Below are 72,089 nucleotides of genomic sequence, written 5' to 3'. Positions count from 1 at the left end.
TAAACTGTATAACCCAATGTTTGACAGTTTTCTGCAGAGGCATTTGCCACAACAATCCGAAGGTGGTTCGTCTTCTCAGTCTCCGTCACAGCAGTATCAGCCTCCGTCACAGCAGTATCAGCCTCCTTCACATCAGCAGTATCAGCCTCCTTCACAGCAGCAGTTCCAGCCTCCTTCACAGTATCTGCCGCAGCAGCTGTACCAGCCTCATCCAATGTATCCACCACATATGTCGTCGCAACAACCTCCTCAGTATCAAAACCAATACATTTTTGGACCCCATTCTCAGTCTCCTCCACAATATTTTAGTTTTACCGATTTTCCAGGAGGATCGATGCAGCCTCCGCCACAGCCACAGTCTCGAGATCTGTTTGGGGACATCACGCTCGGACGATCATCACAACCACCATATATTCCTTCACCACCACCGCCACGGCCGCCACAGCCACCCCATCGTCACAGCTATCGTCCTCACAGCCAGACCAAAATGTTGAAGATGAGGACAATTTCAATATTAATCTTAATGACTTTCTTTAGTTATTAGTTTATATATTTGGACTGAATTAATACTTTATTTATTTTTAATGTATTTATTTTTAATGACTATAGTGATATTTACTAGGTTGATAAATATTAAAACTATTTATATTAATTTTAATGTTAGTTATGTTTTAAATTAATTAAATGTTTATTTTTATTAAATTATATTACAAATTATTTTTAAAAATAATTTAATTTAATAAATATTAATTTATTAATTTATTTAAAATTTAATTTTAAAAAAATTATAAATACACGGCGGACCTCGCGGCTAATATTAATGCCTCGGACATATTTATTAGCGGCGGGTTCCGTCGCTAATGTCCGCTGCTAATAATTACTTATTAGCGGCGGGTGTGTCAGTCCGCCGCTAATAATCATTATTAGCGACACATTTTTAGGCGCGGAATATTAGCGGCGGAGGCCCGCCGCTAAAGTGTATTAGCGGCGGACGTGGCATTTATCAGCGGCGGAGTCCCCCGCCGCTAATAATGACATTTGTTGTAGTGCCAGGTTTCCCGTTATCTATCGAGCTAGAAACTTCTCTCGAGGCCACATGGCTTTCGAGATCGTATGTGCGTCTAGCTCGAGATCTCTGATCCGAGGTCATCCCTGAAGATGAAAGCGTCTCCGGAGCTACCTTTTCGAGATCATGAACACTCCAAGGTCACCACATTCGAGGTCGTCCATGTCTTGCAGGCTCGATATTTAATCTTGGAGCATATTTCCAACCTTATGAGTCCACTTGTTTGCGAATCCAAATTTCGATGTCATATTTAATATAGCTCGAAATCTGGGTGTAACAATTATATGTTTAATATAATATTAAGTTTAAGTTGAATGAAATTTTATTTAAGTTATAAAATATATGGTTTTATTATTTTTAAATAATTATCATTGTAAAATATCTCAAAAATATCTTATTTTAATTTGTTTAATTATTTATTTTTTTAATTTTATTTAAGTTTAAGATATATTTACAATCTACCGTTAAATATAATAATATTCTGTTAAATATAAGAATATTCTGTTAAAGTTAACGGAGAAAAATTAAAAAACCGTTAAAACCAAGAATTTCCGTTATCTACACACTTTTTATATAGAAGAGACTAGAAGCAATGCACAATGTACATTTGCTTAGTTTTAAAGTTGTAAGCATTGTCTATAATTTTAATAAAAACTGATTCACTATTTTTTTAAATATATATAATAGAATGAATTATAGTTCTATAGTATATATAAATATCTATATCAATAATCTCTATATATATGAACACAACATTGACATAGATATATATTTACATGGCACATGACATATATATAAATTACAATAATATTTAAAAAGAAATTAATAATAGAAATAAAATAAGAATAGAAAAAATCATAGTGTAGACAGTAATATACATGCATCAACTATTTTTAGTTTCTAATGTATCTCGCAATATCCTTTGGTGAATTTAATGAAGAAAAAGAGTTTTAATCTCTTGATAAAAAATAAATTATCACACAAATTTATAAGATAAAAAAATGATATGTATGTCTTTAGTATTTTTAAATAAATATGATTTAATTATTTAAATTATCATAAAATATCTTTAAAATATCATATTTTAATTAATTAATTTTTGTTTAAGTTTATGTTTGTTCTAATTTTTTAATTTGGCAGTGACAACAAGAGATTATATATATAATATGTTTAATATAATATTAATATTATACATGAATTTTAAATTTAAGTTTGTCACTAGTTAATAGTAGATTATATAATATTGTATATTTAATATGATATTATTCTAATATTTGAAGTTTAAGTTTAATTGAATTTTATTTAAGTTATAAAACATATGATTTTATTATTTTTAAATAATTATCATTGTAAAATATCAAAAAAATATATCTTAGTTTAATTTGTTTAATTATTTATTTATTTTATTTTATTTAAGTCATGTTTAACCGAAAAAAAATAAAAAATCGTTAAAACAAAAAAATTTCGTTATCTACCCCTTCTTTATATAGAAAATATATCCATATATTGATATGTAATATATATGATGATATACTTCATATATTTCAAACTTCTTTTTTTTCTCTTTTAGGTTTGAATGCCACGTTTGAATATATGTATAATCATCATATTTTGCTCTAATTACACATATCTGGTACAGCATATGTATTCTGCGCATGTGAGTCTTTTCTTTATTCTCATCTCAAAAAAAAAAATTTGTTAGGGCGTATAATTTTTGGACTTGGGTTACAGTTTTGGATTTTTTTTTTTTATTTTGTGATGTAAACATCTATGTACACCGAATTTGACTCCACTGATACGTCTGACTTAAAATGTTACTAAGTGTTTTAACTAAACCATCACCAAAAATAAATTAGATGCTCCCATACTCAAAAGTGAAAATATAATGCACAAATATACATAATCGATTCAACTAATATAAATAATAGATAAGAATATTTCTCGCGGAATTTATCAATCAAGTATCAATAATCAATTCTAACATTCTTTTTAACTGTCGAAAATTGAGTGATTTTTAACCTAAAATTAAAATAAACTATGCAATTACAAAAGTTGATTCAATAATTAAAAGCATAGGGTATTAACTTTATCATCTTTTCAACATGTTAATCTTACTAATCAACTCATATAATTCTTCAATTTATAACCTAATAGCAGGTTAACTAAAACAATCATAATTCTTTTTCAAGATAAAAGGATCTCAATCTATATGCAAACTTTCTACATAACGCTACACAAACCCTATAGTACTATCGTCCTATATGCAATTTATGTCCATATGATTATAGAATCTTCAACTCTCTCATCTCAGATCTCCAATCAAAATCATAAATCATGTAAATAGTGATCAATTATCTACATGTATTAACCACAAATCATATAGAGAAAAGATAGAAGAATAATAAATTATATAAACTTCATAGAAAACTAACAAATATCCAAGTGACTACATTAAACCCTAGAACATATGTTTAGTTCATAATAGGCATGACTAAAACAATAAAATAAAATGTTTAGAAACATATATTTTAACTGTTAAATATAGTAAATATTTTGTAAAGTCAATGTATATTATTAACCGTATAATTAGCCTCCTATTCTCTAGCCTAAAATCAGTTAATGTATATCATTAGTTTCCTGTTATGTAGCCTAGGATTATGCTACAATCTTGTGTATATATTCTGACGATTGATAATGAGAAAGGCAACCAAAACATTCTTTCATGGTATCAGTAGTATAGGGTTTTTATTCTCGATCTCTTTCCGCTGCACCCTAGCTGTGATTTCCGCCCCTATTCTTCTTCTTTTCTTTCTTCTCTGTCGTTTGTCTTTCTCCGGCAACGATGTCTCAATCTAGAAATTTTCACCCAGCTCTTGTTGTCTCCAACATTAGGAATCATGTTCCTATTATTCTCGAGATGGAAAACGTGCAATACTCAACATGGGCGGAGTTGTTCAAGGTTCATGCACGTTCGAACAAGGTTCTCCATCACATCATACCTTCTTCGAAAGACAAAGCGAAGGCCACGATCGAGGAAGAAGATGCCGACATGTGGGCTACTCTTGATGCCACGGTCTTGTCGTGGATTTACGCCACGATATCTAATGACCTTCTACACACCATCCTTGAACCCGATGCTACGGCAATGGAGGCTTGGAACAATTTGCGTGACATTTTCCAAGACAATAAGCATTCCCGTGCGGTCACTCTTGAGCAACATTTTTCAACCACCAAGATGGAAAATTACCCCAATGTATCGGCATACTGTCAACGGCTAAAGTCCTTGGCTGATCAATTGAAGAACGTCGGGGCTCCGGTGTCTGAGAGTCGTTTGGTGCTTCAACTTGTCTCTGGTCTCACTACTCCGTACCGTGGTGTGGGTACAATGATCAGACAAAGTTATCCCCTCCCTCTTTTTAATCAAGCCAGGTCCATGCTTACTCTTGAGGAATCGGGCTTAGCTAAGGAGGCGGCAATGGCGTCCGATTCTGCCATGGTCGTTGCTCCAAATGAGGACAATGGCTCCTCCTTTGTTCCCTCTCATCCGGGACAGGGGAGGGTGCCGCAACATTCTGGCCGAAAACAACAACAGAATGGCCGAAAAAATTCAGGCGGCCGCGGCAATGGCAAGCAGAACAAGGGCGGCAATGGTGATCGTTCCGGCAAGGCTGGCCCGCACGGACGGCCACAGCAACAGAGTCCATTCTGGGGGTGGGGTCCGTTTCCTAACTGGGGGTGGTCTCAGTGGGCTCCTCCCCCCTGCCCTATGCCTACCCAAGGATGGGCTCGCCCACCTACTGCCACCTTTGGGCCTGGGGTGTTGGGCCCACGCCCCCAGCAGCAAGCATATCAGACTTTCACTGCTCCTGTGGCTCCTTCTTTCAATGGTCAGACTAGTTCGTATGTGCCTACAGACATTGCATCGGCTATGCACACCATGACTCTAAATCCACCCGATCCTACTTGGTATATGGACACCGGCGCTACATCACATATGACCTCGTCAAATGGTAATCTCTCGTCTTATTGTAATTTGAGCAATCATAATTCTGGTATTATTGTCGGAAATGGTCATTCAATTCTTATTAGTGGCTATGGTCATACATGTTTGCCCTCTCCTAATCCTCCCTTGTCATTAAAAAATGTTCTTCATGCTCCCAAAATAATCAAAAATCTAATTTCTGTTAGGAAATTCACTACTGATAATTCTGTTTCAGTTGAATTTGATCCATTCGGTTTCTCTGTGAAGGATTTTCAGACGGGGAAGCCTCTACTGAGGTGTGATAGTCAGGGTGACCTCTATCCTCTCAAATCTATCCACAATCAAACTACTCCATCAACCTTTGCAGCCATCTCTTCCTCACTTTGGCATGATCGACTGGGTCATCCGGGTGCTCCTGTGTTAGATGCTCTTAGGGTCAATAAAAGCATTGATTGTAATCGAAACTCTAATTCTAGTATTTGTCGTTCTTGTGTGTTCGGAAAACATATTAAGTTGCCTTTTGCTTCTTCTACTTCGAGTACTTCTTTACCTTTTGATATTATTCATAGTGATATTTGGACTTCACCTATTCTGAGTTCTGCAGGGCATAGATATTACGTGTTATTATTGGATGATTTTTCTAATTTTTTGTGGACATTTCCTTTGGGTCAAAAATCAGAGGTTTATGAGAAGTTTATGATTTTTAGGGCTCATATTGTTACCCAATTTGAACGTAATATTAAAACTATGCAATGTGATAATGGGAGGGAATTTGACAATGGACCTTTTTGGGATTTCTGTAAGGAAAATGGTATGTCATTCCGTCTCTCTTGTCCTCACACCTCTCCTCAAAATGGGAAGGCCGAACGGAAAATTCGGTCTATCAATAATATCACTCGTACTCCTCTCTCTCATGCATCCCTTCCCCCTTCTTTTTGGCTTCATGCATTACAAATGGCAACATATCTTCTTAATATTCTTCCGAGCAAACTTTTGGGTAATAAGTCTCCTCTTCAAATTTTATATCAAAGGGTTCCCTCATATTCTCATCTTCGGGTTTTTGGGTGTCTATGTTATCCTCTTATTCCTTCCACTAAGATCCATAAATTGCAGGCTCGATCTACTCCTTGTGTCTTTTTGGGTTTTCCACCTAATCATCGTGGTTATAAATGCTATGATTTGTCATCCCGTCAAATTATCATTAGTCGCCATGTCATTTTTGATGAGAATGTCTTTCCCTTTGCATCACTACATTCCCCTTCGTCACATACATATGATTTTTTGGATAGTGGTCTCTCTTCTTATGTATTAGATCACCTTCAACAATCTGCTGCTCCTCTTCCCACATCACTAGCCCAGGCCCACACTCCTCCTCAACCGGATCCACATCCGGTCTTCCCTGGCCCATGCCCAGCAGCTCCCCCCTCCCCAACCACTCCTCCTTCCGCATCTCCCATCTCTCCTCCTACAATTCCTACTCCCCTTTATGCCTCACGCACGGCCCAACCTTCACTAGGCCCAGTCCTTGCTCCTCCTTCCAATACTCCTCTTCCTAAGCCTACTATAGTCACTAGAAGTCAGCATGGTATTTACAAACCCAACCCAAAATACCAAGCATTACACACCACGGTTTCGAAGTCCCCTTTGCCTCGAAACCCAATAGCTGCACTTCGTGATCCAAATTGGAAAATGGCCATGGATGATGAATATCATGCTCTTATGAAAAATAAGACGTGGGATTTGGTGCCCCGACCTCCTGGTGTTAATGTTATTCGGTCTATGTGGATTTGTACTCATAAATTTAAATCTAACGGTGATTTTGAAAGGCATAAAGCCCGTCTTGTAGGTGATGGGAAAACTCAACAAGTTGGCATTGATTGTGGGGAAACTTTTAGTCCGGTTGTAAAACCGGCCACTATTCGCACTATTCTCAGTCTTTCTCTTTCTAAGGCATGGCCAATTCATCAATTGGATGTCAAGAATGCCTTCCTTCATGGTGAGCTTCAAGAAACAGTATATATGCATCAACCAGTGGGGTATAGGGATCGTACCCATCCGGATTATGTTTGCCTCTTGCGTAAGTCTTTGTATGGGCTTAAGCAAGCTCCCAGAGCTTGGTATAAGCGCTTTGCTGATTTTGTTTTGTCTATCGGTTTCACTAATAGTCGGTGTGACAACTCATTGTTCATTTACAGCAAGGGGTCAGAAATGGCTTATATTTTATTATATGTTGATGACATTATTCTTACTGCTTCATCTCATGCTCTCCGGTGCTCTATTATGGATCTTCTTAGTTTTGAATTTGCTATGAAGGATCTTGGTCCATTGAATTATTTTTTGGGTATTGCGGTGACTCGACATAAGGGTGGTATGTTCCTTTCTCAACGCAAATATGCCGAAGAAATAATTGAACGTGCCGGAATGACCTCTTGTAAATCATCGGCTACTCTGGTTGACACCAAATCAAAGGTTCGTGCTACATCTAGTGCTCCCTTTGATGATCCTACTCTGTATCGGAGTCTTGCCGGGGCTCTACAATACCTTACCTTCACGAGGCCGGATATCTCGTATGCAGTCCAACAGATTTGTCTCCATATGCATGATCCAAGGATGGACCATATGTCTGCTCTCAAACGGATTATTCGGTATGTTCAGGGTACATTAGATCATGGCCTACATTTGTATCCATCGAATTTTTCCTCTTTGGTATCTTACACTGATGCAGATTGGGGTGGGTGCCCTGATACGAGGAGATCTACATCTGGTTATTGTGTATTTTTAGGGGACAACTTGGTCTCTTGGTCGTCTAAGCGTCAACCCACATTATCTCGTTCTAGTGCCGAGGCCGAGTATCGCGGGGTGGCGAATGTGGTTTCTGAATCATGTTGGCTTCGAAACCTTCTCTTAGAGTTGCATTGTCCGATTAAGAAAGCTACTTTGGTGTATTGTGACAATGTCAGTGCTATTTATTTGTCGGGTAATCCAGTTCAGCATCAACGTACAAAGCATATCGAAATGGATATCCATTTTGTCCGAGAGAAGGTTGCACGTGGACAAGTCCGCGTTCTCCATGTCCCCTCTCGTTATCAAATAGCCGATATTTTCACTAAGGGTTTGCCGCATGTGTTATTTGAAGATTTTCGGGACAGTCTCAGCGTTCGTAAACCTCCCGTTTCAACTGCGGGGGAGTGTTAAATATAGTAAATATTTTGTAAAGTCAATGTATATTATTAGCCGTATAATTAGCCTCCTATTCTCTAGCCTAAAATCAGTCAATGTATATCATTAGTTTCCTGTTATGTAGCCTAGGATTATGCTACAATCTTGTGTATATATTCTGACGATTGATAATGAGAAAGGCAACCAAAACATTCTTTCATAAACTACTAAAAATTGAGAGAAAATAAAATAAAAATAGATCAATAGATTTAAACAGCTGCTAATCTCGTAATCCAAAAACTTCCACACAAATGACCTAAAATTCGTACTTAAATAAACAGTTTTTCTCTTGTTGGTGAGGCAGGTCGTGACTTGCCCATTTCTTCTCTAGAAGTTCAGAAGTCGCGACGTGATAGACCAAGTACCGACCTGCCTGTTTTTTTGGTTCCCTTTGTTGATTCGCCCTCTGTCTTCATATGCGTCGCGATTTGATAGACTAAGTCGGGACTTCTAGGATCCTTTGTCCTTTCACATTTGTTGACGCAGTTTTTCGCCAACAGTGAATTAAGAAAATAACTATGATGAATTAGTGTAATAAGAAAAGGACTCTCAAGAATTCTCGAAAGGAAATTCCCAAAACACTCGTCTTTTTTACGTGATTCGGTGGTTAAAATCCACCTAATCCACGAGTCTATGTTATTACTGTTTTTCTCTTTGAATTTTGACAGAGTTTTAGTATTACAGAATAATTCCCACCCACCCCCCCCCCCCCTCCCTCTATCCAAGATCTCAGTATTTATAGAGAAAATCCTTAGACAGGTCTTGGGGTCATTCTATCTGTATTACACTTATTATAAATATTCCAATTTATCCTAAGGCATGGTCTGATCAAGAAATAAAACTGATCCTAGATCCTCAGGGATATGTGGACATGCCCTGCCTGACCATGCACGATTATATTACGTGTCTGGATTTCAGGGATCCGCGACATGCCATGTGTGGCCATGCACGATTATATAACGTGTCCGGGTTTTCAGGGATCCAAGGACACGCCAGGTCTTTAGCGTGCCCCAAGCTGAATACACCATGAGTTCGTGCCATTGATGCTATGCTTTATACATATTATATGTTCGTGCTTATTGCTTTATACACCCCAGCTCGTATCATCACCTTGGGGACCATGCTGTCTTCGTGGAGAATACACGGATTCATTGGCCATTTTTTTCCATGCCTTTACTTGCTAGTTGTACACGAGCTGAATAAAAGACTCGTGCTGAAATTAGGATGCACAACAGCCTTTTCAACCTTCGTTTAGTACCAGATTCATCCCAAATGTTCCTGGCTCTCCCAAATTCACACAAAATGGCCAAAAGCTTCGCGAAATACCGAATTTCATTACTAAATCTGCTCATTTCCTCTCTATTCTCATATACCACTAAGAAATGATACTTTATGTATATCACAAATGAGTTACATTGGATTTACAATATTCTTGTACTCTTATCTCAATTTGGCAGCATAACCACAACTAAAAAATTCTTTTTACGATTGTTATATCCCTCGTGGTTGTATCTCACTTTTGGGGACCTTTTGTGGCTAATAAAGCTTAGGTCAAAGTGGACCATGAAAAATATAAAAATATCATAATAATTTGAGCAACATAGCAAAATCATATTTTCTCCTTTCCCCTTTGGTCGTATCTCATTTTTGAAGTCGTATCTCATTTTTGAAGACCTTTTGTGGCTTATAAAAGTTAGTTCAAAGTGAAACAAAGACGTAAGTGGAGGAGAGAAGAGTGGTGAGTTGTGAGAGTTTATTGTTTAGTGGAGATATTATTATTATTATTTTCTTTTTTTTTCTGAACAATTTTTTTTTCAGTCTTCTTTTTATATTAATTTTTAAATAAAGAAAAAGAAAACGGTTCAACAGTTTCCAAATTTTCATAGCTCTGGATTTTTTAATTTTAAATATGTGAGACCAATGTATACAAAAACTATTAGAGAAACAAAACCAAACCTCTACAATCAGAATTACATAATTTGTCATTACTTATTCGTTGTATTTTTTGTGTTGAATCACAAACTAACAAATGATGATTAATTTACCAATAAAAAAATAAGAAATATAGGAACTAATGTGCATCAACACTAAAACAAGAATCTTATTGATAATTCCATTCTATTGACTGCTTATTATCAGCTTGTAAATTCAGCAACAATATTTTGACAGCAGCGCTTTCCAGCTTCAAAAAAAGACCAAAAAGAAAGAAGAAATGAATCAAATAATGATACATTTTCATTTCCACCTCGATCTAAAATTGTGACTCTGTGAGTAACAAACTATGTTTGACCAAAATTTAAAAAAAAAATGGAACAACAAAGAACCTTAAAAAAGGTAGAGAAAGATGACAGGTTATTTAAAATCTTGTCTAGTGCTTGTAATCTGGGTTGTCTCGTAACCCAAGTTTAGAAAGTACAAAACAGTATGAATCCCAGTCAGTTCGTCGGAGATACTTCAATAACTTCTTCCTCCTCTGCACCATCGCTGTAAGACCCTTCCTAGAATGCTTATCCTGTACCATATAAATATATATATACTATTAGTAAACAAATCTACCTCTCTTTACCTCAAAAGAGTTACATAAATGATATTTTTAAGTTCCCCTCTCACCTTTTTGTGTAGAGTTGTAGATAAATGTTTGATCTTGGTTGTGAGTTGTGCCACTGCATTAAACAAAAAATAAATAAAGAGTAAGAAGCTAAAAATATACAGAAACATACTTACGGTTTTATACTTTTTCTATTTTGTTAAATAAACTTATGGGATCTCTTAATTCTCAAGAATTACAACATGAGAGACCTATATATTATAGATACCTTGTACTCTTGCAGATCCACAATCTGATTCCGATAATTTAAACTCATCTCTTACTTTGGCAAGCTCAAGTTTCATTTTTTCGGCTGCAGACATGTTATCTGGATGGAAATACTGCATTGATGTTTCGAAAGTTGAAGAAATTCAGTTCAATGATCATACAGATACTTCAACCGAAAACTACAACAGCTCAAAGCAACGAGAAATTCATGCCAGAAGTTTTCTTTATCAACTGATAGATAGGTAACTGACTCTAAATCGCATCATCATACATGTATATCAAAAGAAGAATAAAAAATTCAATGGACATTCCTCATATCCTCTCAAGTTCATACAACAATATATGAATTCTAAACAAAAATAAACAACAGAAAGCACTGAATTTGAATTTGAAACAACAATTTATCTTTCAAACATGCATTGAAAATACAGTGTTCCAATTTCAAAACTTGTAAGATTTGGAAACAATAATTTCGCTCAAAATTCCAAATAAAAGTGTCCTAACACCCATCAACACTAACATATGGCTTAGACTCGAACATTCAATATTGTATGTAACAGAGCCAATAAATCTTGTTTATACAAGAGCATTAAACATCTTGTTCTTCGTATAGATAGAACCTAAACTATACCTAGAAGAAATGGACCATGCTACTAATTACCACATAACATAACATATGGTTCTTCCTAATTGTAATCGAACCGTGTCAAATAAATTAAACGATGTTTGAAATTAGCTTCACATACATGAATCATAGTATAACATAATCCTCACTGTACCTTAAATGAAACAGAAACTTACCTTCTCAACCAGGTGTTCCTGTGGAGGTTGTGCCATAAAGTTAGGAGTTCGACCCAACTGGCCCAATATATCGAGTCTCTCAAGTGAAACTAACAAAATCCAAATCAACAAGTGAATATAGATTATGAGTCTATGACCATGAATAATGGAAATAATACAAGAAACTTAGGCACAAAATTCGCTTACTTACTGGAATTCTTCTTTGTTTTCTCATCCTCAGAACACTTCACCTTCTCCAAACTCTCCCTCAAATCCTTAAAGTTAATGCCCTTAATATTAGACTCTAACTTAGTGTCTTCAAACTCCCTAATCTTTATCATCCTCTCATTCAACTCCTTTATCGAAAACCAAGCTCCCTCCTTGACCTCCGGCCTCAACTCCTTCAACATCCCCCCTAATACCTCCGGGGGATAAGTCCTCAAAAATTCCGTCCTCGTAGCCTTCGACCTATCCCCATCTTTCTTCTCCCTAATATCCTTTCCAAACACGGATGCCGGCAACGTGTCAGTACCTCCGATCACCGTCGTTCGCTGAGGGGAATCCGATGGTTTCAATCTCAAATTGTTCTTAAATGAAGTAAACGACGTGGACTCCCTACGATTGCTACCATCCTGCTGGCCATTTACAGGTGCCCTAAGCTTCTTCAAGTGCAAACGAATCGCTTCGAACGAAATCCCTCCTCCCCCACCGCCACCGCCAATTTGTTCGGCATTGGCACCCTCCGCCTTACCAAGCACATTTCTGCTCAACAGCTCCTGAAATGAATTGTTCGAGGACCCACCTGAAGAGGAAGGCGAAGGTGCAGAATTTAGACCCATGGAGGGTGGCACACCAGATCTACGGCGGAACTCGGAGAGGTTCTTACGAATTTCTTCAAGGGAAGACACTTTGGAGGGGTTGGCAGAAGACTGAGGGGGGTGAGGGAAAGTGAGATTTCGGGGTTGTGGCGGTGAAGTTGATTGTTGCTTCTGCCTGAGACTGGCTTTGACGTCACTGAAGTATGAAGAGAATGAAGACTCGGACGTGGAGGACTTTGATTGGTCCTTTTGGTCATCTTTGTCAACTGAGTTTGAGGACGAGCTGGTGGAGAAGAGGTGGATCAGAGATGGGTTCGCCAAGGTTCGGTGTTTCGGAACCAGTAGGAGCGCCATTAATGGAGTTCGTTGACGCTCTGAACTGAAAGCCTTTAGGTTTTGAAGTTGAACAGAAACAAGAAGAAGAATGTGCGGGTTTAGAAATTTGGGGTTTATGCATTGGGCCTGGATTTGGGCTAGACAAAAATATGGGCTCAAAAGATTTGTCCAAGTCCTCTATCAATGAGCTTTTAAAAAATACTACAAAATAAACAATAATAGTTACAATAACAATACACATCGGAGACAATCATAGGAAAACGACAGCTTTGCCAACTTATCATAGAAGATATACTCTATATTTGGTTTTTGTGATACACCCAACTTCTGGTAACATCTCTGTTAATAAACGGAAGTTGAACCAATGAAAACTTCCACAGACGATAACAAACACTTAAAATACGACAACAAATAGAATGGCAGCAGAAGAAACGACAATGTCCCAAAATAACACCAATAACACCTATCTAATATTTTATTATTTATCACTTTTTCCCTTTGTTATCAATTTTTCTCCCTAAATATATTATTTATCACTTCTAACAGATTTTACGGCGTCTGCATGTCTATTCTTGAGACATAAGAGTTTAAAAATAAATGAATAAATTACAAGCTCTTCTCAAATTTATTATTTATTTTTGAGGTACTGTGAGCCAATTATCCTTAAATTGATAAATTTGAAGTTGATATTTTAATTGCTAATTGTTTCACATACTCCTATTAAACTTGGTACTGTTGCTACGAGTGAAAACAATGGACAAATGGATAAAAACTTTGTTATATATGATATATGCTTAATACTTTATGTTGTAGTTTCAGCTAATGAGATAATTTAGTAAGTATCCACAAAAAGTCAGCATTCTATTATTTAGATCACTAAAACAAAAAAAGAATCAAATTCCAAAGAAGAAAAACACAACTGTCGTACCCAATAAACCTTACCTATTTTATAAGCAAAACACTTAATTACGTTGTTAGGCTCCTTTGTTGTGAATCTACCCCTAAACTAAATAGTAAGTCTATCAATAACAAGAGCTATAAATGTAGATCGGTTCAGCTCAACACAACCTACATTTTCTAACGTGAGCTGACACGTTTTGTCCTATTTTTTTTGGGAGTCAGAAAAAAGTAGGTCGTGTTAAGCTAAACCGATCTACATTTACAGCACGACCCACAAACATTACCCAAATAAGTCATGCACGGTGCTAGGCCAAGCTCAAATTGTGCTGGCCTATTTTTCTTATTTTGACCAATCCATTTTCTTAAATAGGCTACTTTCATGCTTTTTATGAGCCTTAATGTAGATAGACCAATTCTGGCCGAAGCATTTCAAGCCCATTTTCAAGATTTTTCCCTAATTTTTTGTTATATATAACGTATATGTATTATATAAAAACAAAAAATTTCCCTGGGACCTAGTTTAACTTATTGAGCTTCTATTGGATTAGGCTTGATTTTATAATTAAAACATAGTATTTTTGCAAAAAAAATTATATTGACATTGTTGACTAGTTTTTTTATTAACTAATTAATAGAAAAGCTTAAAGGAAAATAAAAAAACATAGATTTTTACGTGATTTTGATTATTAATAAATCTAATCCACGATTTACTTGTATGAAGATGAAGAACTTGCACGGTCTAAGCTCTCTTGGGAGTTTCTGGACATTGTTTGTGCTCACTCTAAAAACTGAGAAAATGATCATTTACAATACATGGCTTAGCCCTATTTATAGGCAACAGGAGCAATTAAGCTCACTAATGGGAGCTAATTATGATTATTCTCTCATGATGAGGTTAAGTGTAAAATAAAGGGGCATGGAGCAAAATGACCTTTAATGTTGTGTGAAAGTAAGTAAATGTCCATGTTTTTAATTTTGTAGTAAAATAGCCTAATCATCTATTTAATATCACATATTACCAAATATACCATTTAACAAATTACTATTTTATTCTAAATATTTTAATATTATGGTATATGTATATTAGTTTTGTTTAATTAATTTTTATTTTAAAGTTATTTTGATTTTTTTTTTCGTTTTTTATGGGTTGTTGAATGATATACCATACCACAATATATATATTGAGTTGAAAAATAATAACTATCAATACTTACAAAATTATTATTCAAAAATGTATATACTATGCTAACAAAGTTATATACTACCATTAAAATGTATATACCATGATACAAAATTATATACTACCACTATGTATAATCAAATAGAAATTAAATATCACAAAAAAAAATTATACACCATACCACAAAAAATATATACACTAATTGGAAAATAATATACCAACAACCTATAAAAAACTTAAAAAATCAATATAACTTTAAAATAAAAACTAATTAAACAAAATTAATATACATATATCACTATATTAAAGTCATACAGTTCTAAATAAATAAATAAATTATAAAAAAGGGTAATTTAGGTAATCAACAATGTAAAATGGTCATTTATCTATAATTTTAAAAATGAGGACATTAGCTTCTTGAAATCTTTATTTTGAGTCATTTCCTATAATTTCTCTAAAATAAATACATATTATGTTAATAAATGAGTTGGTGGAACCCAACGTATCTCAGTGGGCCTAATACAAGGAATTCAAACCTGTTATTTTAAGGGAAATCTACAAAAATACACTAAAAGTTAAAAAAAATCTGAAAAATACGATACATTACAAAAATACAGAATTTTTGGATAAAAACACAGAATGACAAAATTGTAAATACGGAGTGTCAAAATCATAAATAAAAGCTGTAAAATACAATTTTTTGTAACCAACGTTTATAAACTAGTAAATATCTGTTACAAACTTGTAAATATCTGTTACGTATTTGTAAACAATATTTACAAAATCAGTTATAGAATTGTAAATATATTTTTTTTTTTTGTAAATAAAACTTACAAACAAATTCGTAACTAATTTTTTTATTTTTGTAACAATAGTTTACAAATCTAGTTTTACAACTAAGAAATATATTTTTGTAACTAACATTTACGAAAATATTTTATAGTTAAGAAATCATAAACAAAAAATACATAAAAATATTATACTTTTCCATATTGTTACAATATTGTACCAAAAAATTACATGAACCATCATATTTATGCTATAAAACTTAAAAATATAAATTTAAGATATTCATTATTTATAAAACACTTTATTGAATATAGTGGTGAAATATAATATTTTTTTTTAACAAGTTTTACATTTTTGTAACAACAATTTACAAAACTAAATTCACAACTAAAACGTTTATTTTTGTAACTCACATTTACATAAATATTTATAAATTTATTTAACATGATTATTACAAAGATTTACAAAACTAATTTTTTAACTTTAAATATATTTTTGTAACAAAACTTGAAACTTGGATTAGATTATGATTTTGGTTTAACATTGAGTGTTGAGACTTGACTAGCTATAATTTAATAAAAAAATATATATATAATATTTTTATAAAGAATAATAATATTGTGATTATCTTTAACTATATATTGTAACATATAGTTATTAATATTAATTTTAATTAACAGCATATTGTAATTTGTATAAATATTTATTTATTTTTTGAGTAATTGTATAAATATTAATTTTAATATTAATAAATACATTTATTTTAAATAAAAATAAATTAATCTACTTTATTTTATTTTACTGAAGGTAGTAACTATAATTATTATTATATATTATTTTATATGCCTAAATTCTTATTAAAAATTAAGATAAAAAAATAAAACGAAAGGTCTATATATATACTGTTGGTTTTTATTGATCAAATCAGAGATTATGCGCAGCGGAACAACAATCAAATTGTCAGATTAATCCCATAAGATTTATAGATCTACTTCTTCACACTCATATATATATTGAATCAAGGACAAGAATAGAAACATTACCTCAGGTCCTTCCTTGCTGCTATCTTTTCGTATGGCTGAATCCTTGAGATCTCACACCAAGATCTTCCAAAATGTTCTCAGTCACCCAAAGAACGAGTGTGGGCTTGCTATACAAATAATAGGCAATAACTATTTATCAGATATTCTCAACACATGAGATCTGATAAAGTTTGGACCTAGGTTTTGTGAATAACAATGACCTTTGTTTTGTCACTGATCTTTTTCTCTGAGAGAATCCTAGATATTTTTCTATCCCTGAAAACTTACGTTCTGTGAAAACTGATATCCAATATTTAATAATATCAAATATATTAAAATATTTGTTATTTTAAACAAATTCAAAATAACTGATCAGTTATCAGATTTTTGTTTAAATAATAATATTTAAATCAAATCAAAATATCTCATTATTTATTTAATATTTAAATAACTAAAATTGTAGAATCAAGAGACCAAGTCTATCTCTTAGGGAAATTTGATTAATCATACTTACATTAGCTTAATAATTAAAATTTGAACCAAAGTTAACTACCATATGATATCAATGCTCATCTTTCATTTAATACCAAAAATACCCCTCTCATAACACATTTCCTCTCTATTCTCCCTCTTCCTCTCTACCTCTCTTCACCATACCTCTCTTCACCATACATTCTCTCTCACTCTCTCTTCACCATACGTTTTACACACAAGATTTTTATACTAAAATCTTGCAAGAAAGATACACATTCGGACATTGTGGATTGTTTGAGGAGAAACACCAAGCTTTGTGTTATTTTTGCTCATAGTGAAGAGATTAAATGGGTAAGTGATTTTCTTTGATTCTTGTTGTTGTTGGTTGCTTTTATGATTCATAATGCTGTTTATATGTTGGATCTGTAGTTTGTTGGTATTTTTTGCTGTTTTTTTGGGTGAAAATCGTGTTATGTGAAAATCTGCGTTTTCTTGGGTTCCCTGAGATTTTTTCTAAATGCCTGATAGTGTCCGATAGAGACCCGATACAGGCACGATAGTTGTTGAGTTTCAAGGTTAGGGATGAAGGTCCGATGGCAACCCGATGGTTGCTCGATAGTTTGGTTACCCGATGGTTATAAAGGTACGATGGCTACCCGATGGTTGCCCCGATTATTATTTTAAATCTATGCACCCTTTTAAGTACGATAATGGATCGATAGTAGTCCGATATATGCCCGATTGTTATTATTAAGTTACTGCGGACCTAATAGTACGATGGTACTCGATGTTACCCGATACTTGCCCGATATTAGTGTTTTAAGTGATCAAAAAACATAAATAAAACTTTGCCCGATACCGCCCGATACTGGTACGATGCCAAAACATTTGAACTAAATTTCGACATTTTGTTGCCATTTACTGATTTTTTTTCTTTGTACATGATAGGGTCAACTTTGTTCGCGTACTTAATGTATAATGGTGTTTGGGAGCGTGAAGGTAGAGATTGGGTTTTTAATGGAGCCGAAAGTTTAACGTTCGAGTTGGAGAAGGACATAACTTACTCACAACTTGTTGAACTTCTGTACTCAGAGCTGGAGGTTGACAAAGTGCAGTATGACCTGAAATTAGAAGTGAATTATAAGTACATGAAAGGTTTAATGTATCGGCCTGAACTTATAAGGAATGACAAGGGTGTAAGCTTATATTTGTCAATGCTTTTGAAGAAGCCAGATGAATTTGTTCCCCTTTTTGTGACTTTGGTGGAGAAGAATATCATTGTTGATCGTAATCCTCCACCAAGTACTGTTAAGGATACTCGTAGTGAGGTTGGGACTTATGTTCCAGAAACAAATCCGGAGGTGCTGGTAGCCACTGCTATACCTGAATCAAACCATTTCATACCAACAGTTGACCATGTAGCACAGATGCCATTTCATGATGATTTTCCTGATTGTCCTGACCCTGAAAATGATTTTGAGGGCAATGACGACCATGAAACAGAGGTCCGTTCTCAAGCTTTGAGCCTGAGTCCACTGTCGTACCAAATACCGAGGCAAACAACATGTAGAAGTAGACCCCGTAGAGAAGATCGCCAAACACCTGGTACTAGTAGTAGTCGTCCAGACGGAACAAATGATGCTAGAGAATTTAGTGATCCACTCTCTTCTTCGACATATTATAGTAAATTCAAAGCTCAGATGTTTACAAGAGAAGACATTGAGGATAATAGTCACTATATATCTATGGGTGGCACATCGGGCGGGGAGATTCATTTAGGAAAGTTTTTCAAAGACAAGGAACATTTAAAGAAGGTTGCTGGCTTGTTTGCAATGAAGAAGGGATTCGACTTTATAGTTAAGAAGTCTGGTACTGATGTTTGGTATATTACATGCAAGGATCCTGATTGTGGGTGGAGGTTAAGAGGGAAGAAGAAGCAACTTTCTAACATGTTCGAGGTGACAGCATTTGAAAATGTACACACATGTTCCCTCGATGTTCGAAAAAAAGATAACCGTCAAGCATCACCTTTGGTAGTTGCCGAACTGATCAAGGATAAATTCTCAGTTAACGGTTCAGATTATTTAGCCTCCAAAATAAGAGAAGATATGAAGAATTCTTTCGGGATCGAAATGAGTTATGAGAAGGCTTGGAGATGCAGAGAGAAAGCACTCCACATAGTTAGGGGTACGCCTGAAGCTTCATATTCGAAGTTACCTGGGTACTTGCACATGCTGCAGTTGAACAATCCCGATTCCATTACTGATTTCAAGGTAGACGAGGGTCGCTTCAAGTATTGCTTTTTTTCTCTGGGTGCTTGTAGGCGGGGATTCAAGTTTTGTCGACCTGTTATATGTATTGATGGGTCCTTCTTGAAAACTAGGTATGGTGGCCAAATGTTGTGTGCCGTGGCATTGGATTCAGACAGCCACATATTTCCGATTGCTTTCGCAATGGTTGACAGTGAGAACCACGACTCTTGGACCTATTTCATGAGGAAGTTGAAACAAGCGATTGGTGATGTTGAGAACTTAGCATTCGTATCGGATAGGCATCAAAGCATTGTTCATGCTTTGGAACTTGTCTTCCCTGATGCACCCCATGGCGCATGCTACCACCACATTATTATGAACGTGGCTAGCAAGTTCAAGACTGATTGCTTCACGGATCATATTTACAGTTGTGCATACTCGTATAAGAAGACAGATTTTGAAAGAGAATTTGAAAAGATAAAAGCAATGGATGTTCGAGTTGCACTATATCTTGAGGGCATTGGATTTGAAAGATGGGTTCATGCGTACTTTCCAGGGGACCGTTACAATGTAATGACAAGTAATTGGGCTGAAAGTTTCAACAGCAAAACTAAGGACGCAAGAGCCTTCCCGATCACTGCTTTTGTTGAATTCATCAGGTTTACTATTCAAACATGGTTTGCTACTCGAAAGGAAAACGCTGAAAAGTGTAGCACGACTCTATCACCAGTTATGGAGGGGGACTTGTCATGTCAATTTGAGAAATCTCGGTTCTTAAGCGTCGACAGAGCTGGACCTTATACATTTAATGTCCACCCCGGAGGAACAGTTCAGAGCGGTGGTATAGTTGATTTGGAGGCACGACAATGCAGTTGCGGCCTATTCCAAATCATGAAGATTCCTTGTCCACATGCATGTGCTGCTGCTCAAGAACGAAATATTAGCATGTACGCATTGTGCTCTCAATATTACACAAGAGAGAGTTGGAAGAGCACATATGAGGGGACAATTATGCCAGTTGGTGATGAGGATGATTGGGAATTGCCTGAAGACATTAAGAACATCCAAGTTGGAGTACCGATTGAGAAGAAACCTGTAGGCTGACCGAAGAAGCAAAAGGTCGGACGAATTAGGAAAAATCGATATCCTTCTAATGGAGACAAGGTTGTGATACAACGATGTTGTAGCAAGTGTGGTGGTAAAGGGCACAACAAAGCGTCTTGCAAGTACCGAGGTTAACTTGTTTTGTTTGTATTCTAGTTGACCTATTATGTTTTATTTCTGCTTGAACTAGTAATATTTGTTATGTGCTGGATTTTGCAGGTTTTTTTCTGTTTTTTTCTCCATTATGAAACTCTTAAATATGTAATAAATCCAGTGTTGGTTCGATAGTGCGCGATGCCGGTACGACAATGCACGATATTGTTTGTTGTATGATTATTTAAATGTATCTTACAATATGGTACGACGTTGCTCGATGTAGTACGATAGTTAATGTACGACATTTAGGGTACGATAATGTACGATATTGGTCCGATAATGGTACGATGGTATGGTTTCAGTACAGTTCGTGAAATTTGTGAGGCATGTGAGGGTACGATAGAGTACGATAGTGATCGACGATAGTACGATGCAAAGATTAAGCACATTAAAATGTAGTAATTACAAAAAGAGCAATCAAAAAAATTATACAATTCAAAAAAATTAAGACCGTTCAACCTAAGTTTTGGTAGAATAAGTCTACACACCACCTTTGCCTAAAAAGTTTCATATTATTGTCAGTTACATTATCAAATGGTAGTTGTAGAAGCTTATGTTCAATATGCTCAATTACGTAACATCCGCAATCGCCACTGCATTAGAAAATAAACAATAATCTAATAAAGTTTTGTAATTAAGAAATAATAATTAATATGTGATATTTAATAAAGTTCACCTGGATTTTTTTTGCGGTACGAATTCACGTGGAATGAGTTTCCAATCGAAGGGTCTGACCTGACTCTCTGATGCTGTCAACTGAGGCGCGAGTATAACGTCATGGTTCTCAAATAAACCGGACTGTCGCAAGACCGACGGGAAAATGGTACACCAGTCAACCATCAAGCTGATCAAATCGTTTTCGGAAATTGATCCAATACTAGAGTCAAAGATGTTGAGCATCCACCCATTCAGGTCTGCCTCTACAGCTACCCAATGCATTTGGTCTTTCAAGAAGAGGGCAAAATAAATGAACTCCTTGTTCTGCCAACTCGGTAAGAATTGGACTGCATCACCCCTAACCAGGTCCAATATACTGTCATCCCAACTAAATCTAGAGTAGTCAGAACCTGGAAAAGCGTCCCACCGACCCTTCAAAGATTCGGGAAAAATTGTAGGCATAACAACACATTTCTGAGGGTACACGTTAGGATAAAATTCTAGACGCCTCCTCATGAGATGGAATGCTGCATCTAAATGCTACATTAAAGGAAAATTAAGTCAGTAACCACATTATCGTACCAAAATAAATAAACAAAAAACTATCAGACATGAATATAGTAACTATCGTACCCCAATCGTACCTGATAACTCTACAAAATAGAGTTATTTTACCACTTTTTATGTGTTAATTGTTGCTTAGTTCTTGAGTTCTTAATTGATTTATTAAGTTTTTAAGTAATTTTACATTTATTAGTCTTATTATAATTTTCTAGATTTTTATATATTTTTATAGATATTTTATTATAATATGTTGAAGTTTAAATTATGTGTAATTAATATAGTTTAGTTAGAAGTAAAATAAAAGTGCAATTTTGTTGATCTTTATTTTTTAAATTAAATTAAGTTTTAATTAAGTATTTTCAAATAATTAATATGGTTTATTTATAATTGAAAATTTTTGATTGTTATTTAATTTAATTTTTTATGGTGAAGGAACTATGGCAATTTTCAAGAAAGAAATGAAGAAAATGGCAATTTTGTGAAGCAAGCTTTCCCAGGCCCAAATGCCAAGCCCAGCCGAAGGCCCACAGTTTCCTTCTCTCCACCTGCCAGCCGTACGGACCAGCCATCACATATGCACCACGCTAGCTGTCACCTTCATGTGTTTCCTCAGCATCAGCTTCATCAAAGATATCAACGTCCGTACGAAGTTGCCTCCAGCTTTTTCAGTATATCACCAACGTACGGGCCAGCCTTACCTCCAAGAAGCAGCTCTTCATATGCATCCTCCATGCCAAGCCCAGTCCACACAGGCCCGGATTCAGCAGCCAGCTCTTTGCCACGCCAACATCACCTCCCTGCCACCCTTCAAGCCCAAACCGCCCAAGACAAAAGAGTCTCCTTTGGGCCCAATATGCCAGCCCATTTCGGCCCAGCCTAGACCAAGCACCAAACAACTACCAAAAAAGACCCAAAAATCACATTTTCATTCCCAATATTTTTCACTCAAATATCAATTCACTTTTCCCTATTTTTCTTACCTAAATAAACATTCCTAATTCATTTTTTTTACCCTAGCTTTTCACTAATATTTTACCCAACCAAACATTTCATCTTTCCAATACTCTTACACTTACTCTATTTATCATACCACTTCCCAACACAATTAAATTAATCAATTTATTCATTTTAATTTGATTAATTTAATCTCCATATTTTGCCTATAAATAGAGTCTTGTAAGACCATTTGGGGGGCTCTTCTTCTTCATCTTTTCATCATCTTCTACACATATTTTTCTCTCTTCTTTTCACTATTTTCTCTCTACCATTTTCATCTTTTGAAGAGCATGTCAAGTATGTTATTTTGTAATTTTTATCTAGTTATGAGCTTCTAATCTTTTTCAAAGGTTATTAAGATGATGATGAAGCAAAATGTAACTAGATAGTATTTTTTATTGTATGTTGATTTCCCATTTGTGTAACATTGTTTATGGATTTTTCTATCAAAGATATGCATTTTTTCATCTATTATTGAGTGTTAAAGCATATTACACTTAGTTCTTTATTATGCAAAAATATGATATTCTTTGATTAAATATTTTTCATTAAATTGTTCACATCTAATTCTTAGAGCATAAGTATCATATTTTGCCTAAACATAATCTCTTTGATTTTTTGTAGTTTCATTAGGTTGTAACACAACTAATGCTTAGAAATTATATCTTATAAAAGTGAAGAAAAATCCTACCTTTTTGAAAGAGTAACTTGTGCTTGAATAGAAAATATATTTTGAAAAAATATATAGTGTGATTTATTTCAACTATATTAAAACTTGGGAATCAATATACTTATAAATACTATTGAACTTGCATTTTGTGGATTCTAAAATCTTAATAATCTTATTTTATATATCTCATTTGAAAACAATTTTTCTATTTAATCTTAAATTTTTTTTATTACTTGTGTTTTATTTTTCTAAAACAAAATCTCATCAAATATTTGGAACTAGGTTATAATATTCTTGCTTTGTTTGAAATAGTTTCTTTTGATGTTAGTCAACTCCCATGGGTTCGACCTCGTACTTACATGAACATTATATTCCGAAACGATTCGTGCACTTGCGAGCTTAATTATTAAAACACCCTCTTTTGGGATTAACAGTACCATTATCGTACCCCAATCGTACATGAATATAGTAACAATAAAACCTTCTATCATACCCATATCGTGTTAATGTCGTACCATCATCGTACCTTTATGGCAAAAACTAGTATTATACACCATCGTACCCACTAGCGTCCCACTGTCGTACCATCATCGTACATTATCGTACTACCATCGTACCTAAATTGTCCCACTACAAATTCTAAAATTACGATGGTAATAGTAACTACTTAACAAATTATATCGTACCACTATCGTGCTAATGTCGTACCACCATCGTACCATTGACATATAAACAGTTTATAATTTGACACTTATAATTATCGTACTACCATTGTACCCTATCGTACCCATATCGTACCACTACATATAGAAACATTTAAATAAATTTTCAACATTATTTAATTATGAAGTTATAGAAAACTTACAGAGTCAGAAAGCCATGTCCTCGGAGTATGCAGTTTCAGGAACCAAGCAGCATCGTGTGTCCCTGAGAAGCATTCCCTCGGATATTTATTCCCAATGGTGCCAAGCAACCACTTGTGAAAGGTCATAAGTAATTTACCATCAACAACCCTCAATGGATCCACATTCACTGCTGTCTTCGATTTCTTATTCCTTTTCCTCATTGCAGTGTACTCATCGAACCACCTAGGCCTCTTTCTTTCTCTCCTCTTCGCCGGTGCTGGTGGAGCTATGTTTAAGAATTGTACTTCAGAATCTTCAGTATCTCCGATTACAGTAATTTGCATATCCTCTGGTGTGCGAAAAATGTGATCATCTACATCATCAGGTCTGTAATCGTTAAGGAGAATGTCTTCATCTACAGGAGACTGAGGGCCTTCTTCAGTGGACTGAGGGTGTGGATCTGGAACTGGCCTACTATGATCTTCCATCATTGTCATCAGCTTCTGCAATTGACCCAAGATCTCGGACTGACCTTTAATAAGGGCACTTTGTTGCCCTTCAACCTTTTCCAACCTGGCCAAAATCATAGAGTAGCCTGGTTGCTCAGCTTGGGAGGAGGTGCTGGCATGAGGTGTTGATGGGGGAACCTCAGGTGCCTCAGGTTGAGCTGGTGGAACCTCCTTAAAAATATTTGCTGCTTCTGCTTGCTCAGCTAACTTTTCAGCAAGCTTTTCAGCCTGGCTCTGTAAGGCTTCCTGTGTAGGCTGTCCATCGGGACCCACCTCTAGTTCCTCTAACCCCATGTCCACATACAATGGGGCTTCATTGTCTGTAAGGGTCCTCACATACTGTTCTTCAGCAGGTCGGGCACACAGGTAGGGGTATACTGTCAACTGCCACAAAAAACAATGCATATTTAGATTGGAAAGTAAAACAATATAAAAAATAAGTAATTGTCATCTGTGAAAAATGGTAAACTATCGTACCCCAATCGTACCCTATCGTACCCATATCATGCAATTATTGTACCCATATCGTACCCATAACATAACAATATCGTACCCGTAAGTGAGAATTACTTGCTAACTATCGTACCATCATCGTACAACATCGTACCAATATCGTACCTCTACTACTACATTAACAAAGAATACATATCGTACCTCCATCGGACCATCATCGTACCAAATCGTACCACTTAGTCAGTTTTCAAACAGTTGACAAAAAACCACAAAATAACCCCATAATCGTACTCAAATCGTACCCTATCGTGCAGTACCCATAAAATTGCATATCTAGAAAAAAATATAGAACATTCAAAAGTAAAGTAAAAGCTCACCTTTTTGGCAAACAACTTAATAAGTTGCTCTTTGTGTATCTCTACTTTCTCCTTGCTCTGCCAGTTGATCATTCTTGGTATGCCTTGGCCCAATCTCACAGCATGATCCTGACCCAACTCAATGATGGACTCAAAAGCCCAATACTGCAATGCTGCAGCATACCCATAAATAGAGTACTTGGCCTCCTTCTGAGTCTTTCCTTTCTCAATCTTCTTCTGTAAATGCTTCTTCATTTCAACAAAGTCTTTTTGACAAGTTTGTAACAACTTCTGGTATGATATCTTCCCCCACGGGTACTGGAAAAAGAAGTCAACGTCGTCTACCATCTTCAGCATGTCAGTCCAAACCATCAACTTCTCCTCACGACCTTTCAAAACACCCTCAACTAATAAGCACAAACCCATCTTGTACACATCATCAACTATTTGACAACTCTCAAAAGTTCTGCGCAGTTGCCCTATGCTCACTGGGGAATGACCATTGAAGTACTCAAGAATCAACCGATCCGAAGTAGTCTTCGCTTTAATCTCAGCTTCAGACGGTCCGGCCTCAAAATTTAAACCAGTAACTAAAGCGAACTCCAATTGGCTAAATCTACATCTTTTTTTCCCAATATAAAACTAGACTTCGTCAGTCTTCTCCCCTCTGAATTTGTGCAACAACAACTGATGGACTAAGGCACCAGAAAAATTTAATGGTTCCGCCATGAAGAACTGTTTGAAAGGGGATTCCTTCACCCTATCCAATAAACCACACTGCATAAAATTTGCTTTAATCTTTGGAAAGTACCAACTGCCGCGCCAAGTGATACGTCCCGTAAAATGTTCCTCTACTGGAACTATCAGTTGTGGAGGTCTTAAGTTCTGCATAAAACAAATAAATACCCAATTAAATAGAATAACAAAAAAAAACATCAAATTTTATATTCTGCAATATACTATCGAGCAACTATCGGAATCTATCGCACCATATCGGACACCAATGGAAAACTGGAACTATAACATTATCGTGCACAATCGTACCTCACATCATACACCATCGTATTATAACATACACAACAATTTGTTCCCACTATCGGGCACACATCGTACCCTATCGTACCTCCATCTTCAACCTCAAGTTATCAGAAAACACAACTAATCGTACCACCGTCGAACCACTATCGTACCCCTATCGTACACTCATCTTCAACCTGAAGTTATGAGAAACACAAATACTATCGTACCCATATCGACCCACTATCGTACCTCTAAAAAACCCAGAAATTTTTTTCAAAATTTTACGGTTTATCAGATTTCACACAGTCAGATTTAACACAGTCAAATTCAACAATACATACTATAACATTTTTCAATGGAGAAGAGATTAAAAAAAACACATACCCTAGACATTTTTGCGCAATGAGGTGTCGGTTTTTCTTCTCCGGTGAGGGGTTGGAGCTTGGTTTTTCTTCGTCTCCGGTGGGGGTTGGGGCTTGGTTTTTCTTCGTCTCCAGTGGGGGTTGGGGCTTGGTTTTTCTACGTCTCCGGTGGGGGTTTTTCCGACCGTCGGGTGAGGGAGAGAGCAGCGTCGGGTGATGGTGGGTGAGGGAGAGAGAAGCGTCGGGTGTGAGTACTTATGTTGCTCGATGGTTTTGTGGGAGTGAAGAGTTGGGATTTGGGAGGGAACGGGAAATGGACAGGGGAAAAGCCGAAAGGTACGGTTTTTATTAAGTTTTTTTATCACTATCGTGTACCATCGGGTACAATCGTGTACCATCGTACTATCGGGCAAGCATCGGGCACTTATCGGGCACCATCGTGTACAATCGTACTAATAGGTCTGCATTAACTTAATAACAACTATCGGGCATGCATCGGACTAGTATCGATCGATTATCGTACTTAAAGGGTTTGTAGAATGAAATAAATATCGGGCAACCATCGGGTAGCCATCGAACCTTAATGACCATCGGGTAACCAAAACATATCGGGCAAGCATCGGGTGGCCATCGGACCTCATCACTAACCTTGAAACTCAACAACTATCGTCCCTGCATCGGGCCTATATCGGACACTATCGGGCATTTAGAAAAAAATTCAAGGAACCCAAAAAAACGCAGATTTTCACAGACCACGATTTTCACCCAAAAAAGAGCAAAAAATACCAACAAACTACAGATCCAACATCTAAACAGCAATCTAAATCATAAAAACAACCAACAACAACAAGAATAAAAGAAAATCACTTACCCATGTGTATCTTTCTTGCAAGATTTTAGAGAGGAAAGGTATGGGATTTTGTTATGAGAGGGGTATTTTTGGTATTAAATGAAAGATGAGCATTTGTATCATATGGTGGTTAACTTTGGTTCAAATTTTAATTATTAAGCTAATGTAAGCATGATTTATCAAATTTCCCATCTCTTATGCATGTAGCACAGTGCATGTGCACTGTGCCACACGTGTACCACATGCATATGCATGCATGTGATTTTTCCCAATTTTTATTATTATTTAAATACCAAAAATCCCAAAAATAAATTAATTCAAAATTAATTATATTTTTGTTAAATCAAATACTTAATTAATTCTTAATTAATTAATTACACATAATTAAACAATAATTATGTTTGATACATAGAAAAATATTTTACTTATCACATAAGTCCTTTTTGCCCATTTTTGTATTTGCCTTTGACAGTGATTGTTTGAGCCATTCTGGGGACCATGGACCTATAACATTAAGCTCCAATAAATTGAAACTAAATAATTAAACTCTTTAATTATAATAGTTAATTTATTAATTCTGATATTACTCCACTATAAATTCAGAATTGCACTATTTATGTTATAGATATACTTTTACATAAATCTTTTTCTTAAGTCGTCCATTGATATAACCATCTTACAATAGTTCAACCCTCTAATTAATTAGTTCATAAATTAGAATGGGAGAATTACCATTTAACCTTTCTAATTTATTTCTTATTCCTTAAGTACCATTAATTCACTAGTGAATAATTAATCTATAATCTAATTATAGATTTGAGCTCAAAATCATTCAGTTCCAGAATTAACCCTTAAGGGAACTAATATACGATCCGTTAGGAAAGATTAGATTCCGTGTTGTTGATACATGTTCCCAGCCATCCATGATATTAAATCTCCAAAACAAAAGTCATTAGCCTCATTCTTTGAAGAGACCTTAACGAGTGAATCAAAAGATTTAATAAACATGAACAGGAGTTCATGAACACTCAGGATTTAGGTTGATCTATAAATGATCATCAGTTATGATATGAATTACAAGTCTTTATTGTTAAATGGTTTTTGGATAAAAACTTTAATTCACATCGATTCATGTCATATATAATCATATTATATAAAACACCTTTACCGAGATGTCTTACCACATCAATAATCCGAATCTAGATTATTTGTATCATTATGATACTCAGTAAACCGTACTTACAACTCCAATTAAAGAATTCCATTACTTTAATTTGTCGTTGTTGACCATTTTTTTATTCATTCATGTGATCTTAATTCTCTCGTACTAATACAAGATCACATCCTCAATAATGAATATGGAATTTTTCTGATATTTACAAAATTATTCAAACAATAATTTAACAATCTAAATATGACAATAATAATAAACCATTGTATTTATTTATTCACAGAAAAAACAAATGTCTTTACATGCTTTTAGGACACACTCCTAACATATACATGGTTGAGGAAAGCCGTATTTTTGTAATTTATTAAACATACCGTATAAAACGAATTTTTTTGTATATTACGGTGTGAGATGTAATTATCTCTTCTTTTAATAGGGAAAATGCCCATCACACTATCAAGGCGGTAGCTACAGTTTTCCCATGTTAAGCGGCGTCATGGGAGATCCATTTTGCTGCTTGTACAGAGTTGATACTACGATTTGTCTGACAACAGGTATCAAAAGGTTGTCTGTGGTTCAGGGTCGCTGTGATGGACATCTGGCATTGTCCTCCTGGTCCGGAGAAAGGTTCTCGCATGCTTGGATGAGGAAATGATGAGCAAACGATATCGCCTTAAGACTTATAGCATTATCCTTTGACAAAGTACTCATGAAGTAATGCTTTGGGGATCAGATGGTAATGTTATCCGGATGACTTACTCCTCCAGTGGTGGTGAACCATGACGAGGACTGGTCTTAACTCTCACGGAGCTTTAGGCAGGCTCCGGAGAACATTAACCAGCTTCCGTGAAACCCTAATCACTTTTAATTTGTGCCACATGTCCCTTGGTGAAAACACGGACAACGGACATAATATTAAAATTTTAATTTTTACAAGTTTATTTTAGACTTATTGTGTGTTGTGTTTTTGGGCTTTTTATACTTGTGCTTACGTGTCATGCCTTCGAGCTAATTTATTTATGCTTTCGTTTCGTGCCTTCGGGCTTATCGTGTCATATCGTGCTTAGGCATATGTCGTGTTGTATTGTTCTGTGCCAAATTGCATGTCATGTTGTGCTTGGTCCAAACCCATATGTTTTTCGTGTAGTGTCGTGCTCGTACCTCCCGTGCTCATATCGAAAAGTCTCCCCCTTATTTACAACTCTATTAACAACTTCTTATGTAGAGGTGTTATGTTGACCCTCTGCAATGCATGCTTTGTTGTTTACCCATTTACTTATCTTATTTTTTAGTTTTAGGCTGACATCATTTTTTAATTATTGATGGTTAAGAAAATTAATTTTTGAACTATATAGCATAACACTTAAGCCTTTGATTTTTTTCGATATAGCAACAATCTACATCATAACAATAATGAATGCCTATTTACTAAAAAAATGGGTGATTACTATTGTTTCAAGAGTTCAAAAACTTAGGTGATGTTTGATTGGGGGTAATAGAATGGAATAGAAATGAATCAATTTTTATTTCATTTTATTGTTTGGTTACATTTTAGAGTATTGGAATGACATTCTAATAGAATGGTTTTTCCATCACTTTTGTGGAATGACTATTCCATTTGGAAGTGAGAGAGAAATATCACTCTAATGCAAGATTGTAACAAATTTAATAATTTTCACTACACCAAAATGCCCATTTTGTGTCAGTCAACGATGTTGACTGACGCCGTTGACCAAAAATTAGCATTTGTGTTAGTTGGGCATTGCCACAAATGCAAGGGCATTTGTGTTAGTACTAACACTGACGACGTTAATGGGGAAAATTTGCGTCAGTGGCAATATGACGCTGTTAACGAGGACATTAGCGTTAGTACCTAACTAACGCTAATGGAAGGTTTGCGTCAGTGGGGCACTGACGCAAACGTCATGCGCGTTTTACTTAGACGTTTGCGTAAGTGCCCCACTGTCGCAAACCTTCCGTTAGCGTCAGTTAGGCACTGACGCAAACGCTGTTAGACCCCAATAATACACAGCTTCGTCCCCAATTTCCATTTGACCTAAAAAATTCTAAAAAAATTCTCTACACGAAAATCCTCCACACCAGCGGCGCTTCCGACTTTCTTGACCCAATTTTGTGAGTTTTTTTTTTCATATTTAAGGTTAAATTGATTAATATAATATGCTTATGAACCTTGTACATGGTTTTTTTTTTTTTTTGAATTTTTTGTGTAGAATGTTTATTCTTGATGGGGGTTGGAGTTTGTTTTTTTTTCCTGCTTGGGTTTCGTTTCGTAGGAGGCGCTTGGTGGTGGTCGCAGTGGCCGTCGAGGTCGTGGGGGGTGGCGGGGTCGAGAGGGTGGCTAAGGGCAGGGGTCGCATAGGGTGGCTGGTTGGGAGCTGGGTTAATATTTGCGTATCATTTATTTTTTATTTTTTTTAATGTAGCATTTGTGACAGTTCCCCACTAACACAAATATCAATCTAGTTTGCATCATGGGATTCCGCGTCACATATAAAACTGACGCAAAAACTCAATTATGATAGTTAAAAACTGACGCAAATACATTTTTTTGTAGTAGTGTTTTTTATCAATATTAATTTTTATTCTATTCCATTATATTCCTATCATTGTTCTCATTCTCATTCTTATTCCTATTTCTCAATTTTCATTCACTTCAACCAAACACTACCTTAGTACCTACATTTTATTATTGTTTAACCAAGGGTAATTCAAAAGGAGTTTCAACACTACAAAATCCGATCCGTTGCTATTTATTCTAATGTGCCCTTTGTGATGCAACAAACTGGTTGAGGGTTATACAATATGCGCATTTTAAAAAATAGATACAATTAATTGTAAAAAATAATAAGGAGATATTTTTTTTAGAAATTGTGTAGAATCAATCAAATTACTCTTTCTAAGAGATTCAAAACATGCATGCATGCATAATGAAAGTAACAAAAAGATAATGATAGCCACAATAAGAAGAATCAAACGAAGACTTTTATAATTATTATTATTATTATATCACAAATAAATAACATTGTTAGAGAGCTCCCAACCCCTCCCTTCTCTCAATTTCAAACGCACTATAATACTTCATGTTCTTTATGAAAGACCCAACAACCCCAAAGCTAACTAAATAATTGGCCATATTTAATAGGACATAAAATGTTACATTTTTATCAAGTTAATGCTTCTAAAACTTCCGATAAAGTCATTATCAATTCCTGTAGCATTTCCTACATAAGTTCATAGCATAAATACACACACACAAGATATATGATGAGTCGAGTAAGAAAAAGCATAAGTTGACATGTTGCTGAATTTTCTACAATGAAAACCTACCTACCGTACCAAACATGCCCCCTCTGTAAGACCATATGGACATTCGCCTATATGTCTTCTTTCTCAAGCAATCCAACCCTGATCTTATTGGTTATTTACAAAAATAACCCATCCCTCTCCACACGGGTGAGCTCACCCATTCGGCACGTGTGTCAAGAGAAGAGAAATTTAAAGACAGGCCAAGGCCCCAAAAATTGGAGCGGAGTGGGATATAAACGGAGCGAGAGTGTGTGAAGTCAGGTTAGGCAGCGAGTCACGCTCTTCATACAATAACGAACTAAATGAGGAGCTTTAAACCTTATCTCCACGCGATCATTTCGCGCGTGTTTTCACGCTCAATTCGGGGATTGTGACAGCTGTGCACTACTCTGATTCTGGTTGAGTTCGAAGCTGTAAGTGGCCACACACACATATATATATATATGGGTCCATGAAACCGATCCAAACTCCATCTCAATATATATGCAATACATATAAATATACCTTACCTGTTCAAATTCATGCTTTCTAAATCCACGTTGACCTTAATTTAAAAACATCATTATTGTAATGTTCTTTGAATTTTTTTTTAAATCACTTCATTTTTAAACATTCAAATGCTACGAAATTTGTAATTACGTAGAAAAGTGAGAAAAAGTGTTATGCTTGTGTAGCTTTATAAAAGTCCTGAATTTTGTTTTTCCCAAAAAGAAAAACGACAAGAATGTTTCAATAGAAATTTTTTTAGATACATAGAGCATGGGCTTGCATTTAGTACAGTTGATTCCATTTGATAGTGTTTCATTAATTGCACCATATATATATAACTGATAAGAAAAAGAAACGTTCATAAATCTAATTGATTAATTTTACCTAACAATTTTTCACTACACATGTATACATATATAGCATGACATTGACAAGTAGTAAAAAAAAACACTTTAATTACATTTACCTATTTAAGAATTAGAAGCCATTCTATATTTGGGCGACGGTTTAAAATAAATGTAGAGATCCATTACTATTAAATCCTAAGCTAAGGTTAACTATCACTGATTTTTCATTTTTATTAAATTAAATTTATTTATTAGACACTGATATCTTGTAAGTTACTCAAAATTTGAAACCAAAAAGGTGTTTGTTTATCTCAAGTAAAATTATTAAAATTAAGACTTGAAAAATAATAATATTTTTTTTTATCAAATTTAAAAAAAAAAAAATGTTATATAACTGAAAGCATCTCCATTCCACAATCTTAACACAAACATAAACAAGACACATCATTAACTGACAGTATCAACATTTTGGTCCAGTTACCCTCTTCTTCATCCCCCACATTCAAATACAGCGCGTGTGTACAACTTCCTTAAACCAATCCAAACCTAAAAAACCCTATCTTCTAAGCTAAAAGCCAAGAATATTTATATTTTTTTTAAATAGAGGAAAGAGAGTAAGCCATTAAGCCAAGGTATATATATAGGTCAGTCAGCATTGCCACGTGGAGTAGAAGAGCGGGCCCACACCAATAGAGAAATACGCAAAAGAAAGAAAAGGAAGGAAGAGCTAAGCTGGGAGAGGGACAACAGTTTTTATTGATTTTTATTTTATTTATTAATTAAATTATTTTTGGTGTTGAAAAAGGAAGAAAGGGTTGTGAATGAGCATCTACTCCCCCACCAGACACACACAAACAGTGATACAGACCCACATATATAAACCCACCATTATATTCTTCCATACATTTCCTTACAAAATACATATATACACACAAAGTCTCAATTTTTACATTTTCTTTTCCATCTCACCTGACCTTCCTCAACTCTCTCTTTCTCTGTCTCTCAAAACTTGAAGACATGAGTGATGACGACTGGGTTAAGCTAGCCATGAACGACGACGTCACGGTCGCCGACCTTCTTTTTCGTCTCAGAAAAGCTGGATACGAGCGCCGCCGCCCTCCGCCTCCGAGACAAGCATCGCCGCCTTTGAAGCTTTATTGGAGCGTGAGACAGCGGCGGTCAAAGCCTCTCAAGAAGAAAACTGATTCAACCAGAGCAAGCCCTACCACACCGCTTTCGTGGAGCGGTGCCACCTCTGTCAGCGGCGGCTGCGCCATCGATGGCTTCGAGGAGTCCAGCAAACCGGTTAAACCCACCGGCGGCGCGAGATCTAAGGTTTGTGACCGCTTTTGTACTAATAGTGTTGAGTTATCTCATCTGCGTCTTTTCTCTTTGATTGTTGTACGACGAAGGTGTCGAGTCAGTCGTGTTTGGGTACGGTGTCGTTTTGCTCTTTTGCCTTTTTTGTGGAGGGACGGAAATGCCCCCGGTCGAGTATGGTAATTTCTTCCAATATTTGTTATCTGCTAGAGGGAAAGAAAGAAAGTCAGATACGATGGATTCTCTGGTTTTCCAAACCTGTCAGATTTTCCTTTTTTTTTTTTGGTTTCTTTTCAATCTTTTTAGGAGCCTTCTCATTCCCAACATTCAGTATCTTAAGCCCAATGACCATTTTGACCTCCGTTGCATGGGGATCTCCCGTGGCGGATTCGGTCCTCTTCGCCACCGGGACTAGATCGCGTTTTGGCCGTTCATCGTCACGATGACCGGTCATTCTTATTCCTCAAATCCACTTTGACTAAAATACCCTCGTTTTTTTTAAACTAAATGACTTTTCGTCTATCCGTGTACTTTTGAAAAAAAACTCGAGAGAAAATTGATGACTTCTATTCAACGAAAAGAGTCAGAAATTGAGAATGATTCTTCTTTATCACGTTTCTTTCTTAAAAAGACTTTAATACCCTCTTTCAATAATTAGTGCAACCGCCACCACGTCGGAGCAACCACTCGCCCCGACGGCGGTAAAGGCGGAGATACACATCCACGAATTAGTTCGTAACGATAATCCATATCAAGAGAGTCAAACGTCGTAAAGCGTTTTACAAGGGTATTTTGGTCATTGGGTAAATTGGTCACCTGCTTTATCGGTGGCGTGTTTTCGTGGCAAAATAGGTCTGCGTGTGGTTTGGTGTAGTGTGGGTAGTGGTTGTGCACTTTATGTTGCTGGAAGTGGGAAATGATTCGGTGTGGTCGCCGCAGTCTGGCGTATTCTGCGGGCTCACAGTAAAAAAATAAACTAGTTTTAGCAGGGGTCCCAGCGTCGTCGTTTCACGTGAGACACCGCTTTAGGGGAGATCCCATAAAAATAAAATAAAATACAAATATATGTATATCAGTCAGTAAGATTATTCGAGTGACAGCTTGATCTAGAGCTTGGAATTTTGATCCTTGGGCACTGTGAATGAATGGGTAAAAATTTAAGTTTTTTTTCTTTCTTACTTTTCTTTTTTTCGGTGATTAGTTTGTCATTCCTCATTCTATGACAGCCTGTCACTGTAGCTTACATGTAATTGGGTGCCAAAAAGGTAGAGTTTTTTGGGTCAAATTATTGTTTCATGTATGGAGTTGAAGTTGAAACTTTGATAAAATATCCAAGTAGGACAAAGTGCTTTTGTTTGTTTGTTTTTTTTATTATTATAATATTTGTTTTGTGGTTACTGTTCAATTATAAAGTATGAAGTTATAGTGTGGGACCAGATAAATTTGTTTAATGGAATATTGGGTATGATAAGCAAGGCAAGCTGACTTGTTGGTTATTGGTATTACAGCCTCCAAAAATATTATTAACGAACAATATTAGGGTTTCTTGCCTTCTTGGAAACCGACATTAGTGAAGAAAACATTGAAAAGTCAACATTTAGGGACGGAGGGTTGACTTTGTGTTTGAGTTGGCTTCTTATTTGAAGTGGTCTATGGTCACTGATCATAGTGTGAATACACATATAAAGGAGCCATGAGTTATATATGCACAATGTGTTTTCACTTATCTGGGCTTCATTTTTTTGAATAGTGAACTGAATTGACTTGTTCTTCTCTCTCTTTTTGTGTGTTTTTTTAACTTGTTACATTTGAATTAGTGGTTGATAAATGTTGGGTTTATGTGAACAGGTTTCTGTCAAGGGTGAACCCACTACTTCCAAGAGACCAAGAAAAAAGAAGGTAATAAATTTATTTATTTATTAAAACTATATTTTACCACAGTAAAAGAAGCAAAACAGAAGAGCATAACCTTTTATTATGATATAACTTTAATTGTGTCTTGCTTTTGCTGTTATAACATAATCACTCTGTTCTCCTCTCCTTTTATTCTTTATTGTTCTGGGGAGATCAAAATCCTTTTATCTTGCTTTTGAGTGATATTGAAGAAACATAAATGCCTTTGTTTTACTTTAATGGCAGACATTAGCTGAACTTAAAGAGGAGGAAACTTTGCTATTGAGGGAAAGGAAAAAGTTGAGAAGTGTATGTTTCACACACTTGTTCATACATTTTTTTTATATATAATATATATATATTATAAAAGTATGCTTGACTGTCGTTTCTCACATTCTTTCATTGAACAGGAAATTGCAACCATGCGTCTCAATATTGAAAAACAAAAAGCCACAAATGAAAACTTGAACAGATTGAAGGTGAACAGATTCACTTATTCTCAAGACTGATGAATGTCGTTTGTAGCTTAGTATAGTTGGGGTGTGAGAGAGATACAAGATTCTAACAACTCGTTTTTGTTTTCCATTTCAGATTGATTTAGTTTCTCCACAAAAAGTCAAGACAGAAACTAGTTACCAAGCCGAACAAGTAGACGCAGACGCAGTTAGTAAACCTCGTTCAATCTCGCCGCCAACAGACGTTGATCAAGGCAATGAACTTGTTGCTCATCAACAGCCGCCTCAAGAAGTAGAAGAGTTAGAAAGTGAAAAAGAAACTGGGTTTTCTCTGCCTGATCTAAATCTCCCAGCTGACACTGATTTCAGCTCATCTGGGGTAGTATTATATGGAATAAGCTGAAAAGAAGCAAGAATTATATAGAATCAGATGCATACTGATATTAGTTTCTTTGGTTATATTTTTTCTTTTCTTTTCTTTTTTAATCTAATTATAAGGATGAAGATTGAAGATGGAAGATCTTCAAGGGACATTTACACTTATTAAGGTAGAAAATCCTTTCATCCTAACTTTGTTTTTCATTTTTCTTTCTTTTTTTAGGTTGAGGTATTGTAATTGTAAAGTAGAAAAACCAATTACTTCAACCACATCTGATGTACTCGGATGTGGACATTTGTTTTACTTTGGTTTTTTTTTGGTCCTACATACTGAGGATAGCGTAGATATCCTAACCCATTAGTTCAATATAGTTCATTATTCATTATATGTTTCGACTTTTGTCCAATATTCTTTGAGCATAACTTTCGTTTTCTCTCTCTTTTTTAGTTACTTTAATTATTTTGGGTCACTTTTTCAGTTAAATTTTGAAATAGATATGTTACTTCTTTTGCAATTGCATTTGCATAAAAGGTGTCTCTTCTTGGATCAATAATTATGTATTCTCAGTTACATTGGCACACACTTATTGACATTATTTATACACATTAATTGTCTCAGCATATTATTGTCATTTTCATTGCCATATGGGGATGAAAACGATGAAACCTTAAAGGGCCCAGTGGGCCTTAAAGCGCGTTTGGGCTAAATAACACGGCTCTCGGACAAACTCTACCACTTTCGTAAAAAGCAATTTGTATTAGAATTTTTTTTTCCCTTTCATATTTATAAAATATATTGAAGACAGATTTCCTCAAAATTAAATGAAAAAAGGCATTTATTGAATTCTATTCATAAAAATATAAAAAAGATAAAAATTTATAAACTCATTAATATTTCCTTCGTTTAAAAAAAAAGTTGGTACATTTAATTATTAACTTTTGTTGGGAATTTATTATACTGTAATCGAATTTTCCTAGCCATTCAAATAATTAATTTTTATAAGTTTTAGGATAAAAATGTGAAAAACTTCAATTTATGTAATAATTGAATGGAAACAAAATCAAGAGCGATAGTAAAAGTAAATGATAAAAGCAATAATTTATCATTTAAGTATCTTTAGATTAAGAAAACAAAATTTGGGGTCATTAATATTAAGGGAGGAAATGGGAGTAAACAAATAAAGACTTTACTACTAATGGAACATTTGAAGACGTCAAAAATCAAAAGTCAATGGTACTATTTTAAAAAATTATGTGTAAATTGAATAATTGTTCTTGTTTCAATGGAAGAGAAAATAGTCAATAGAATTCACCAAGACGTATGTTATGGGGTACGTAAGAAACATGTGCACATAACCACGTTGATAAGTGTGTTATATCTAATCAATATTATAATTTTTCACATCAAATATAGGAATAATTTCCATATTAAAAAGTTATTACCGAAAACCAAAGCTAAACAGAATTAGCATTAATCCATTTCAGTTACACACTAACAAAATGTTACATAAATTTAAAACATTTGTATGGATTTGAAATTTTATAAGGAACAAATATGCAAACAAATATTCTTAATTGAGTTTTAGGTATACATATATTTTTTACTTAAGAAATTTTTTAAGTATACATATTTTGATTTTACAATTATAATTATTTGAGAAATATGCTTTGCGGGCGTACGGAAAGCAGTTGTGCAGTTTTTTCTTTATTTTTTTCTTAAACTTTAATTTTAATATTATCGTGTTTAATTTTGGGGCATGCATGAATTTATATATATTTTTAATATAATGTGTAAATTATGTAAAATAGTTATATTGAATTTTATTACTTACAGTTGATATTATTATTATTATTATATTTTTTCTTTTACAATCCCTACATGAATGATTGTCCTTTTTTACGATGATATTTACACGACAATAATATATAAACACCTCACTTATTACAAATAAATTAATTTAGTTTTTTAAAATATATTATTAACACTCTTTCTCATTTTTTTATATTTTTTAATTTTCTTTTTGTGTTATTTTCAATCATTTTATTTTATCTTATTTAAATTTATTATTTTGTGAGTAAATATTATTTTGGAATTTGTGTTTTGCAAAATAGAATAAAAGATTATCTTGTTGGTCAATTATTTTTTTAATATGACCAAAATACATTCATATTTTATTAATTAATGAGTTAAATATATAATGAAAAATATTTTTTAAAATAAAAAATAAATTAAATTGTTTTTAAATAAAAATAATTAAAAAAACTATTTAAATAAAAAAAAATTAACATAAATAGTTTTCTAAAAATTAACAAAAATAATCAGATTTAATAGAAAACAGCATACATAAAATTAAAAATTAAATACCAAAATTAAACCAACAAACCTAATATTAATAAAAACTTTTCCTAAAACGAAATTAGAAAAGAAAAATTAAATTTTTTTGCATCTCCCTCATCCACAAAGGTTTTGAGCTAAATAACCTTAAAAAGTTTTTATCTTAGCTATATAACCTTCATTTTTCAAAATTTAGTTACACTAACCTCCTCCTTTAATGAAACTTTTATATTCCAATAATGTCCTTTTATTTTATATATTTTTTAATTAAAATAATAAAAAATCAGATTTGAAAAAAAAATTAAAAAACAAAAACATATTCAGCCCCCCATCATTCCTCCATCCACCATTTTTTCTTCATAATCTCTTCAAATCCTATCAAATCTCTCCAAATGTATAGAAAGATTATTTTGTGACACACTTACATACTGATTTCAGTGACATTGTTGTCTATCAAGTGATTACATTAAGGTAAGTAAATGAGAAACCCTAATTTTTTAATTTTTGATTTGAATGTAAAAACAAAGAAAGTTGTATTTTGTTTGCTTAGATGTTTATTTTTTCATATATATGTGGTAAAAATAACAATAAAAGTACCTTGTTAGCCATATAATAACCATTTTGTGGTTTTTGAGTTGAAAATGGCGTTTTTCGAAATGAAACTCGTGAAGAAGATGAAACGTAGATCTCGACTGTGTACAGTTGAGCTCGACTGTGTTCAGTGGAGAAGATAGTTACAGTAGAGCTCGACCAAACATGGTTGAGATACTAGTAAAGCTCAACTGTTGCTCAATTATTGCTGGTTTAGATATTAGTTGAGGTTAACTGGATTTGATCAAGATTAGTATTTTAAATTTCGAATCTTTCTTGATTTGAATGTTAGAACTAAATATTTGCATTTTGTTTGCTTACAAGTTTGTTTCTTCATAAATATGTAGTAAAAATAACAATTAAAGTATAATGCTACTCATATCATTACCATTTTGTGGGTTTTGAGTTAAAAATAGTGATTTTGCAAACTGAAACCCGTGAAAAAGATGATATTGCTTAGTTCTTGCCTTGGTACATCGAGCTCAACTTGGTAGAGATGTTCGAGATAATGGTAGAGCTCAACTATTGTTTTATTGTAGCTAGTTGAGATACTAGTAGAGCTCAACTGATCTTGGTTGATATTTATATTTGTAATCTATAAAATTGTTTCATCAACATTTTTGTCAAAAAGAGAGATTACATTCTTTGTAAAAAAAATATTAAATTCAATTTATATGTTAATTCTAGTAGTAGAGCTCAACTGTTGCTCAACTATAGTTGGTTGAGATACTAGTAGAGCTCAACTATAACTGATTGAGATATTAGTAGAGCTCAGTTTTTGCTAAACTATAGTGGGTTGAGATACTAGTAGAGCCTAACTAGACTTGGTTGAGATTCATATTTTTAATTTTAAACTTATTAATTATAATTTTAACATTAAATATATTTTCTAATGTTAATAATCTATTCTCATTACAGGAATGACTCGAGTGGTAATCTATGCTCAATATGATGGGGAATGGAAGGAAGAGCAAGGGTTGTATAAATGGTCACCAAAGAATAAGGAAGTTATACCTATCATTGTTGATGACTCCAATTGTAACGCCCCAACTCCAAGGACCGCTACAGTGCACATTGTAAACAGTGCTAAACTCGCTAATCGAGCCATTTGGCCATAAACGTGTAACTAAGTGTGATTAGCGGTTTAAGGATTAAAAACTTCGATTGAGGTGTAACGTTTCACTAGAACGTTTACTGTATACATTGGGATCCCAAAAATATAATTTTAGAGTCTACTACAAAAGAATATTTACAACAGGCCGTTCTAAGCGGCAAAACAGGGTTCAACCCTAGTTCCACTTTCAAACCTCGCCCAAGTATTGGTCGAGCAGCTGCATATGTACACGTCATCACCTAAGCTCTCCAACTCAAGGATGGTTCAGCTTCCTTTTTCCTTTACCTGCACCACAAAGCACCCGTGAGCCGAGGCCCAGCAAGAAAACTCACATGCTCATAAACAGTTATATCATGATTTCAAATCATATCTGGCATGCCTAGCAATCATAGGTCTATTCAGCATGCAAATGAATTCAAACATATGCTGGGGTATCCAGGAAAAGAAAACCTGGCCTTCTGATTGGAGGACTATCAAGTCAATCCTAATCAGATGAGTGTCGTAACACTAAAGGTTCTGATAAACCATGCTGAGTGACCGACAAGCGAATCACTAACTCAAGTGGAAGGGTGGCTGTTGGGTAAGCCTCTAACCTTCAATAGGTTCTGGTAAACCATACTGAGTGACTGACAAGCACGTCACTAATTCAAATGGAAGGCTGGCTGTTGGGTAAGCCTCTAACCTTCAACAGGTCCTGGTAAACCATACTGAGTGACCAACAAGCAAGTCACTGGGGCCTCAGTGCCCAAGCCATGCATATGATGATCAAAATGATCATGCAGAGCCCGTAGCTCTGATCAGATGAGTGAATATCACTTTGAGGTCCTGGTAAACCATACTGAGTGACTGACAACCAAGTCACTAGGGGCCCAGTGCCCATTTCCTGCAATGGCTCTACATGACTAGCCTTTGGCTAGATAAATGCTTGTTTATATTCATCGAACTTGAGGTCGGTCCTGCATTAATACTTTTGGAGTCATTCAATGCAGAGGGTCGATTAGGTCCAATCGACATAGCTTGCACTACTCACTAGGGTTGTCATGACTAGTGAGACAGCACAATGTGGCCAGTGCCCAGTACCACTGCCGAACCTGACTAATAAGTCACAGCTTCACAGTTGATACTAGCACCTTTGCCAAACCTGACTAATAAGTCAGTGCCATGCACAAGTAAGCAATGCTATCAATATGTATCATATGCCAATTATCCAAGAGTAGGGCACTCAGCATGCTTACTAAACAGTTGCTAGCATAATTATAATCATGCACAAACACAGAGACTCAAGCTCTGACCAATCTCATATTCATCATTCATGGCATGCCCTAATCACATGTTTCTCATGCATCACATGCATCACATTTAACCAACCAGCATGCCTCAATAATAATCATATGCAAATGGGCAAGATTGCCAAGCATTCATTATGCTATCAATGTTTACATTTCAACATCCAACATGCATCAAACATAACCATGCATCTCACAAATGGGGTGCAGTTTTCTTACCTTGGGTCCAAGCATAGGTTACCAACAAATGAGCCACAAGAACGATCCCGACTCCAAGCCTCTAGTGATAACCTAGTCACAACCATAATATAAAACCTCATCAAAATGAGTAAATAAATACTTCCAAACCCAACCCAAGCCTCCGAGACATCGAATCCCATTCAACTAAGTAGTAGGATCGATCCTGGGCCCTTAGAGCTAAGTTCCCATCACAAAAACCACCATTTAGTATTTTTTTCCCTTAAGGGCCGCGGCCCTACATGTCCATGCCGCAGCCCTACATGGCCATGCCGCGGCCCGCCCCCCTGGCAGAGCCTCCTCCATCTTCTTCAAGCTAGGGCCGCGGCGCCCAAGAACAGGGCCGCGGCCCAACCTCGCACCAGCCACTTTTCTTCGTTTTTTTCATTTTAAAACCTTCCAAAAACCCATCCAAACATTTCCCAATCATTAAATCAAAGTTCCCAAACTTCTCAATGGTCTAAAACCACCAAAACCTGAAGCTCAAACAAACTAAAAACTCAAAAATTCACAAAATCCAATTCAAGCTTAAAAACTTTTAAAAACTTAAACTTGAATTACCTCCGATTGAGTTGTTTCCAATTAAATCCTCCGGCTAATAAGCTTCTAATTCTCCTTAGGATTGCTATGCCTCGATCTTTGCTTGATTCCGAGTCCTAGAACTCAAGATACCTTCGAAAATGCGATCGGGAAACGAAAAGGGAACTTTTAGGGAGAGAGAACGTACAGAACGTTCTTTTTATTTTCTTAAAATGTTACTTCAAGCTTAAGTAGCTTCCAATAAAACCTAACGCTTGGGGTCCCAAAAACACCCCCGGGGACATTATAGTCAAAACTTCCAGAATTTCCCCCTGATCTTACTAACTCCCAATTTATCACCAAATATTAATTCCCATTACCCAATAACCCGGTAGTGCTCTAAATACCCCTTGACTTACTCCGACTCAAGCTTAAATCCCGTTGTGACTTTCCCACTAGCTTACCTCCTAGGACCGTCTTGTGCTGGGTAGCCCTGGCATAACCAAATAATAACAAAGCACCACGCCCATTTCACATATATGCCAAAATTGCCCGAAATGGCCAAAATATGAAAATCACCCAATTAATCACAAATGGGTTCACATGCATATTTAATACACCTAAACATGCATATTATCATTAAATAGCATAATAAATCAATTATGGCCCTCCCGGCCTCCTAATCAAGGTCCTAAACCTTATTAGGAAATTTGGGGCATTACACCAATATTACTTTTGAGGTGTTATTGGAGAAATTGTATAAGAAGATTGGGGTGAATCAAAATGATATCGAATTGAAAATAAGTTACTTACCTATCATTGCGGGAGAAAATATGCCACCACTCATTTTACGAGGGGATGAATGTCTTGCAGCTTATCTTTTGGATTGTGGAGAGAACAATCGTAGAGTTGCACTACGTGTGGAGCTAATTAAGAGAGAAGATATATGTGACATGGAAGTTGAATGCAACATGAAAGAAAATGAACAAAGTTTAGTAGATGATTACTTTGACCGTGAATTCTACTTTGAAAATAATATTTGTGATGCTGCTTCTGCACCAGCCGAAAGTGGTGTTAATCTAGGTTGTGAACTTGTGGACCTTCTTAACAAAAGGACAACATCATCATCTCCAACTCCAAATCACATTGACCCACTGAACTACTATGATTCGTTGGACCACCATGATGAACAAAATCAAGTCCCTAGTGAAGACACATTTAGTTTCCCAGATGGGTTAGATTTGGCAATTGGTCAAGAATTCAAGAACAAAGATGAGGTAAAAACTAAGTTGAACGATATTGCAATAAAGGCTTGCTTTGAGATGGAAATTAATAAATCTACCAAGTCATTATATGTGACAAAATGCATTGACAAGTCATGCAATTGGGCAGTGCGTGCAGCAAAAGTTACCAACTCAGAGCGTTTCTCAATACGAACTTATTGTAACACTCACACTTGTTCCCTTATTAGCCGAAAAAGAAAGCATCGTCAATCATGTGCTGCAGTAGTTGCTAATGTCGTGAGGTCAAGTTTCGATGGTCAAAAAGAGACACCGAAGCCAAAAGCAATAATGACGATTATGCAGAACAATCACATGCCAATAACATATTGGAAAGCTTGGAAGGGGAAAAAACTTGCAAACAACCTTCTTAGAGGTTCACTTGAATTAAGTTTTCAAAATCTTCCAGCTTACTTATACATGGTTCGAAAGATGAATCCAGGTACGATCACGCATTTGGAGGTGGATGAAGATTCTAAATTCAAATATGTTTTCCTAGCATATGGAGCATGCATCAAAGGATTTCGTTGCATGAGAAAGGTTATTGCGGTGGATGGGACTTGGTTGAAGACCAAGTACAAATGTGTAATGCTCATTGCAACAGCAGAAGATGGTAATTTTCATCAATATCCTATTGATTGGGCTGTGGTTGATTCAGAGAATGATGCTTCATGGTCATGGTTCCTTATAAAGTTACAAGAACTTATACCAGATGATAGTGATTTAGTCTTTATTTCAGATATAAATCAAAGCATCATCAATGGGGTGTCAAATATTTATAGGAAGTCACAACATGGGCATTGTAGGTGGCATCTGTCTCAGAATATTAAAGCACGTGTCAGAGTTAAAGGTGTCATAAAATTATTCAAAGAAACTGCCAATGCCTATAAAGTTTCTGATTTCAACAAACTCTATGATGAATTGAAGAATAGATATCCCGTAGCAGTGAAGTTTCTTGAAGAATCAAATCTCACACTTAGTAAATGGGCGAGATCTCACTTTACAGGCTGTCGGTACAATATTATGACTACGAATGGTGCAAAATCTATTAATGCAGCACTGAGGGAACCTAGAGAGTACCCTATCATTGCGTTGTTGGAGGCTATGCAGGCAAAAGTCTCTGAGTGGTTCAACAATCGCCGCAATATTGTGGCATCTATCAATACAAAGTGTACACCTTTAACTCCAAAGGCAGAGAATATTATTCGAAAAAGATTCAAGAAAGCATCAGAAATGACTGTGAAACAACTTAACCGATTTGAGTATGAGGTTACAGGTAAAGAAAATGATGCCATAATTGATTTAGGTCAAAGACAATGTTCATGTCGTGTTTTTGACCTTGATCAACTTCCATGTGTGCATGCATTAGCATCATATGAGCAAGATGGAATAGAAGTGTATGATTTGTGCTCTAATTATTATAAGTTGGAAACTTGGGCGTTGGCTTATGTTGATACCATTTATCCAGTCCCTCAACAAGAAGATTGGGATATCAATGAAGTTGAAGTATTGCTGAAGGTATTGCCTCCAAATGTCCCAATCAAGCGTGGTAGAGCAAAATTGAAAAGAATACCATCAGTTGGTGAGGGAAAAAAATGGATAAAAAGGTGTGGTTTATGCGGGCAGCCTGGTCACTCCAAAAAAACATACTCCTTGCGAGCCACAATTTCTAAATTGTAATTGTTGATGCATATGCTTGTTTTAAATTACTATGGTTAATTTATATCATTGAATTTGAATTAATTTAAATTTTCTTGTGTTTACTTGAGATGAACCTCGACTTCCATGAGTAGAGCTCGACCATGGATGGTCGAGCTTTGCAAAGATTGATAAATATTCCAGTATAGAACGCCTGACATGAGTAGAGCTCGACCATCAATGGTCGAACTTTGTAAAGATAGATAAATATTCCAACATAGAGCTCAACTGACGTGAGTAGAGCTCGACCATGGATGGTCAACCTTTGTAAAGATTGATAAATATTCCAGCATAGAGCTCAACTGACGTGAGTAGAGCTCGACCATGAATGGTCAAGGTTTGTAAAGATAGATAAATATTCCAGCATAGAGCTCGACTGACATGAGTAGAGCTCAACTGTCAACAGTTCGAGATTTAGAAAAACTAATAATAATTTCATCATAAAGCTCAACTGTCGTGAGTAGAGCTCGATTGTGTCAATATGTTTGATAAGAATAATTGAATATTAATAAATGTGACATTTAGTCTAGGAAAATTATGAAAATACAAATATTTTTATACAATAAATTTTATAAGTATATTGATAATTTTATTTATTAGTAAAAAAAATGGCATTAACATTATTGCATTTATTAGATGCGGTACTTTATCTATAATAAATAGGAGACGTGTCAATATGTTTAATAAGAATAATTGAATATTAATAAATGTGACATTTAGTCGAGGAAAATTATGAAAATACAAATATTTTTATACAAGAAATTGATAAATGTGACATTTAGTCTAGGAAAATTATGAAAATACAAATATTTTTATACAATAAATTAATAAATGTGACATTTAGTCTAGGAAAATTATGAAAATACAAATATTTTTATACAATAAATTTTATAAGTATATTGATAAATTTATTTATTAGTAAAAAAAATGGCATTAACATTATTGCATTTATTAGATGCGGTACTTTATCTATAATAAATAGGAGACATGTTAATCGAATATTAATAAATGTGACATTTATTCTAGGAAAATTATGAAAATACAAATATTTTATATAAGAAAATTTTAAAATATATTGATAATTTTATTTATTAGTAAAAAAAATGTCATTAACACTATTGCATTTATTAGATGATGTATTTTATCTATAATGTTAACCGAGATTTTCGGCAACTATCTTAAAGAAGGATATTGACTGATAATAATAATGAGAATGGAAGATCGACACAAGATTTTTACGTGGTTGGGGCGTTAACTAGCCTTAGTCCACGAGTCTGTATATAAGTCTGTATTAGAGCTAGGATAAGCTTTTACAATGGACTTGTTTAACTGTATTTGAACAGAGTTTCTGCCTTCTCTCCTTTTCTACGTTGCATTACAACTTATATTTATAGGACGAGGGGGACATCAGGTTTGGCCCGGGCCTGACCCGGACCCATTTGGGAAATGTGCACAAGGGGCCTTCCTAGTGGAGGCCCGAGCTAGAAAGATACACAGAACACCAAACCCGAACCAGCTCAGGCCCAATTAGTTGCCCTGAGACGCAAGCATTCCCCCGACAAAACGGCACTTTGGCTCTGACCACTTCAAATCACGAGGCTGATTCAGGGGACAAGACCGGTCAGAGTACTTGGCTGCGCAGTCCTGACACGCCAGCAGATAATCCCAAGGAGACCCTTTCTGCAGGTGAAAAGTGGGGGGACAAGACCCACGCGAAATGAGGCGGCTTCAGTGTCCTGGACGCCTGACCCATAGCCTGGGGATGAAGCGGTCCAGGTTCGTTTACCTTTGGCCCGCTGCGTTTACTTCGGGCCCGGACCATTCTGGGCCCGGGACCCGGGACGCGATGGCCGCGATGGTCCGGGGTACTCCGGACAGGGCCGGGACCGTTCAAGCTGAACATGAACCCCGGACAGTGCCGGGACTGTCCCAGACCCTTCTATACAGGCCCGGTCCGTAGCCCGCGGACTAGGCCCAAATACCGAACCGGTCCCTCTGACCGTGGACCGGGGCGAGGGCCCAAAACCCCGACATGAAATGGGGATAACATTTACCCCCCAAGCCTTCACCCCGGTTAGCCGGGGGGAGGGTTGCACCACCCCCGCGGTTCTTGCCAAGTTGCCTCCCCAATTTCTGCCAGGGCCAGGAGGCTTGCGGGAAGGCAGTGGCTGGGGCAGGTTACCCAGCCCGGACCATTTCATGTACCCCGGGGACGTTTACCCTTGGCCTGCTTCAAAAATAGCGACACGTGTCGCCATGTGACTGTTGCAAGGGCCTCGAAGAGTCGCCTAGGCCTCCCAAAGTCTGTTAGGCCTGGGCTAGGGTGTCAGCGCACGTCACGAGGCGTCCCATCCGCACGGGGAGAGTCATAATTGATTTCCTTGGAAAGGGGCGGACCGTAGGATGGGGCGTCCTTTGACATCCACCACTCCTGGACCGTCGGATTGGAGGTGCTGAGGATCCAGACCAAAAAAGAGCTCATAAATGTCCTCTGCGCGATCCTCGGCCGTCAGATGAAGAGGCATCTGACCGTTGGATCGGGGGCCAGTATTTGGGGGCTGATATAAAGACTCAGACTACAGACATTCGACATTTTTCCACTTCCGACCCAGCTTAAGAAAAAGAAAAACCAGAACGCTCGCCAGAGCTTTGCATGTCCAACCTCGCCGACGAAATACTTTGCCGTTTACTAGTTCTGCGCCACCGCCTGTTTCCCAGGGCCTCAACTTTCATTCTGCAACCTGACGGCGCTTCTCGGACTTGCCCCTCCGACGAACTGCTGCACCGGCTGTGCCACTTCAAGAACGAGGTCCTGCCGTCCTTACGATCAGACAACCGCCAGCTTCAGCCGTCGACACCACACAGTAAGTATCTTCTGATTCTATTGTCAACTTTGTGAACCTAGGCTTTCTAGACGCATGCACCTAGGCTCCGTGCTTTAGAATTTGTTAGGAAGGCTGCCCGGTTTGGGTGGCACCGTTTCGGATGATCCCTGGACAAGGGATGGACCGTAGTAGCCTTTCCTCCCGATCAGGGTCCCGGGGCTTTTCGGGGTCCCGGGCCTGATCCGTCGGGACTCCGAGCAGTCCTTAGGAGACTCCCTGTACCTCGACCGACTCTATTGGGTTCAGGTACTGACTGCTTGGCCTTTCTTTCTTTGTTCCCAGATCGTCACCCATGGCCACGGGCGTCACACTTCACTCCGAAGAAGAGGTTAATAGGGCCCCTGTAGTCACTCCCGGCTCCAAGGTGCCCAAAGGCAACAGGTGGGAGATGGACGTAACGCCCAACCTGTTCCGGAACTACCGGATGATGCAGCTCCTGGAGACGGAGCTGGGCATCGAATCGACTCCGGGCCTATTTCACAATCGTATGGCCAGGTTAGAGGAGCGGGCGCATACGTCCGTGGATGGATTCGAGGCCTGGAGTGCCGGCCACATCAGCGCGGGAGCTACGCTCCCGCTTCATGACTACTTCGTGCGGTTCCTGATGTATGTGGGGATCACACCATTCCAACTGCTGCCACAAGCATACCGCCTGCTTGCTGGGTGGAAGGTGTTCTGTGTCGCGAAAGAGATCGCGGATCCTACCCCGGCAGAAGTCCTGTACTTCTACAAGCTGGTGCCGCAGGTCAGCGCCAAAGACAAGAGCCTGGACGGCTTTTACAGGCTGCGGCCGCGGAGTGGCTATCCGGCTCCTACCAGCACCTGGAAGCACCCCCCGAATGTCAGGCATTACTGGTTTATGACATCCGGGTTCCTTATTGACAAGAATCCCACGCTGCTGCTAGACTTCCAGCGAGTGGGTAAGTATTTCCCCAGACCCTCTATTTCACTCCTCTTTCGCTTTCCATCTCTCATCGTATCTTCCGGGTCGCAGGTCCCTTCATACAAACCCCCCTCACCGCCTTTCTCCTGGAAAGGAGGAGGTTCTACACCAAGCTGACCGCGGAAGAGCTGGACGTAGGGGGTCTCGCGGCCACCCAGACCATTGTTGCCCCTAGCCTCTGGGGCATCCCGTTTGAGAAGAACGTCGAGGCCCGGGAGCAGCTAGCCCTTGACCACATCGCCGAGGTGGTGAGAGCGGCGCGGGCCACCGTAGCCCAGAGTAAGAAGAATCAGCTCCCGGTGGAAGAGGCCACCTCGGAAGAGCTGGAAGAGCTTTTCGAAGATGCCCTACCAAACGTCGGGACTCCCGGGGCTAGCGTATCGGGGCGAGGTAACTCCCCTTTAGTCTTAATTTATGCCCCCCAAGTTGGGGGCTTAACTAGGGATGGGCTAGAGCCGCCGGGCCCCGCATTTGGGGCTGATGGGGAGATGAGGCCTTCATCTCCCATCCCTGTAGGATCAGAAACCTTAATGTTCCTGTCCGGGTTCCTCCAGTATGGGGGGTTTCTAATCCCGGACGACGTAGGAGACCGGATACACTCATTTGCTTTAAGGGAATTGAGTCTCGCCCGGGGCCTAGACGAGGGTTTGTTCCGGGCTATACTTTCTTCTTACTGTTGTGCTTTCCCGTTCGGCTTATCATACTAACTTCGTTTTCCCGTATTTTTGCAGAGGATTCCAACATGTCTGACCCGGCCAGCGAGATGAGGAGGCTCATCAAGGAAAGATCAGCCTTGAAGGCGGCCAGGAGGTCAAATGTCGTGGCCGGCGCGGAGCTCCCCCCAACCAGTGAAAGATCCGGAACAACGCCCGGCCCAGGTGAGGCATTGGCCGTGGTACCATTCCGGGCCGTGGAGCCGGCCGCAGACGGCGTCCCGGACCAGCCCCCGGTAATTGATTTGGAAACGGGCGAAGCCGCAAGCCGGAGCTCTGGGAAGAGAGGCCCCGGAGATGATGCCCAGGTGGGCAAACTCGGGAAGAGGTCTCGGACGATGTTGTCAGAGACAGCCGAGGAGTCACACGGGGAGAGTAGGCTAACCGCGAAGGAGATCCCTGCTCCGCCTGTCCTTCCTCTCCGCCCAACCCTTCTCGAGGAGGGGGAGTCCGCTCTGCGGGACGAGCAGTCCCGGCTGGTCAACCGGACCTGGGAGAGCGGCCGATGCTGGAGAGACGACGCTTACAAGGCCCTGATGATCCGTCGCCAGGTCGAGTTTTCGGATCGTCCCGCCGAGTTCAGCGCTCCTCAGCCGATCGTGGATCGGCTAGCTGCTGAGATGGGCTTCCGCCCCAAGCTGGGCCAGGACATTGCCCCCATGGCCGCTGATCTGCTCGATCAGGTCGGGAGTACTATGTCTAACCTCCAGCTGAAGAGGTACGCCACGATAGCCAATCCGGACGGGCTGTTCATCTCTCAGGCTCTCCGCCACCAGGCTACCGCGGTAATTTTCATCTCATGTCCTTTAGTCATTCGTTGGTGGTGACTTCTTTTTCTAACTTTCGTTTGCTCCAGGTTGCCTTGTTATCTCAAAGGAGTGCCGATTTGATGGCCGAGCTTGCCCTCAAGATGGAGACGGCCAAGCTGGAAATAGAGGCGGCCGTGAACCAGAGGGAGACCGTCAAGGAAAATCTCAGCAAGGAGACAGCCCGCCTCCAAGAAGAGCTGGCCCGCGCGAAGGCGGAGCGCGAGGAAATTAGCCGTGCCAAGACCGGGGTGGAAGAGGAGTTGTCCCGGACGACGAAGGTTGCTGTCGAAAGGGCGACTCTCTTGGAGATGGCTGCGGCACAGTCCGTCCTGGACAAGGAGGAGATCTGGAGCCTGAAAGCCCGTGTGCTTGAGCTGGGTGACTCCCTTCTTCAGGAGAAGGCGGCACACGACACCACCCGTCGGGAGAGGGAGGAGGCCGACAACTTAGTGGATGTCACCTTTAACGAGGCCATTTATATGGCCTGGTGCAAGGACAAGAACATGAACCTCCTTATCTTCCCCGATCTCGACTCGAAGCGTGCCGAGTACGAGGCCAAGGAGAGGGAGGATGCGGACCTCCGGGCGGACGCGCTGTAGGCCCTTGTCTCGGCCTCGTTCTTTTTGTTAATTAGTTTAGCTTGTAATTTAATTTCAAACACTGCTTCTTCCTTTGGTTTTTAAAATATTTCTCCTTTCACCATTCAGTAAGAAGTTGATGTCGCGACTAACTGATTGCAGGGGGTTTTGTCCCGGTTCCAACGGCCGGGACTGGACCCAACAACTAGTCTCTGCTCTGTTCGGGGCCCTTGGGACTTTGTTTAACCCGGAGTGTGCTTTCCCTGGAATTTTAGGTCCTGGGTTTGTTCCGGGGCTGACCTAATGCTTCCGTGCTCCAAGGATCAGCACGTCCGGGTCGGACAGACTTTATACCCCCGGACATCGTTCGTCCGGGGTGGGACCGGCCTTGGGCTTGGTTCCCTTTTATTTATACCCCCGGACGTCGTTCGTCCGGGGTGGGACCGGCCTTGGGCTCGGTTCCCTTTTATTTATACCCCCGGACGTCGTTCGTCCGGGGTGGAACCGGCCTTGGGCTCGGTTCCCTTTTATTTATTCCCCCGGACGTCGTTCGTCCGGGGTGGGCCGGCCTTGGGCTCGGTTCCCTGTTATTTATACCCCCGGACGTCGTTCGTCCGGGGTGGAACCGGCCTTGGCATGGTCCTCTTATTTTTATACTCCCGGACATCGTTCGTCCGGGGTGGGACCGACCTTGGGCTCAGTTGCCTGTTATTTATACCCCCGGACGTCGTTCGTCCGGGGTGGGACCGGCCTTGGCACGGTCCTCTTATTTTTATACTCCCGGACATCGTTCGTCCGGGGTGGGACCGGCCTTGGGCTCGGTTCCCTTTTATTTATACCCCCGGACGTCGTTCGTCCGGGGTGGAACCGGCCTTGGGCTCGGTTCCCTTTTATTTATTCCCCCGGACGTCGTTCGTCCGGGGTGGGACCGGCCTTAGGCTCGGTTCCCTTTTATTTATACCCCCGGAGGTCGTTCGTCCGGGGTGGAACCGGCCTTGGCACGGTCCTCTTATTTTTATACTCCCGGACATCGTTCGTCCGGGGTGGGCCGGCCTTGGGCTCGGTTCCCTTTTATTTATACCCCCGGACGTCGTTCGTCCGGGGTGGAACCAGCCTTGGCACAGTCCTCTTATTTTTATACTCCCGGACATCGTTCGTCCGGGGTGGGACCAACCTTGGGCTCGGTTCCCTTTTATTTATACCCCCGGATGTCGTTCGTCCGGGGTGGAACCGACCTTGGGCTCGGTTCCCTTTTATTTATTCCCCCGGACGTCGTTCGTCCGGGGTGGGACCGGCCTTGGGCTCGGTTCCCTTTTATTTATACCCCCGGACGTCGTTCGTCCGGGGTGGAACTGGCCTTGGCACGGTCCTCTTATTTTTATACTCCCGGACATCGTTCGTCCGGGGTGGAACCGGCCTTGGGCTCGGTTCCCTGTTATTTATACCCCCGGACGTCGTTCGTCCGGGGTGGAACCGGCCTTGGCACAGTCCTCTTATTTTTATACTCCCGGACATCGTTCGTCCGTGGTGGGACCGGCCTTGGGCTCGGTTCCCTTTTGTTTATACCCCCGGACGTCGTTCGTCCGGGGTGGGACCGGCCTTGGGCTCGGTTCCCTGTTATTTATACCCCCGGACGTCGTTCGTCAGGGGTGGACCGGCCTTGGCACGGTCCTCTTATTTTTATACTCCCGGACATCGTTCGTCCGGGGTGGGACCGGCCTTGGGCTCGGTTCCCTGTTATTTATCTTTGCGCCTGGGATGACACCCCCCGCAAGTGAGCAGAGACTGGTCTGGGGTCACTTGAGATAATAGCCCTGAGGCACACATTTTCATGGAAATAATAACCCTTTATGACGTTTTGCACACGTCATTTTCATTGTTCTAAAAAAGGGAATTAGCCCTGAGGCGTACATGTTACAGCGTAAACATTAAACTCGGACGAGCCCTTAGGCTACTGGTAGTATTTACGGAGGTGTTCTGCGTTCCAGGCTCGCGGAACCTCGGAACCATCGAGCCGCTTCAAGCGGTATGTTCCGGGGCAGATCTCTTGCTGGATCTCATACGGCCCTTCCCAATTTGGGCCCAGAACCCCTACCCCCGGATCCTGAGTGGCAGGGAAGACCCTCCGCAGGACCAGATCGCCGGTTTCGAACTTACGGCTCTTGACTCTGGAGTTGAAGTGCCGAGCGATCTTGCCCTGGTACATCTTTAACTGCACCTGCGACTCTTCCCGGATTTCCTCGATAAGGTCCAGAGATTCTTGGAGTAAGGCATGGTTCTGGGTGGGATCATACGTGTCGCGACGATGGGACGGGATGGTCGTTTCAATTGGGATGACGGCTTCGCATCCGTACGTCATTGAGTATGGGGTGTGCCCGGTTGATGTCCGTTCGGTTGTCCGGTAGGCCCACAACACGCGGGGGAGCTCTTCGGGCCACTTGCTCTTACAGGCCTGAAGCTTTTTCTTCAGTGTCCCTTTTAGGATTTTGTTCACGGCTTCGGCCTGTCCGTTCGCCTGGGGCCTGGCCACGGCGGAGAAACTCTTCACTATACCATGCCTCTCGCAGAAATCCGTGAAGTGGAGGCTGTCAAATTGTTTCCCGTTGTCAGACACGATTTTGTAGGGGAGGCCATACCGACACACTATGTTGTTAACGACGAAATCTAAGGCCTTCTTGGACGTGATCGTGTTCATAGGCTCCGCCTCAACCCATTTCGTGAAATAGTCTACCGCCACAATGGCATACTTCACCCCTCCTCTCCCGGTTGGGAGGGATCCCACAAGATCGATCCCCCACACTGCAAAGGGCCAGGGACTGTTCATCAAGGTTATCTCTGTTGGGGGGGCCCGAGGGATCTTCGCGTACCTCTGGCATTGTTCGCACCTGCGGACGTAGTCTATGCAGTCCCTTTTCATGGTGGGCCAGAAGTATCCTTGGCGCAGAATCTTCTTGGACAAACTGGGTCCGGCTGTGTGATCTCCGCAAAAGCCTTCATGGACCTCATGCATGATGGCACCCAGCTCAGTCCCGGACACGCACCGGAGGTAAGGCATAGACAGTCCCCGGCGATAAAGTTTCCCGTCCATCATGACGTATCGGTGGGCCTGGTACAAAAGCTTCCTGGCCGCGGCTCGCTCGTTCGGAACCTCCCCGGTGGACAGGTAGCGGACCAGCGGCCCCATCCATGAATTGGAGTGATCGACGGCATGGACGGTCGGAGTCCCTATGCTTGGGACGGGGAGATGGTTGACGGGGACCAGCCCGGCCAACTCGGCCTCTGCGTCGGTTGCTAGCTTCGCTAATGTGTCCGCAAAGACGTTATTCTCCCGGGGTATCTGGCGGATGGAATGCACCGCGAACGCTTGGAGCATCTCCCTCGCTTGGGTTACGTATGCCGCCATTCGCTCTCCCTTGGTCTGATACTCCCCCGAAATCTGTCTGACTACCAGCTGAGAATCGCTGTATATTTCGAGGTTCGTCGTTTCGAGGAAGGATTTTTTGCTTGCGGGCCCGATCTTTCCGGGCATTTAGTCCGTCACTTAAATCTACCCGGGAAGTGTCGTCCCCGGAGCTGAGAGCGTCACGATCCTCGCGGTGGGATCGTTCCCGATGGTTCTTGTTGACCGAGGCACTCGGGTGCAAAGGCTTTTCCCTCCCGTTCGCCCTTGGGGCGGGCCGGGGCTGACCGTCCTGCGGCCGTACCCCCTGCGGATCGATTGGGTGGGCTCGTCCTGGGTCGGGGCACACCTTCTCTTTCCTAGGTAACGGCCGTGAACGTGCCCTGGCTTTACTGACGGGGGTAGTCTTTTTCCGAGTTGTCCGTCGCTCCCTGTCCGGGACTTTCGGAGCCGTGTCGGGGGGAGGCTCTGGGAAACGGATCGGGCTGGCCCCCCTGGGGCCCCCAGTTTGCGCTTGGGGAGCGGTTTGTTGCGTTTCTGGGTGCAGGCCAACTGCGGGGTTGGCCGCCGGGCCCTGTGCGGCCATCATGCTTGCAGGGCATGGAGAGACTCTTGCACCCGGCGGTGTGCCTCCGCCTGCTCAGCCATCCTGGCTTCCTGATCCCGGATCTGCTGCCTCAGTTTAGTCACCTCCGGGTCTTGCTGATCGTCGCGAGGGACCTCGGGATCCGCGGCTTCATCATGATACTCCCCCTCGTTCTCCTCCTCATAGTACTCTTCTTCGTCCCCTACTTCGTACTCTGTCTCACCCTCGTAGTCTTGCGACTCGTCTTGGTGAGACGTCTGAGGAGGCACGTCTTCAGGCAGGTTTTGAGGGATGCGCTGAGAAGGCAGTGGGTCTCTGTTTCCCTGCTCCGGGTTGGCAGGGTCGAAGGTGGTGTTACGAGTGTTCACCATCGTAGTAAAGGCCTGACGTTGGCGCTAGCTTCCTTCAGCTCTCAATGAAAGCACCAAACTGTTAACCGAGATTTTCGGCAACTATCTTAAAGAAGGATATTGACTGATAATAATAATGAGAATGGAAGATCGACACAAGATTTTTACGTGGTTGGGGCGTTAACTAGCCTTAGTCCACGAGTCTGTATATAAGTCTGTATTAGAGCTAGGATAAGCTTTTACAATGGACTTGTTTAACTGTATTTGAACAGAGTTTCTGCCTTCTCTCCTTTTCTACGTTGCATTACAACTTATATTTATAGGACGAGGGGGACATCAGGTTTGGGCCGGGCCTGACCCGGACCCATTTGGGAAATGTGCACAAGGGGCCTTCCTAGTGGAGGCCCGAGCTAGAAAGATACACAGAACACCAAACCCGAACCAGCTCAGGCCCAATTAGTTGCCCTGAGACGCAAGCATTCCCCTGACAAAACGGCACTTTGGCTCTGACCACTTCGAATCACGAGGCCGATTCAGGGGACAAGACCGGTCAGAGTACTTGGCTGCGCAGTCCTGACACGCCAGCAGATAATCCCAAGGAGACCCTTTCTGCAGGTGAAAAGTGGGGGGACAAGACCCACGCGAAATGAGGCGGCTTCAATGTCCTGGATGCCTGACCCATAGCCTGGGGATGAAGCGGTCCAGGTTCGTTTACCTTTAGCCCGCTGCGTTTACTTCGGGCCCGGACCATTCTGGGCCCGGGACCCGGGACGCGATGGCCGCGATGGTCCGGGGTACTCCGGACAGTGCCGGGACCGTTCAAGTTGAACATGAACCCCGGACAGTGCCGGGACCGTCCCGGATCCTTCTACACAGGCCTGGTCCGTAGCCCGCGGACTAGGCCCAAATACTGAACCGGTCCCTCTGACCGTGGGCCGGGGCGAGGGCCCAAAACCCCGACAAGAAATGGGGATAACATATAATAAATAGGAGACGTGTCAATATGTTTAACAAGACTAATTGAATATTAATAAATGTGACATTTAGTCTAGGAAAATTATGAAAATACAAATATTTTTATACAAGAAATTTTATAAGTATATTGATAATTTTATTTATTAGTAAAAAAAATGATATTAACATTATTGCATTTATTAGATGCGGTACTTTATCTATAATAAATAGGAGACGTGTCAATATGTTTAATAAGAATAATCGAATATTAATAAATGTGACATTTAGTCTAGGAAAATTATGAAAATACAAATATTTGTATACAAGAAATTGATAATTGTGACATTTATTCTATGAAAATTATGAAAATACAAATATTTTTATACAAGAAATTTTTTAAGTATATTGATAATTTTATTTATTAGTAAAAAAAGTGGCATTAACATTTGTATAGAGCTCGACTGTATTGAGTAGAGCTCGACTGTTTTGAGTAGAGCTCGACTGTATGTGGTTGAGATTTTTAGAACCTTTACAAAATGGCTCGACTGATATGAGTAGAGTTCAACTGTACATGGTTGAGACTTTTAGAACCTTTACAAAATGGCTCGACTGATATGAGTAGAGCTCGACTGTACATGGTTGAGATTTTTAGAACCTTTACAAAATGACTCGACTGATATGAGTAGAGCTCAACTGTACATGGTTGAGATTTTTAGAACCTATACAAATCGGCTCGACTGATATGAGTAGAGCTTGACTGTACATGGTTGAGATTTTTAGAACCTTTACAAAATGGCTCGACTGATATGAGTAGAGCTCGACTATACATGGTCGAGTTTTGTAGAACCTTTACAAAACGACTCAACTGACATGAGTAGAGCTCAATTATACCTTGTCGAGTTTTATTACAAATATTTACAATATGACTCAACTGACATGAGTAGACATCGACTATAAATGGTCGAGATTTATCAAAATTATAATTTTGTTTACCATAGAGCTCGACTGACATGAGTAGAGCTCGACTATATCTAGTTGAGATTTCCAATACTAAATAAGCTTCAAATTTAGAGCTCAACTGACATTAGTATATGGTTGATAAATCTAGAGAAATTCATGATGATCTTCAACTACGTATAAAGTTTTTAAAACATTGTCATTCTTGAAACTATCCAAACATTTTAAAATATACACATTACTAAAGATCCCAATCTTGACAAAAAATATCTACTGTCATCTTCATTCTGTAGAATGGTATCATGTCATCTGAAAGATGATCAAAAATACAACCAGCCATGTCAAACTCAATGAACTTAATTGTGTACACTGCACAATCTCCCCTATTATAAGAAAAGTTTAAAATCAATAATAGACTTAAGATTGCAATAAATATAGACTAAGTAAGCATGTATATATAGACTTAGATAAATACACTTACCTTGAATTTTGTGGAACACTAAGTAAGCGTGTATATGTCCATGGTTTGTGAAGACATTGTGCTATGTCCTCAAATTGTGAAGATACATGAAGCATAGTCGGAATCATCGTTTGGAGTGGCAACATCAAAGCATCCATTTCTTTTGATGAGGTCGCTCCAATACTGCATTCATAAACAATCAACTCTAATGCTTGTAAGTCTACTTTAACTGCAACCCAATGATAGTCCCTTATGTTTAAAGACATATACAACTTTTTTGAGCCTTTCCATTTCTTGCCCCAAAAATGCGGATGATTCCCTGAAATATATTGACTTATTTCATCATCAATAATGTTAGGGTTAGAGTTAAAGTTGATGGTCACCAATTGAGTAAATTTTTCATCCAAAATCATTGCATCTTGTGGAATCACATCTTGATACTCATGTTGTCGCTTTCTAATGCCAAACAAAGCATCATCAATGTGCTTTAAAAAATAATAATAACATTATACACGTGGAAACAAAATTAAGTCTCAGATATAAGGGATCATAAAAACATGTCATACCTCACTAAATAGCCATTCACGATCTTTAATAATCCGCTGGAAATAGTCTATAGTTCGTAAACCAAGCCCACAATCAATACTTTTTTGACTTCTTAAATGTTCATCAAACATCTTTTGTTTTTCAGGATTAATTTCCCTTGAAGGATCAAACTGGATATGATCTTCTCATCGCAATCTAGTCCGACGAAAAGGGTCAGTGTATGGTGATTTCATGTAGTGTGAACGCTTTAGTGGCCTCTTTGGAGGGTGTTCTTCAACTTGGGGAAGGTGCTCTTCAAGTTGGGGAGGTTGGTCATCAACCTGAGGAAGCTGCTCTTCAACATGAGGAAACTGTTCATGGTATGTTCTCATGTAATCATCACTAGTACAGTTGCCACCATGACCATCATCACATTGGGGCTTTGATATGATATTCTGTTGTTGAAGGAAGGAAATTATCTTTGAAGGCAACAATGCAATTTCTGATCTTATCAATGCACATTGTTGATCTATGTAAGCCTTGAGAGCAAACCAGTCAACTTTGTCACCTTGACTCTCTTCTGGTCCAACTTCTGTAGCTTGACCAGTGGCGTGGCCTTCATTTGTAACACCAACATTGTCACAAGTCTCATGCCTATCAGTGTCATCTCTCGTGGCTTCATTCATAGATTGGACATGATTTATGTTACCAACTTCAGTAGCTTGGCCTTCAATTGTAACACCAACATTGTCACAAGTCACATGCCCATCAGTATCATCAACCTCATTATCTAATTGAGTCGTTGTTGCGTCTGCGGGAGGTGTTGGTGGCACACTAGCATCCAACGATTTTGAGAACGACGATTCCGGACTAGATTCGTGAATAATCAACCGTCGTTGAATCGGTTGTTGTGGATCTCTAATGCTTGGTACTTTCGTTCGTGCCATGGAATCTAGGAAATAAAGTGTATAAGAGTTGAGCTTGGGTGATTGGACAATTGATCCACCTAAAAATGCTAATAGAAAGCAAATTTATATAAAAATATCATTATTAGAACATCATAATAAGATCTATTTACATATATGGGTCTAAGAAAATTGACTTAAAGTGATTATGTACCGTGATTGAAATCTTCAATAAAAACAAGGTTGTTAATATATCAATTATCAAACTAAGCTCAAATGTACACTCTACATCACATATCCAATATGTTTTTTTTAACAAAAAAAAAGAAGATAATGAAGTAGTACAATTAATCAATGCAATGTAAGTATTCATTTTAAATATCAAGCCATAAGCAACAACACATATTGTATATTATTTGAAAATCTCAATCTAATTTAATAAAGTTAGTTCATTGAGACATTTTCACAAATATATGATTTGCATTATTATTAAGATTGTAAAATAAAAAAATTAATAAACAAAATAAACATTATAGCAAAGTGTAATAAATTGCACAAAAGTTTAATACAAAAAAAATGGGTACTCATTGTCATTTTAATTCAAGAAATCAACTCTTTTATATGTATATATATATATATAAAAGCTGAAAGAAAACATGATAAAAAAAAAAAAAACAAAAAAGTAAGAAATGTATCTTGGTGTGGCAGTGGGAGTGAATATACTTTTGTTGTTTTGCTTCTTTTTAATTCTTTGATAATTATACTGTGATGTCAATATTGTATTATTAATATTATAGTGAATGAATAGAAGAAAAAGAGAATGGAAAAGTGGAATATTGTACTGAAGGAATAGAAGAAAAAAGAATGGGAAAATGGGCCTGCGAAATGAGAGAAGATAATATATAGGGATTATATGCAGGGACCTCAGTTAAAAGGTTATTTTAGTAATTGTATCTTTAAAATTGTAAAAAAATAAAATAAAAAAAGAAATAAATATTACTCAAATATAACAAGGTTATATTGTTAAAACCGGGTAATCACAAGTTTATATAACTCAATAACCCCTCATCCACGTCTTCTTCTTCTCCTTCTTGATGTTCTTCTTCAACATCTTCAGATCTGGTTCCCTTTCAGTTTCAACCACTAGCCCTATCCTTAGAACCCAACCACCAATCCCGACCCAAGCATCTTCGGCAACACCCCATTCGTTGTTGTAGAAAGAGAACGATGACATCTTTGACAACCTCATCACCTGCTTCAAGAATGGTGGTCGATAAAGAGTCGGCAGCCTCATCACCTGCTTCAGGCACGGTGGTCGACAGAGTCAATGAAGACCCACGAATCTCCTCCCTCATCCTCTCTCGCATACCCAATGAAAACGCCATTGAAGATTAAAAAACCTAGATCTGGCGTCGTCGACATCTCGCACCCAATCGCATGACCCCGATTTAGCTGTGAAGCTGCCCATGTCGCCACCTCCATCTCCAGCTTCATACCTTGTGCCTGTGTTACCTGAAAAGAAAAAAAAAAAGGCAAATGAAGGAGGCATGGAGGAGGCAATCAGAAGAAGTGGATGATGAGGAAGAAAACATTTCAGCCTCATGACCGTGGGTCTTTATTTGATTTCTTGTTTTAGCAAAAAGAAGATGATAGATGTTGATGGAGGCTCTTTGAAGAAGAAGATGGACGTTGATAGAATGGGACTATGGTTTAAGTTGATTAAGTTTTGATTTCTTTAGTTTTATTTGTTTATTTTAAATTATGTTTAGTGAATATTAAGACAGATAGATTAGGATTAAATCATGTTTAATGTTTTTTTAATTAAATCTGAATGTTTTTGTTAATTTTTAAAAAACAATTTATGCTAATTTTTTCTTATTTAAAATAATTTTTTTAATTATTTTTATTTAAAAACAATTTAATTTATTTTTTATTTTAAAATATATTTTTATAATTTATTTAATTCATTAATTAATAAAATATGATGGTATTTTGGTCATATTTAAAAAAAGTTTGTCTGAAATCTGTTTTAGGGTACTCTTTTGTTCCATTTTGCAAAACATAGGATCCAAATTGTCATTTAAAAAAATACAGTGTCCAATTGGTAATTTTTGCAAAACACAGGATCCAAAATAGTATTTATCCTTATTTTTTTGTAAAAAAAAAATTGTGTGTAAATTTTATCTTATTTAAGTTTAAAAAAAAAAAAGAATTTGACAAGTTTTTTTATATACTTTTTTGTTTAACTTTTTGTGTGTAAATATTTAAAATATATTTGACTTATTTATCTTTTTTACAATATGAAAAAGAAGAAATATATAGAAAAAAATTGAGCATAATTTAAAAAATATATACTTCACTAAAAAAATTGAGATATATTAATAAAGTTTTGGAGTGTTACATAATGCCCCATTTTAAAAAAAAATTATAATTATGCCCTTCATTATAAAAAAGAGAAAAAAAATAATAAAAAAAAACCTAACAGCAAGATGTAACATTTAATAATATAGGGTTACAGATAAGAAGAAAATAAAAGTTTGGGGACCAATTTAAAAAAAAAAGAGTTGGGTTCCAAAACATGTATAGTTTAGAGACATTTAACATATATGCCTACCTAAATATTTATAATGGCTTTGAAATCATTGGTTACAAAAAAGAAAAAAAAAACCTTGAAAATATGACTATCAAATTATGACTTCCTTTTATTCACTTGCTTTAATGGCTTTAAAAAAATTATGATACAAGTAATACCTTATCAAACTTATCTAATCTCACCTTCAACTATTTCATATCTTTGTAAATACTAAAAGATATAAGAATTCCTCTTAAACATTTTCCGCAAAATGCAAAAAGTTAAATATTTCAAATGTAAGATGTTATTAGTACAATAAGGAGAAAATAATGGTTAAGCATTAAGATGACAAAATATAAATAATTTGTTGAAATTCCAATTATAGTGTTTTTTACAAGTACATGTTTAGTTAATTTAAGATGATTTTTTTATTTTCAGGTTGAATTTGAAATAAAGATAATTTGCCAAATTGCCCTTCGAAAACTTAAATATTTAGGTATAGGCTTATTTGTGTCAAATGTCTTTAAACTATATTGGTCCCCAAAATTTTACTTTCTTCTCTTCTAGAGCCCTATATTGTTAAATGTTACATTTTGCTATTAGTGTTTTTTTTCTTTCTCTTTTATAACGAAAGGGTGTGATTATAATTTTTTAAAAGAGGGGCATTATGTAACACTCCAAAACTTTATTAAGATATCTCAATTTTTTTAGTGAATTATATATTTTTTAAATTATGCTCGAGTTTTTTTTTCTGTATATTTCTTCTTTTTCATATTGTAGAAAAGATAAATAAGTAAAATATATTTTAAATATTTACACACAAAAAGTTAAACATAAAAGATGTTGACAAGTTTTTTTAAAAAAATAATGAGCTTAAATAGGATAAAATGAAATGATTGAAAATAACACAAAAAAGAAATTATAAAGTATAAAAAAATTAAGAAAGAGTGTTAACAATATATATTAAAAAAACTAAATTAATTTATTTTTAATAAGTGGGGTATCTATATATATTATTGTCAAGTAAATATCATACTAAAAAATAATGAATTAAGGACATGTTTGAATTATGTAGAAATTGGAATTATAAAAACATCTGCTAAAATATCACCTAATTACAAAATTAACTTATTATTTATTAATAATATGATAAAAGATTATTTTATAATTTTGAGCAAAAAAATAAAGTAAATTAAAATAACTCACAGCCAAAAGAATAATATTAATATCAACTAGTGTTAATAAAACTATTAAAACTCAATATAATTATTTTACATAATTCACACATTATATTAAAAAATATATAAATATTTAGTATCAACATATGTTCATGCATAAGCAAACATCAAACAAGCAACATTAAAAAATCAGATTATATATTTTATAAATTATTGGAACACGTGTTCATTTTTAGATATATGTAAAATTAAAGTTTACAAGAATTAAACAAAAAACTACACAAGTAGAGTGTGATCATGTGTGTTACAGGGAAATTAAAAAAATTGAAACAAAAGATAGCATAACTGCGCAGGCATTCTGTACGCCCGCATATCAAATTTCTCCTATAATTATTACAAACAAACTAATAATTTCCTCCTAATATTCATCAATATAAAAAGTTTACACCTATAATATTCATTTAATAACATGGAATATCTTCCAATCCATGACATCATTTTTCCAATGGTGCCGTAATCATGTGAGATAGAAAAGTTAATGAAGATAGAGTAGAACCTTCCAATGGGTCTTAAAGTGCGTTTGGGCTAAATAGCACGGCTCTCGGACAAACTCTACCACTTTGGTAAAAAGTACTGAGAAGTATACATAAATATGATAAAAATAAATATAGTTTTTATATTTTTTGAAAAAAAATAATTGTATAAAATATAGTAAGTTTTGAAAAAAAAAAATTTAAATAAGGTATTTCATATAATATAAAAAATTGATTACCATAATTATAAATACACAAAATTCTTTCTTTTCTCATTTCTTCTTCTCTCCTCTCCTATTCGGTTCTCTCATCTCAGCCATCCGTCAGCGTGCTACCTTCGCCTCCGCCCCTACCCATGACGACGACGTACCTCCCCATCTGGTTCTTCTTCTTCTTCTTGTGTCTTCTTCTTCAGATCTAATTTTATTTTTATTTTTTTTGTTCTTTTTTTTTTTTCACATCTTGTTTCGCCATTTCAATTTTTTTTTCTTTCTAAACGTAACTGTAATCGGTTATAGTCACAATCTGTTCTGATTTATGGGTTTTTTTTCCTGATTGGTTTAAGTAACCAAGTACAATGACGTCTGATTCTTTTTATTCATAACTGATATTTTTTTTAGATTTAGTTGTAATTAGTTACAATAACGATTAATTTAGATTTTTTTTTGTTTAGATCTAATTTTCTTTCCAGGTCTAGATAAGTAACTAGTTACCATCATAATTTTTTTTTTCAAATCTGATTTTTTTTTCAAACATAGCTGTAATTAGTTACGATTATGATCATTTTAGATTTTTTATTTGGATCCTATTTGTTTTGAGGTTTGGCTAGGTAACCAGTTACCATCACAACTAATTTATTTTTCATATATATATTTTTAAACCTAATTGTAACAAGTTACCTTCACGATCAATTTAGTTTATTTTTTCATATAAGTTTTTTTCTCCAAATCTCACTAATTAACCAGTTACAACTCAACTGGTATTTGAAGATAGTACATTACTAAAAAATCAAAATTATTTTTATAGTTGTAACCAATTACTACAACACCACTTAAAAAATAAAACTGATTTTTATAGATATAACCAGTTACCACACATCACTAAAAAAATTGACAATGGCAAATGATTACTACCACAAAAAAAATATCAAAATTGTTTTAATAGTGGTAACCAGTTACGACAGAGAAAATGTTGATTGAAGAAGTTAAAAAATAGAAGAAAAGAATAAAACAAAACGTTTTTCGATGTCTGAACAAAAAAATAAATTAAAAATAATACATACAATTATTGAAATACCCTCACAAAAATTCAAAATTTGCCAAAATATTCTTATATAATTAAATATGGTAAAACTAATAAATTATTACACAAATATGAGAAAAAAAAAATCTCATAAAAAAGTAAGAAAACATAAAATACCATATAAAATGCACACACAAAAATATCATATTTATCAAAATTTAGAAAATTTTCCTTTATTTCATGTAAATTAGCAATTTGTGTTAAATTTTTTCCCCTTTCATATTTATAAAATATATTGAAGACAGATTTCCTCAAAATTAAATGAAAAAAAAACCTTTATTGAGTTCTATAGATAAAAATAAAAAAATAAAACTTTATAATTTTTCTTTTGTTAAAACAAAAGTTGGTGCATTTATTTATCAATTTTTTGGGAATTCATTATACTGTAATCGAATTTTCCTAGCCATTCAAATAATTAATTTTTATATGTTTTTGTATAAAAAGGTAACAACTTTTTTCAATTTATGTAATAATTGAATGAAAACGAAGTAATTGATAAAAACAATAATTAAATTGGGGGTCCTATTATATTGAGGGAAAAAGTTGGGAGTAAACAAATACAGACTTTACCCCTAATGGAACATTTGAAGACGTCAAAAATCAAAAGACAATGGTACTTTTTTTAAAAAATATTATGCGTAAATTAAAAAAATTATGTGTAAATTAAAAATTATGTGTAAATTAAATTATGGTAAAATACTCTAGGAGGGAAAATATAGTGCTAATGAGATATCATTAAAAACATGCATCAATTTAGATAAAAACATCAATACAATAAGGGTGGCCAGACCACCGTACATGATGAGAATCCATAGAGAGAGCAAATTTTACCAGATAATGAGCCGCTCCATTAGTTTCTGTAACGCCCTACTACCCAGGGACCGTTACGTTGTGCATTTTAAACAGTGCTAAACTCGCTAATCGAGTCATTTAGCCATAATCGTGTAACTAAGTGTGATTAATAGTTTAGAGTTAAAAATTTTGGTTAAAGATACAACGTTTCACTAAAATATATTTTAATGGTTAATTATAATAAAATATTAACAACCAGCCGATTTAAGTGGCAAAATAAGGTTTAACCCTAGTTCCTCTTTGAACCCTCGACCATGGTGGTCGAGCAGCCGCATATGTACACATCGTCACCTAAGCTCTCCAACTCAAGGATGGTCCAAATTTCTTTTGCCTTTACCTGCACCACATAGCACCCATGAGCCGAAGCTCAACAAGAAAACTCAATATGAACAGTAATAACATGTCACTGAATCATAATAAGCATGCCTAGCAATAATAGTCATATCCATGCATGCAAGCAAGTCCCCTGTATAAATGACTATCAAGTCAATCTAGGAATAGATGGCTAATGTGTCCATCTTTGAATAGGTGACTAATGAGTCACGCACTTGGGCTCTGCACCCTAATCAGACAAGTGACTAATGGGTCACGCACTTGGGCTCCTCACCCTAATCAGATAAATGACAAATAAGTCACGCACTTAGGCTCTGCACCCTAATCAGATAAGTGACAAATAAGTCACGCACTTGGGCTCCACACCCTAATCATATAAGTGACAAATGAGTCACGAACTTGAACCAGATAAGTGACCAATGAGTCACGAACTTGAACCAAATAAGTGACTAATGAGTCATGAACTTAATAGGTGACTAATGAGTCTTACACTTGAGCTTTGCACCCTAATTGGATAAGTGATTAATGAGTCATGAACTTGGACTCTGCACCCAAAGCCATGTGACATTACAGTCACCTGAGCATTTTGGCCCTGACTCTATGAACTAGCCTTTAGACTAGACAAGCGTTTTTATTTTCATTGAACTTGAGGCCGGTCAAGCATTTAATGCTCATGATGATTCATTTAATGCTCATGTTGATTAGATCTAATCATTTCGGCTCTGTGTTCAATACGCTTATGCCACTCTTGACTCATAGGTCAATTCCATACGACTTGTGTTGTTTCTGACTAATGAGTCAGTACCACTCACAAGTAAGCAATGCACCCAGACATATATCATATGTTAAATATCCAAATATAAGGCATTCAACATGCTTACTTAACATTTACAGAGACTCAAGCTCTGATCAATCTCATATTCAACATTCATGTCATGCCCCAATCACATGTATCTTATGCATCAGATGCATCACATACTGTGTGCAGTTTTCTTACTTTTGGTCCAAGCACAAGTTACCAATAAACGAGCCACAAGCACAATCCTGTTTTCAAGCCCCTAGCGATAACCTAGTCACAACCATAATATAGCATCCCGTCAAAAACGAGTAAATAAATACTTCCAGACCAAGTCCTAGCCTCCAGGATGTCGAATCCTACCAAACTGGGTAGTAAGATCTATTATGAGCTCTTAGGTTTAAGTTCCCATGACTAAAAACTCATTTTGGCCATTTCTGCTCTTTTGGGTCGCGGCCTAATCAAGAGCAGGGGCTAAACCCCTCTCTGTCTGCATCGTGGGCCGCGACCTGACAAAAAGGGGCAGCGGCCCAAAGTGCCCCCAACAGCCAAAAAACTCTTCTTTTTTTCAAGCCTGGGCCGTGGCACACCATAAAAGGGCCGCGACCCAACCACAAACACAGCCATGAAACTTCGTTTTTCTCATTTTTAATCCTTCCAAAAACCTATCCAAACATACTCAAATCTCATAAACAAAGTTCTCAATCATCTCAATTGTCCAAAACCATCAAAACACAAGTTTCAATTCATCCAAAAACTTCTCAAAATGAAAAATCCAATTTCAAAACGTAAGAAATTCTAGGAAACAGAAACTCATAAATTCAAAGTTTAAATTACCTCTATGTCGTTTTTCACCAAATCCTCTGGCTAATAAGCTTCTAATCTTTCCTAGAATCGCTATGCCTCAATCCTTGCTTGAATCCGAGTCCTAAAACTCGAGTTTCCTTCGAAAATACGAATGAGTGTCGAAAATGGAACGAGAGGGAGAGAGAACGTTCTGAACGTTTTTTTTATGTTTCTGATAGGTTACTTCAAGCTTAAGTAACCTCAAGCAAATCCAAATACTCGGGGTCCCAAAAACGCCCCCGGGGGTAAAATAGTCAAAATTCTCAGAATTTCCCTCTGATCTCACTAACTCCCAATTTATCATTAAATATTTATTCCCATTACCCAATATCCCGGTAATGTGGTAAATACCCAAAATACCCCTTGACTAAATCCGAGTCAAGTATGAATCTTGTTGTGACTTTCCCACTATCTTGCCTCCTAGGATCGTCTCATGCTGAGTAACCCAAGCATAACCAAATAATAATGAAGTACCACACGCATACCACATATATGTCAAATATACAAAAAACGGACCAAATTATGAAAACCATCCAATTAAACGGAAATGGGTCCACATGCATATTTAATACACCTAACACATGCATATCAAGTCATATTATGATATAACTTATATAATCACATAATGATACACATAAATATCATATAATCACATAATTCCAAAATTTATCATCCCGACCCCCTAATCAAGGCCCTAAGCCTTATTAGGAAATTTGGATCGTTATAACTTTTCTTGGGCAATGTCGAAAAGTAATATCAACAAAATCATTACTTGTTGCATTAATATCTCTAACGATGCAGCCTAGATAAGAGGAGTTCAATCTCTTGTTGAGGATAACTTTAATGATGGGAAGGCAGTCAGATTCAACAACTATAGACAAGTAACCTAGGCTGCGACATATGTGAAGGTTGTGAAGAATCGCCATTGTCTCAGCAATGAGAAGTTTATAAGAAGCCAAAAGAGGCTAGTGGCCGAGGCAACTGAAGAGCTCTGATAGTCACGCAGAACCATACTAAGACACACTTTGCCTTGTTGATAGGAGATTGCAACATCGACGTTTACTTTGAGAAAATGGGTAAGTGGGTGGCACCATTTGTTGACAGTTGGGCTGCACTGCTGTTCTTTACTTGATTGAAAGAAATTAGCAATGACATAACGCTGGTAATAGTTAAGAGCCCAAGGAACAATCAACTAGTCATGAACAAGATTATTCTCATTGACAAAAGAATTACGCCTGTACCAAATTCTCCACATAATGGTCAGGATTTCCTCAAGTTTGTCACTAGGGATCGAATTGGAAAGATTCAGAAGTAAGTCATAGAGATCGATACTATGGCCATGAGGAAAACTCACCTAATTGAGGATTGCTTTTTTGGTATTTTGTAGCGACGAACAACCCCACAAAGCGTGCAAAGTAGTCTCAGGACCCTTCAAACACAACGGACAAGTATCGTGCACTGGCATCCCATGGTGCTTAGGGTTGGCCATAGAAGATAGCCAAAAATTGCTCTTGTATAAATTGTAGATAAAATAGTCAATAGAATTCACCAAGACGTATGTTATGGGGTACGTAGGAAACATGTGCACATAATCACGTTGATAAGTGTGTTATATCTAATCAATAACATACTTTTTCATATAAAATATAGGAATAATTTCTATATTAAAAAGTTATTACCGAAAACCAAAGCTAAACAGAATGGAGAAGATGAAAAATCTTGTATATATATATATATATATATTTATACTTTCATTACAAATTTAGATTTTTTTTTATGCAATATAGTATTCTTTTTTATAAACTTTAGTTATAATCTAGTGGTTATATGTCACATAACATTTTTGTTAATTTTAGTTATCAAATTAATCAGGTAAAATTTAGCTACAAATATTGTGTGTTTTAGTTACGAATTATTTTGAATATATTGTCCCTCTGTTTGTTTTCGTAGAAAGAAAATCCATATTGTTGTAGAAAAAAGACAAGCATTTTCATAATTATTTTCTCCAGCAGTATTTTCCAAATTTTAATATGAATTGTATGTTTTTATTTATTTATTGTAAATTTCACTTTGTTTTTACTATATAAGATATATTTGATGTATGATCGTTACAAAAGGCAGGATCTTATAAAAAATGAATTTCTATTAGAAGATTGCATGACTCCATGGATAAGATCACACTATCCCGTCTAGTTAAAATTAGATAGAGATTGTGTTTTAAATTTTTTTAAAAAGAATAAGAAGAAGAATAATTTAATTTATTTTTTTAAATCCGAAATAAAAAACCTGTTTTGGGGAGATTTGTCCTGCATAGCTCATAATCAAGTTTTGTTTTGGATCGTACGGACCGACCCTGTATTGATTGACCCCAAAAATGTCCCAAACAACAAGCACATTCTATTATTACCCTCTGAAAAGATTTTCATTTATATGATAACTTTTTTTTTTTCTTTTCTAAGGATTGATTTCTTAAACCACTATTTTTCTAACACACACATAAGAAATCCGATTACCTTAGCCCACCATTTAGGCCATCTCGACAAATTTGAGTCTTAGGTGAAAATTTAATTAGGGACATTTATAAAATAGTTATAAAAATACAATAATTATTTTTTTATAAAAAAATTATTAAAGTGTATACTACACTAAAATGACAACTACAAAAAAAAATTTAAATCATGAAATAGCATAATAATATTTTTAAGCAAAATATATATATAAGATATAATTTTTTTTATATCTTTTTGTAAACCAAAGTCTACTTAACTTATTTTAAATAAAATTAAGGATATGTGACATTGATAGACTTACGTAACATCTATCCAATTAAAATGAAATAAAGAAAATTTAAGAAAACTTCTCACCTAATGACAATTATAAAATTTATATTTTTAATTTAGTAGTTTAGAAGTAAAAAAATTAATTATGACAACTTTTATTAGTTAGTTGATTGGTTTTATCAGCTTTATTAGCATAAAAAAATGTTATAAATTTATT

The 72,089-nt window shown here is 37.2% G+C and overlaps 3 protein-coding genes across 3 annotated transcripts; 2 read left to right on the top strand and 1 right to left on the bottom strand.

Annotated features, from left to right (window-relative positions):
• Window positions 1-10,355: 10,355 nt before the first annotated feature.
• On the bottom strand, window positions 10,356-13,102 carry LOC133796448 (uncharacterized). The gene is made up of 5 exons (XM_062233958.1): window positions 12,074-13,102; window positions 11,884-11,972; window positions 11,084-11,195; window positions 10,878-10,930; window positions 10,356-10,779 (listed from the first exon to the last, which is right to left on the bottom strand). The coding sequence occupies exons 1-5, from the start codon at window positions 13,032-13,034 to the stop codon at window positions 10,636-10,638; spliced, it is 1,359 nt and encodes a 452-aa protein (XP_062089942.1). The 5' UTR covers window positions 13,035-13,102; the 3' UTR covers window positions 10,356-10,635.
• Window positions 13,103-34,351: 21,249 nt separating this feature from the next.
• Window positions 34,352-37,943, top strand: LOC133796447 (uncharacterized). Its single transcript, XM_062233957.1, has 5 exons — window positions 34,352-34,844; window positions 36,678-36,728; window positions 36,969-37,031; window positions 37,133-37,201; window positions 37,314-37,943. The coding sequence occupies exons 1-5, from the start codon at window positions 34,527-34,529 to the stop codon at window positions 37,578-37,580; spliced, it is 768 nt and encodes a 255-aa protein (XP_062089941.1). The 5' UTR covers window positions 34,352-34,526; the 3' UTR covers window positions 37,581-37,943.
• A 6,527-nt stretch (window positions 37,944-44,470) lies between these two features.
• On the top strand, window positions 44,471-46,597 carry LOC133795160 (uncharacterized). The gene has a single exon (XM_062232611.1). It carries the CDS (start codon window positions 44,471-44,473, stop codon window positions 46,595-46,597), a length of 2,127 nt encoding a protein of 708 aa, XP_062088595.1.
• The last annotated feature ends 25,492 nt before the right edge of the window (window positions 46,598-72,089 follow it).

Source organism: Humulus lupulus, chromosome 8 (genome assembly GCF_963169125.1).
Source record: "Humulus lupulus chromosome 8, drHumLupu1.1, whole genome shotgun sequence".
Lineage (NCBI taxonomy): Eukaryota > Viridiplantae > Streptophyta > Magnoliopsida > Rosales > Cannabaceae > Humulus > Humulus lupulus.
Note: the sequence above shows the minus strand (reverse complement) of the source record. Positions and strands in the feature narration are given on the sequence as shown.

Coding starts and splice junctions, on each gene's coding strand:
- LOC133796447 (XM_062233957.1), top strand. CDS start 34,527: ATGAGTGATGACGACTGGGTTAAGCTAGCCATGAACGACGACGTCACG. Junction 37,032..37,132: donor AAAGGAAAAAGTTGAGAAGT/GTATGTTTCACA, acceptor TTCATTGAACAG/GAAATTGCAACCATGCGTCT. Junction 37,202..37,313: donor AAAACTTGAACAGATTGAAG/GTGAACAGATTC, acceptor TTTCCATTTCAG/ATTGATTTAGTTTCTCCACA.
- LOC133796448 (XM_062233958.1), bottom strand. CDS start 13,034: ATGGCGCTCCTACTGGTTCCGAAACACCGAACCTTGGCGAACCCATCT. Junction 11,973..12,073: donor GAAAACAAAGAAGAATTCCA/GTAAGTAAGCGA, acceptor GGATTTTGTTAG/TTTCACTTGAGAGACTCGAT. Junction 10,931..11,083: donor TGGATCTGCAAGAGTACAAG/GTATCTATAATA, acceptor TGTTTAATGCAG/TGGCACAACTCACAACCAAG.
- LOC133795160 (XM_062232611.1), top strand. CDS start 44,471: ATGCCACCACTCATTTTACGAGGGGATGAATGTCTTGCAGCTTATCTT.